The following is a 72,089-nucleotide window of genomic DNA, read 5'->3' as shown; positions in this document are numbered from 1 at the left end:
TCGGACATTTGGTTGTGGCATAATTTCACCTCAAGTTTTGAGATGTTTTTCCATAAGTCCACAACAAGATTATCCCTTTGTTGTTGATGTTCTCAACAACTCCGTTCAACCCTTCTTCGTAAGATGCTTTTCAAACTCAATTTGGTAGAAGTTGTCATTGTTTTCTCCGTTCTTTTCATTCCACTCTTTTCTATTCTTTCATTCCGGAGGTATGGTGATGTTGCTCTCTTCGACCCATTATCTCGTTCCTCTAAGACCATTTTATTTCCTTGATTATTCATTTACCGGAGTGTGGTGTCTTCTTTTCAAATCTCTTATCTTGTCTACCTCTCCTTTTTCTCTTACACCAGGATGCTATCCCAATTCATTCGTTCTTATTCCTTTTCAATCTTGTTTTAACCAGAGTGGGTTCAGAGTCCATCTTATTCCTTGAGCTTTTGATTGTCGTCATAATCGCCGTTCCTCTTTTCTACCCGAGTGCTCTCGGTCTTCTTCACCTTCTCTTTTCCGATCTTGTTTCACCTCATCCTCTTTCTCTTCCGTCTCATTCCTACGATCTCGGGACGAGATCTTCTGTTAGTGGAGGAGAGTTGTAACGCCTCGAGACCGATGCGCTAGGTGTCTTCCAGTTTTTTCGCCGTTGTTGCCATGTCATTCGCTTGTGTGTTGCACTTTGCCATGTCATCATGTGCATTTCATCTGCATGTTTTTCAAAACATGCGTCCGTTAGGGTCTCCCAATTCTCTCTGTTGTCCGTTCTGAGCCCAACCACACTCGCACGCGCCCGCGGCACCTCCGAAATATTATTTTATAAGTGGGAGAAAATGTTCTCGGAATGGGTTGAAAGTTGGCGTGCGGTGTTGTTATGTTGTCGATAGACCGCCTGCCACGTTTCATCGCATTCAGAGTCCGTTTCATGCCCCAATGAATAACTATAGTGACATTACAGCCGGTCAAACCGTCGGACGTTTTCGGTCTCCGGAAACCTGTGTCGGGCTGCCATTCTCCCTCTCTTCTCAGCCCAAGGCCTCCTACACAGCCCACTAGCCCACCTACCTACCCCCTCCGCTCCGAACCGTCCGATGGCGATCGAACGGCTCCGTAACGGAGCAAAACTCCCCTCGTCTAGCCCCTTTCCCTATATAATCACGTTCCCCTTCCAATTTTGGAACCCTAACCCCCTCCACCTACCTCTAGCCTCCTCCTCGGGATCACCGCAACCGCCAGCCACCTCCCCATCGTTTTTCGCGTCGGCCAGCCCCTCCTCGCCACTTGGCGCCGCCCAAGCGGGCGAGCCGCCGCCCACGGCCACTCAGGAGGCGCCACGTCGCCGCCCTGCCTTCCCAGCCGCGCGGGCCCGCCGAAGCCAAGATCCGGCCGCCCGGGCCCGGACCCGCCGCTGCCCATACGCCGCGCCCGGTCCAGGCCCAGCTCCCGCAGCCACTCGAGGGGAGGAGCCCCTCGATCCCACTCCAGACCCGAGCTCTCGCGCCTCCCACTCGACCCCGCCACCTGCTCGCCGGAGCGCCGCCGCCGGCGACCACAGCCTCCGACCAGGCCGGCCCCTCGCGCCCTGCTCCTCCTTCCCCTGCCCATCTCCTTCTCCTCTCACCTCTCCTGTGCTCTCTCCCGCAGGAGCTCCGCCATGGCTGCCACCGACACATGGAGCTTGGTGCTCGCCGCCGGCCGCGTCCCTCGCCCGATCCGGCCGGGATCCACCAGATCCGGCCACCCTCGACCCATTCCCGGCCGTCCCGAGTCCTCGCGGAGTCCCGGCTCGCCACCGCAGGCCATGGAGCTTCTTCAACCCCCGTCCTAGACCTCCCTGTCCCGATTTTCGCTGGGTAAAAACCACTAAGCCTTTTGTGTAATGTGCATCATTTGTGCCTCTTGTGTGGGCCCTAACTTTGTGCATATTATCCCTATGGTGATGTTCTTTATATGTAATTGTTGTAATCTCTGTGCTCTACATGTTGGTGTCATTGGCATTCATGTTAGGGTTCATATTGATGTCTTAATCCCTGTTGCAAAAGTACTAAGTGTTATTAACTAATGAAAACTGCTGTCACATGTCATTTTGCCTTTTTCATAGCATTTTGTGTGATTTTCTTTTGAGCATCATGTGTACATGTTTCGAAGCATCATCGTGTCATATTTGAAGTGGTGTAATCCATTTGTCATGAAATGCCTTGTGTTGACTAGAACAAGCTTGCAAAGTGGCCGACTTGTTGTTTGCTGTTTTCCGAGACTGTTATATTATGTTGCCATGTTTGCTTGATGCTACCATCCAATCTATGGACAATGTGCAAATGTTCAGTAATCATGTTTTGAAGTTCATGTTATGGTCTATTCATCCATGCCTCCGTTTGCAATAATGGCCTGTTGTAGCTTGTCATTATCATGCTCTAAAATTGCTAAATAATGTTTCTCTCAGTCATTGATCTATAGGTTATATGGAGATACTTAGTAATCATGTTTTGCCATGTTGAACCTGTACTTTAATGTCATGCTTTTGTTTCCCATGATATTGCACTGTAGCATGTTTGTTTCATGCCTACAATATGTCAACATGTTATTCCTGCTCACATGTATGCCCTGTTTTTCATTGTCATAATCTGTGTTATAAAGTTGCCTTTTGCTTTGCTCATGTTGGATTAATCTTGATGCCTATGAACCTGAACCTTGATAATAATTGAAGCATGTAATTTGTACTTTCAGTGCATATCATGTGTGTGCCTATCTTGTTCTTATAGCATGTTGTTATGATGCTTGTAAGATGCCTAGTGGCTGTTTTGGACAACTTGTCTTTTAATCTGGTTTCGTGTGTATGTGTTGAACCGTGGTTCCGTTTGGAGCATGATCTATATGTAACTTCCTTGGTTTTGCATGTAGTTTCATCATGCCATGTTGCATCCATGTTTTGGAGTGCTTGTGATTGTGTTTTGCTTGCGTTTGCATCAATGACATGTTTAACTCGTTTTGCTCAGATCTTCTAGGCCGTAGCTCCGAATTAAATGAACCTTATATGTAACTTGACTAGAAAGTTGCGTAGATCATCATGGTGCAGTTTAACTTGCTATTTAACCACTTTAACATAATGTTTTGTTCATATCTGGTCCAATTTCGAAATCTGCATGTGGGGACTTCCCAGAATTGTTGTATGTTGATTCCGGCCTCATTTAAACTTGCTTTGATGTGATGTTCTTCTATGCATCCTCTCTTTCCATGAGTAGAATCATGTAAACTTGTCATGCATCATACTTGGATGAGCATCATGCCATGTTTATGTGTTGCGTGTTTACCATGTCGTTTGCTTGTTTCCGGATGTGCTCCTTCTCGATAGTTCCTGTTTTGTTGCGATTGTGAGGATTCGTTCGACTATGTGGGATCGTCTTCTTCATGGACTCGTTCTTCTTCCTAGCAGGATTTTAGGCAAGATGACCGTTACGTTGGATCTCACTACTATCTTTGCTATGCTAGTTGTCTTGATGCTATCGCTATGTCGCGCTATCTACCACTTGTTTATCAAGCCTCCCAATTTGCAATGTCAGCCTCTAACCTTTTCACCATCCCAGAAAACCGTTGGGTGTCTATGTTACCGCTTTGCTCAGCCCCTCTTATAGCGTTGTTAGTTGTAGGTGCAGTTGCAGGTTGTTCCATGTTGGGACATGGATATCTTGGGATATCACAATATCTCTTATTTAATTAATGCTCATATATAGCATAATTGGTTTGCTACCAACATTTGGCATTGCCAATATTTGGCAAGCCAACATTTGGCAAAATCATAAGTTGCCAACATTTGGCAACTTTTTCTGAGATTGGCAATGAAAATTGGCAAGCAACCAATCTTTAGCCAATATTTGGCAGTTGTCAAAATTTGGCATGCCAATTTTTGGCATCAAACCAATTATGCTCATATACATGGTAATGGGTGGAAGGCTCAGCCTTTTGCCTGGTGTTTTGTTCCACTCATGCCGCCCTAGTTTCCGTCATATCGGTTTATGTTCCCTTATTTTGCGTTCCTAACATGGTTGGGGTTTATGGGGCCCCCTTGACAGATCGCTCTGAATAAAACTCCTCCAGCAAGACCCAACATTGGTTTACCAAATTCCCAACATAATAACTAAACCTGATAATAAACTTGACGCATAGGGAGTTAGCGCTACCATAGGAGTAATTTTACATAATACAGGGGGGCCAATGCTGATGGTGTTGGTCCCAAATAGAGCCACTCGCGGTCCCACCCCGTCACCCGGGGTTTTCGGTTGTTGTACGTAGTGCTCATCCGATCGTGGCCTGAGACGAGATACGCATGGCTACTATCTGGGTGTCGGCATGCCGGGAGGTCTTGCTAGACTTGTTTTACCATTGTCGAAATGTCTTGTGAACCGGGATTCCGAGTTTGATCGGGTTGTTCCGGGAGGAGGATTTTCCTCCGCTGATCGTGAGAGCTTGTCGTGGGCTCAGTTGGGACACCCCTGCAGGTTTAAACTATCGAGAGCCGTGCCCGTGGTTATGTGGCAGATGGGAATTTTTAATATCAGGTTGTAGAGAACTTGACACCAGATCCGAATTAAAATACACCAACCGCGTGCATAACTGTGACCGTCTCTTTTCGAGTGAGTCAAGAAGAGAACACAGTGGGGTTATGTTTGAATGTAAGTAGTTCAGGATCACTTCTTGATCATTACTAGTTTGCGACCGTTTGCATAGTTTCTCATCTTACTCTTGTACTCGTAAGTTAGCCACCATATAATGCTTAGTGCTGGTGCAACCTCACCACTTATCCATTCCATACCAATTAAGCTTTGCTAGTCTTGATACCCATGGTAATGGAATTGTTGAGTCCTCATGGCTCACAGATTACTACCACAACAGTTGCAGGTACAGGTAATGCGATGATCCGACGTGAGAGCAGACCCTATTTGACGCTTGTTAGAGTAAAATCATTGTGCTTTCACTAAGGCGAGCCTCCGGTTGGGCCGGCCGATGTACAGGGTTCGTGTTTTTTCTTTCGCTGCATCTTCCTTCGCTGCTTCCTACTATTTTTTTCTTTGTTCTTCACCGGTTTTTTGCATCCTTTTCTTCAATGTTTTGTCTGGTTTTCAGTGATTTTTTTCTGGTTCCATTTTCCTTTCATTTTTTCCTTTTCATTTATTTTCTTTTATGTTTTTAATTTATTCTTCTCTTTTTGTGTTATATAAAAAGTTCACCTCCTATTACAAAAATGTTGACCGTATATCAAGAAAATGTTTCACCATACATTATGAAAAATTTCACCATGCATTACAAAAATGTTCACCGTGTATTACAAAAATATTCATTGTACGTTCAATAAAATGTTCGCCGTATATTAAGAAAATATTAATCGTATTTTTATTTTTTTTATTATGTACTTAAAAATGTTTAGAGTATATCACACAATATTCAATGTGTATTTTAGAAAATCCGCGTATATAAAACAAATTTCAATGTGTATTTAAAATTGGTTAAGAGATTCAATGGTTGAATTTTTTGATGGTTTTTTTATCTGCCACTGCGCTTAGATCTTAAATAGTCGCATGCCCTTATAATCATTTAGAATTAGCAGCTCAACTAGTGAGGACGACTTACTGTATATATTGTTGGTTGCAAGTTCGAGATAGAGCGGCCTTTTTTTGCTATCATAATAGCAGCTCGCATTGACACCATAGGATGGGCCGGCCCATTCTGATGCAGGCCCTGCGCGAAAGCTCCTCTTCACGCTCGCGAGCAGCAGATCCCTCCTCGTCTAGTTGATCCATTGGCTGGACGCTACATGTGCAGTAGTAAACTGGGCCGAGTATTATTGAACTGGGCCAATGTGAAACAGGTGGTAGGTTAGCCCAAGCGTAGCATGGCTGGATTCTCTTTTTCTATTACAGAACTCAAACCGAAACTGATTAGTACAACTCTTTCTCCTACATGTCCCCATATTTACTTGTACAAAAATCGCACATAAGGGTGACATAGTAATCTTGAGTGTGTCCTTCTCATGCATGTAGCTATGATGAGTTTTTTTTCATCCTAGAAGCATGTATGTGACAGACTTTTGCTATGTCCAACAGAATATATGCCTACAAACATTATTAGTGTGTAAGGCTGTATGTTTAAATCTTAGCCGTTTATATTAAAAAGTCAATGGTAGAAATAATTTAGTCTATGTGGATAAACGTGATGTCTTGCTTGGCTCTTGTTTTGGAGTTCTTCTTCTGCTTCTTCTTCGATCAGGGGATGGGTTCCGGGTCGGCAGCCTGGGCTAGCAGGGTGGATGTCGTTTGAGTTTCTGTTTGTGTTTCATCCGTAGTTGGATGTTGTTCTCATGTATGGTGTATTGATGTGTTCTTGTGGCATTTGTATGCCTTGTATGTATCCTCAGCTATTATGTAATGGTACGATGTAATGATATCCACCTTGCCAAAGCGTCTTCAATATGCGGCTCTATCCTTGGTGGGACCTTCGAGTTCCGCTCGGATAGGATCGCATATTGGGCGTGACATCAATCTCCAACCATGTTTACCCAAAATAACAAGGTTAAACTGCCGCATATCAAGAAATCCCAGTTTAGGGTCAAATCTACACGTACACATTTCTTTTTGGTGGATTTGAGGCATAGGAAATCCGTACTATCAAGAGGGGTTCTGCATTTGGAATGGTTAGGGTGGAATCAACACGTACACATTCACCTTTGCACCCTCTTTCCTTCCTGGCAACATGGAGCACCACCTATCTTCTGCTTTGGCTTATTAGAAGCACACAAGCTGTAGTACCGTGCTGGGGAGCGGTAGTACCGCTCTAGCGGTACTGACGCACTCCAGTACTTCGGACACTGCCGCTTGTTCTAGGCGTTCTATAAATGAGGAGTAGTAGGACGGTAGTCCTGAGCGGTAGTACCGCTCGTACAGTACCGTGGCTCGTGCTACTACCCCACTACCGTGGATTCACTAAACCCTAAAGGGCTAAGCGGTAGTACCGCTACCCAGAGCGGTAGTACCGCGTCTACCTCCGCCCGGAGTACCGCTTAGTTTTGGGCTTCTGTAACCACATCCCACTCCTGCGGTACTACCGCACTACCCATCTCTACTATCGCGGTTTCACCTCTATGTGCGACACTAACCGGAAGTACCGCCGGTGGGAGCATTAGTATCGCTCACCGCGTCCATGACTGTGTCAGTTGCATGCTTTGGCTAGAACTACCGTGCGTAGTGGTAGTACCACTGCCCAGAGCAATAGTACCGCTTGTGCACGACTTGTGGGCAGAAAACGGTTGGATTTCCCCCCTCACTGATAACAAAGTCTTCTTCCCCGAGAAGATCTACCTCTTTTTCCCCAGGCTCCATTATTGCCCCTAAGCTCATTTTTCCCCATCTCTCTCCCTAGCCAAAAAAAACTTGTTGATTTTCTAGGGTTTGCTTGAGAGGGCCCCAGTCTACACTTGCACCGAGAGAAATTTGATTCCCCCCACTAATCCCTTGTGGATCTTGGTATCTTGGGTGTTTGGGCACCCTAGACGGAAGAGGTCACCTCACCCCAAACCTTGTTCGTAAAGGCCCGTTTGCCACCTTCAAGGGCACCACTAGTGGAATCACGACATCTTGCATTTTGCGAGGGCGTGAGGAGAATACGGTGGCCTAGTGGCTTCTTGGGGAGCATTGTGCCTCCACACCGTTCCATTGGAAACGTACTTACCCCTAAAGAGAAGGAACTTCGATAACACATCCTCGTCTCCATTGACTCCGCTCGTGGTGATATTTCACATTTACTTTGTGCAATCTATTATTGTGTGGTATCCCTTGCTTGCTTGTGTGGTGTTTGTTGTTAGCATCATTTAGGTTATTCGCCTAGTTGCATATCTAGACAACCTATTTGTTACTAAACCTGATTTGTCAAGTCATAGGCAATCCATACTATCAGGAGGGGTTCTGCATTTGGAAAGGTTAGGGTGGAATCAACACATACACATTCACCTTTGCACCCTCTTTCCTTCTCAGCAATGTGGAGCACCATCTATATTCTGCTTGGGATTATTAGAAGCACACAAGCAGTAGTACCATGCTAGGAGTAGTAGTACCGCTCTAGTTGTACTGCCGCACTCCAGTACTTCGGACACTGCCACTTGTTTTAGGCGTTCTGTAAATTGAGCGGTAGTCCATCTCGTACAGTACTGTGGCTCGTGCTACTACCCCACTTTCGCGGATTCACCAAACCTAAAGGGCTAAGCGGTAGTACCGCTACCATAAGCGGTAGTACCGCCTATGCGGTACTACCGACATCTACCTCCGCCCAGTGTACCGCTTAGTTTTGGGCTTCTGTAACCTCATTCCACTCCAGCAAAAGTAGAGCGGTAGTAGCCAGCGAGAGTAACGCCCTGTGCGGTAGTGCCGCGCTACCTCTCTCTACTACCATAGTTCCACCTTTGTGTGCGACACTAAGCGGAAGTACCTCTAGGGGGAACGCTAGTACCGCTCCAGCGGCACTACCGACTCTGCGACTGTGTCAGTTGCACGCTTTGGCTAGAAATACCGTGCGTAGGTGTAGTACTACTTCCCGAAGAGGTAGTTGAAGTGCAACTAATCCCCGGGGGGTTTTGATAACTCATAACAATATATAGCTCATTGAACTAATATCCATTCAAGTTTAATATTTCAGAAAGTTCAATGAATGGCATGGCATGGACTAGAGATGTGGACACCTCAAAATGCTAAGGACACATATTGTCGAAAGCTCAACACTCTTCATTTCTATTTTAGTGATCCAAGATCATATTGAGTCCATAGGAAAGCCAATACTATTAAAAGGGGATGAGGTGTTGCTTAATGTTCTACTTGCTCAAAATGCTTAGTGATATTGCTCTGAAGCCCTCAACCACTTTATCATTTCCAAATATGTCCAAAACCCAAAGTCAAACTCGGCCCCACCGAAATGTTCTATCCGGCGCCACCGAGTTCATTTGACCTAGCCACTGCCAGAAACCCTAAACACCTCGGTCACACCGATACAGATCTCGGTCTCACCGAGATGGCCCGGCAAACTCTCGGTTTCCCTTTTGTAACATTTCGATCTCACCGAAATGAGCGATCAGTCACACCGAGTTTGCTTGACCAACTCTCTGTTTGCTCTTTGCTGAAATCGGTCTCACCGAGTTCAAGCAATCGGCTTCACCGAGATGAGATTTTCCCCTAACCCTAGCACATCGGTCCTACCGAGTTGTTTCAATCGTTCCCATTGAGATTCCTAACATTCACATTTTGAACTGAATCGGTCTCACCGAGTTCTTCCATTCAGTCTGACCGAGTTGGGTCAAATGTGTGTAACGGTTGGATTTTGTGTGGAGGCTATATATACCCCTCCACCCCCTTCTCCATATGAGAGAGAGCCATCAGAACGTGCCTACACTTCTAGCCTACATTTTCCGAGAGAGAACCACCTACTCATGTGTTGAGATCAAGATATTCCAATCCAACCACACGAATCTTGATTTCTAGCCTTCTCCAACTTGCTTTCCACTCAAATCATCCTTCCACCACATCCAAACCTATGAGAGAGAGTTGAGTGTTGGGGGGACTATCATTTGAAGCACAAGAGCAAGGATTTCATCATCAACACAACATCTATTACCTTTTGGAGAGTGGTGTCTCCTAGATTCATTAGGTGTTACTTGCGAGCCTCCGACAAGATTGTGGAGTTGAACCAAGAAGTTTGTAAGGGCAAGGAGATCGCCTACTTCATGAAGATCTACCCGAGTGAGGCAAGTCCTTCATGGGCGATGGCCATGGTGGGATAGAAAAGGTTGCTTCTTCGTGGACCCTTTGTGGGTGGAGCCCTCCGTGGACTCGCGCAACCGCTACCCTTTGTGGGTTGAAGTCTCCATCAATGTGGATGTACAATAGCACCACCTATCGGAACCTGTCGGCGTTCTGGGAACAGGGGTCCCCAGACTTGCCTGCCTGCAGCCCACGACGTGGCTGTGCGAGCAGGCCTGTACGGCCCATCTTTATCGACAAGGCATTCAAGACCCTCGCGAGGGGCCAAGCCTCGCGGGGCGGATGACCCAAGACCTCCTCAGGAGCGGCCACGCTCGGCAGGCTCACGACGAGCGGAGATATCAAGGCGGGGTAAACCTCGCGAGGCTCTCGTGACATGAGCCATGACGATCGGGATCAGGCAGGCACCAGCGCACGCAACGTCCTTGTTTCCTCTTTGGTGTTAAAGAGGCAAGCGTAGGCGCAGAGTACCGAGGCATCAAGCTAAGGTTTCCATATCAGTGCAACGAGACCAAGACCAGCAGGCCCGCAGGACGGAGGTCACCATGGAGCCCAAGACGGCGTCATCACCAGAGCCTTTACAGGCGAAGACCGCTTTTGTTAGGATAGCTTGTACTAGCTGTCCCCTTTCAAATTGGCCGCCGTTGTTGGCTCCCTTCCTGCTCAATATTTGGGGAGAGGACCAGGGCCCATATGAGTAGAACTAGCCACCACAGTAGAGGGATCTGATCTGGAGCCAATCCTTAGCCACGCACCTAGCACAAGAACACCTGAACCTCAGGAGGCTGTTCTTCCCCTTGTACTGTTCATCATCAGCCCAAGAGGCAATCCACCACACACTGGAGTAGGGTATTACACCACATCGGTGGCCCGAACCAGTATAAATCTCGTGTCTTTCTGTGTTGCGAGTTCATTGAGTTCGTCCGCGAGATCTTAGAGAGCTAGGGCGTAGGTCGGTAGGGAGAGAACTTCGCGCGCACCCCAGAGTTCGAACCTTAAGGGTTTTGCCGGAACCCGAGATCCGACATTTGGCGCCCCAGGTAGGGGTGCGCCGTAGCTCCTCTCCACCAGCCTACGCTCCGCCGCCACTGCACTTCGCCCTCATGGCAGGCGCCCCGCCACCGGCTCCAACGGCCGGTGCTGACGACGGGGCCAGGGGGCTCCGAGCCCTGGCCCCCGCCCTTCGGCAGGTGCGATGGCTACCCAAGTTTAGGCCGGAGATGCCGCCACGCTACGACGGCGCGGCGGACCCGTCAGCGTTCCTGCTGGCATACGAGGAGGCCATCCTAGAGGCCGAGGGCGACGACAAGGTCATGGCCAACTGGCTCCCCAAGGCCCTCGCCGGCGAGCCACGCGCCTGGTTGCTCAACCTCCCTGGATTCACGGTGGCATCCTGGGGGGAACTCCGTGACCTCTCCACTGCTCGCTATGCGGTACCGGCGCACCACGTAGTCGCGGCCCTGCTGGGCGGCTCTCAAGCACCGCCTTCAGATCGCCACGTCAAGCCGTTCCTCCGCCAGATTGGTGCCGCTTCCAAGCGCCCGGGGGCTCCGCCGGGTTGGGCTGCGCCAGAGGCCGACCACACCTTCGGCTCAGAAGACCACCCCGACTCCACCGCCGGCTCGGGCATGCTCCCAATGCTCTGCACGCCCACCATCTGCAACGTGGCTATTACCAAGACCCTCATCGACGGTGGTGCCGGCCTCAACCTTCTCTCCGTGGAGGCCTTCAGCCTTCTTCACGTGCCACTCAAGCGGCTCAACCTCAGCAAGCCTTTCTCAGGAGTTGGTGGTGGCACTGCCCGCTCTCTGGGACAGGTCCGCCTTCCTGTCACCTTCGGCACGCGCGACAACTACCGCACCGAGCTGGTCGACTTCGGCATCGCCCACATCAGCCTCCCGTACAACGCCATTCTCGGGTACCCGGCTCTGGCCCAGTTCATGGCAGCGACTCATCCGGCCTACAACCTCATGAAGATGCCTGGGAGCAAAGGTGTCCTCACTGTCAAAGGGGACGCCAAGGAGGCCCTGGCGGCGCTCAAGCTCGCCCTCAAAACCACTGCGGCGGCGCAGCCTGCCGATGTGGGCACCTCCAAGCCCAAGGGAGCCGTACCGACCAAGAAGAAGCAGTTGTTCACACAAGACAAGGAAGAAACCAAGCAGGTGCCAGTCAACGAGGACGGGCCCTCAGGAGCCACCTTTACCATAGGTGCCAGCCTCAACCCAGGTCAGGAGGAAGCTTTGGTGAAGTTCTTGCGCGCAAACAAGGATATATTCGCGTGGGAGCCCAATCAGCTGGTAGGAGTCCCGAGAGAGGTGATTCAGCATCATTTAAGGGTATGCCCCAATGTACGCCCCATGAAGCAGCAGGCGAGACGGCAGTCCACTGAGAACCAGGCCTTCATCATCCAGGAGACCCGCAAGCTGGAGGCGGCGGGTGCCATTCGCGAGGTTCGGTATCCCGAATGGCTGGCAAACCCCGTCGTAGTGCCGAAGAAAGGCAGGAAGGAACGGATGTGTGTCGACTTCACCAACCTTAACAAAGCCTGCCCCCAAGATCCGTTCCCGCTCCCACGCATCAATCAGATCGTCGATTCCACCGCCGAGTGCGACCTGTTGTGCTTCCTGGATGCGTTCTGAGGGTATCACCAGATCAAGATGGCGGTAGAAAATGTGGAGAAGACAGCCTTCCTGACCCCGTGTGGGGTGTACTGCTACACCCGCATGCCCTTTGGACTGCGCAACAAGGGCGCAACCTTTCAGCGACTAATGCACATCGCCTTGGGGCGGCAGCTCGGGAGAAACACAGAGGGCTACGTCGACGACATTGTGGTGAAGTCTCGGGAGGCAAGGACCCTGATTCAAGACCTAGAGGAGACCTTCGCGAGCCTGGCCAAGTGAACTTGCAGCTTAACCCGGAGAAGTGCGTGTTCGGCGTCCCTTCCGGCAAGCTGCTGGGCTTTCTCGTGTCCCACAATGGGATCGAGGCGAATCCAGAGAAGATCAAGGCCATCGAGGACATGAGCCCGCCGCAGACCCTTAAGGAGATGCAGAAGCTGGCTGGTCGGGTAACTGCATTGGGACGCTTCATCTCCAAGCTAGGGGAACGCGCCCTACCCTTCTTCAAGCTGATGACGAAGAAGGGCTCATTTGAGTGGACCCAGGAGGCCGACCGAGCTTTTCAAGACCTCAAGAGATACCTGACCAGCCCTCCGGTGATGGTGGCGCCACGACCCCTCGAGCCCCTAGTACTCTACCTTGCCGCTACCCCGTACTCCGCCAGCGCAGCACTGGTGGCGGTTCGGAAGGAGCACCAAGCCAAGGGCGCGCTGCGCCGGGCTACCGCTGAAGCAATGCAATATCAGGAAGGCGCCGCAAGAGCCGTGGCAGCGCCGACAGAAGACCAAGCCTCAGCAGGACACCGTCGCCAAAATTCCCGCAAACAATCAGGCGTCAGGAGCCCCGTCACCTCAGGAGACGTCCCAACTTCCGCAGGACGCGAGCCCAGACAGCGTGCCAGCCCTCATCGAACACCCGGTGTATTTCGTCAGCACAGTGTTGCGAGATGTGAGGGCGCGATATCCCATGCCTCAGAAGCTCATGCTCGCACTCTTGGTGGCCTCGCGCAAGCTGCGGCACTACTTCGAGGAGCACCCCATCAAGGTTGTCTCAGCCTACCCGTTGGAGAGGGTGCTCAGGAGCCCCAATTCTGCTGGAAGGGTCACTGAGTGGAACATCGAGCTGCAAGCATTCCAATTAGAGTTCAGCACTACCAGGGTCATCAAGGGAGCCACGCTCGCTGATTTTGTGGCGGGATGGATGGACGTCCCGACACTTGAAGTAGGCGAAGACCGGTCCACCTTGCCAAGAAGTGAGGCACCAGACGGTTGGGTCATGTACTTCGATGGCGCCTTCGCGCATCAAGGTGCAGGGGCTGGAGCAGTACTCATCTCGCCCACTCAGGATAAGCTCTACTACGCCGTGCAGCTCTGCTTTCAATAGGGCGCGAAGGCCTCCAAGAACATCGGGGAATACGAAGGCCTCATAGCTGGCATGAAGGCCGCGGCGGCCCTGGGGGTGAAGCGCCTTACCGTTAAAGGTGACTCGCAGCTCCTCGTCAACTTCTCCAACAAGGTATACGAGCCGAAGGACGAGCATATGGAGGCATACCTCGCGGAGGTGCGCAAGATGGAGAAGCAGTTCTTGGGCCTAGAGCTGCAGCACGTGCCCCGGGGCACCAACAAGGAAGCCGACGACATCGCCAAGAGAGCATCCAAGCGGCAGCCGCAAGAGCCCGGCGTCTTTGAGGAACAGCTCTTCAAGCCATCGGCGACACCGCCACTCTCAAGCACAGCTCAGCCTTGGGAGGAGCTCCCACAGCCTCCTGCCACAGGAGCCCCGACTTGTGGCCCGACCTCAGGAGCTCGCCTGCTCTTGGCACTCGAGCCTCAGGAGGGATGTTGGACCAAGGAATTCAAGGAATATCTGATGCAAGGGGCGCTGCCGGAGGAGGAGGAGGATGCAGAGCGTGTGGTTCGGCAAGCCACGGCGTACTGCATCCAGGACGGTGAGTTGTACAGGAAGCGGCCAAACGACGTTTCTCTGGGCTGCATTTCCAGGGACCAGGGGAAGGAGCTGCTAACTGACATACACGGTGGGGACTGCGGGCACCACTCGTCATCACGGACCCTCGTCGGCAAAGTATTCCGCAAGGGGTTCTACTGGCCCACTGCGCTCAACAACGCAACAGAGCTGGTGAAGTCCTGCGAAGCCTGCCAGTTCCACGCCAAGCAGATTCATCAGCCGGCTCAGGGCCTCCAGACCATTCTGCTCAGGTGGCCATTCACGGTCTGGGGGCTGGACATCTTGGGCCCGTTCCCTCGAGCGCCTGGGGGCTACCACTACCTCTACGTCGCCATCGACAAGTTCACCAAGTGGGCGGAAGTGGATGCCGTCCGTACCATCCCAGCCGGCTCTGCTGTCAAGTTCATCAAGGGCTCGTGAGCCGCTTCGGGATCCCCAACCGTATCATCACAGGTAACGGCTCGCAGTTCACTAGTAACCTCTTCAAAACCTACTGTGCTAACCTTGGAACGCAGATTTGCTACGCTTCAGTGGCGCACCCCAGGTGCAATGGTCAGGCCGAACGCGCCAACGCTGAGGTCCTGAGGGGCCTCAAGACCAGGACCTTCAAGAAGAAGCTCAAGGCCTGTGGCAAGGGCTGGCACGATGAGCTCCAGTCCGTGCTGTGGTCCGTCCGCACCACCGCCACCAAGCCAACGGGCGAGACCCCATTCTTCCTTGTCTATGGAGCTGAAGCGGTCCTTCCTCACGAGGTCAAGCATCACTCCACACGGGTCCTGGCGTTTGATGAATCGCAGCAGGACGCCATGCGGGGGATGGACCTCGTGCTGGAGGAGGAACGTCGCCGCGAAGCTGCACTAGGGCGGCAAGGTACCAGCAGGCGCTGTGGCGATACCACTGCCGCAACATCCGCTCCAGGACGCTCGAGGCGGGCGACCTCGTCCTAAGGCGGGTCCTCTCCAGGGAAGGGCTTCACAATCTTTCACCCATGTGGGAGGGCCCGTTCAGGGTTGTCCATGTCTCCAGGCCTGGCGCTGCGCGCCTGGAGACGCAGGACGGAATACCCATCCAGAACGCCTGGAACATCCAGCACCTCCGGAAGTTCTACCCATGAAGCAAGGCCCAGAGCCCGTGAAGCAAGGCCCAGAGCCTGTGAAGAAAGGCCCAGAGCCTGTGAAGAAGGCCCGGTGCCTGTGAAGAATCGCGGCCCGTGACACTCTCACGTAATAAGGAGTGGGGCTGTACATGCCCCGGAGTCTCAGGAGCGCTGGCCTCAGGCCCTGGGGCTCCCTCCCACGCCTAGTGGCAGCACTTAGCTCCGTCTGGTGTGAAGACTTGAAGACTAGATTAGGTGCCGGACGCGGCTTTTCGTTTGCTTTCTGTAGTTGGCTCGCTTTTCCTTAATCGAAATTTGCTTCTGGTGTTCCTTGCTGATTCGGTTCCCCTGCCTCTTGCCGCATTTTCCGGCTCTGGTTTGCTCGTATTCTCTCTCGCCTACCTCACAAAGGGGGCTAGGCAGGTGCCCTCGCGAGCGTTTTTCTTCTCTCTGCCTTCTCTTGAGCGTTTTTCCTTCCCTCTGCCTTCTCGCGAGCCACCCTCGTTTGAGCCCGAAAGCTGGCGCATCTCTCCTAATCCGTGCCCCTCGGGTATCGCGATACAAAGCGCCGGGTCAAGGCTTGGGTGAACGACAAGTCTCCTGGCAAACTCCCTAACGAATTTCTTGCAGTTCCTGAGCAATCGTAGACCACTCGGTCAAGATGGACACAAGGAAATAAACGCCTCGTAAGGAGGAGGGCGCCCCGAATGCACCAGGCTAAGTTATCTTTGCGGAAAATAGCAACACAACACTGAAACAACAAGTGTAGCATAATGGTTAATAAGGTATGGTCCGATACACGCCCCTCCAGGCCTATGCTGGTTTTGTTTCGATGCAGGAAGGAAAAGGGGAACAAGACAAAAGTGGCGCTCGCCCCTGCAGCAGCCGACGGGGGCAAGGCCTAGGCGACGTCCCGGGACTAGTCGGACCCCTCCTCGCGCTTCACCGATGCACGGCGACGAGACGACCCGCTACCAGCTTCGAAGCGGGCGGGGCGGCGTAGCGGCTGGTCAAGGTCCCCGCTGCTGGAACTGTCGCCAAGGGAGGAGCCACCATAGCCAGACGAGGCGCGGCCGGCGGATTCGTCCTCCTCCTCGTCCCGACCATCGCCAAGGACAAGCACCTCCTCGCCGGCGTTCACCTCGGGGCAGCATCCGGCGCGGCGACCGCCTTCCCCGAACACCCTCACGTAGAGAGTCGCGTCGCAGTCGAACTTGAAGTGGAGGGTGCACCGCCTGCCCAGGCCACGCGCGCGAGCGAACGTCTGCCAACCGCGGGCAACTGCTATGTTGCCCGCGACGGAGACCTCGACCGCGACCCAAGAAGCGCGGCTGTAGCAACCGTCTGCTTGCAGCCAGAGCCCGCCTGGACCGAAGGCCGGCAGCTCGTCGGCAAAGAAGCGGGGGAGCTGGAGCCAGCTGCCGGCCGGATCCTCCGACCAGACAATGAACTCCGGCAGCACCCCTGACGCATGGAATAGCGGTCGGGGGGGCACAACAACGGCGCGTCTCCTCTCGTCGACAGGACTGCCGCGACCAGAGCGACTCCCACGACGCACTGCGGTGCCACCCCGAGAGCTGGGGGCCGCGGCGGGGGTCGCGGCATAATTGCGGGGACAGCCACATCCTCGCTTGGGCACCGGGGAAGGTCCCTCCCGAGGGGCCTTGCCCTTCTCCGCAGCGGAGAACCTCTTCGACGGCGCCATTGCTGCTAGCGATGGAGCAAGTAGGAAGAAACAAGCGAACAAGGAAGGGATGGGCGACAGGGGCTCCGCCCCCCTCCCCATTTATAGCGAGAGAAGGCCAACCAGCACCCCCCACAATCATAGGGAATTATGATCTTCTTTGCATGTCGCAGGGACTTGTCATGTCAGGCGGTTGCCGAGGCAGCATGGGGAAGCGGAGACGCCCACGTCCAATCAACCGCCACGCGTCAACCAAGGCCGCAGGCTTTTGGGGCCCGCGGTGCTCCGCGCTTGACCTTTGGCTTCGCCGGGAAGCAAAGCTAGATCGCGCCTTGGGCCCCGGGGCTACTGCCTGCGTTCTGGGAACAGGGGTCCCCGGACTTGCCTGCCTGCGGCCCACGGCGTGGCTGTGCGAGCAGGCCTGTACGACCCATCTTCATCGACAAGGAATTCAACACCCTCGCGAGGGGCCAAGCCTCGCAGGGTGGATCACCCAAGACCTCCTCAAGAGCGGCCACGCTCAGCAGGCTCACGAGGAGCGGAGATATCAAGGCGGGGCAAACCTCGCGAGGCTCTCATGACGTGAGCCATGACGATCGGGATCAGGCGGGCGCCAGCCGGGCGTCAGCGCGCACAGCGTCCTTGTGTTCCTCTTTGGTGTTAAAGAGGCAAGCGCAGGCGCGGAGTACCGAGGCATCAAGCAAAGGTTTCCATATCAGTGCAACGAGACCAAGACCAGCAGGCCAGCAGGACGGAGGTCACCATGGAGCCCAAGACGGCGTCATCACCAGAGCCTTTGCAGGCGAAGACCGCTTTTGTCAGGATAGCTTGTACTAGCTGTCCCCTTTCAAATTGGCCGCCATTGTTGGCTCCCTTCCCGCTCAATATTTGGGGAGAGGACCAGGGCCTATATAAGTAGAACTAGCCACCATAGTAGAGGCATTTGATCTGAAGCCAATCCTTATCCACGCACCAAGCACAAGAACACCTCAACCTCAGGAGGCTGTTCTTCCCCTTGTACTGTTCATCATCAGCCCAAGAGGCAATCCACCACACACTGGAGTAGGGTATTACACCACATCGGTGGCCCGAACCAGTATAAATCTCGTGTCTTTCTGTGTTGCGAGTTCGTCGAGTTCGTCCGCGAGATCTTAGAGAGCTAGGGCGTAGATCGGTAGGGAGAGAACTTCGCGCGCACCCCAGAGTTCGAACCTTAAGGGTTTTGCCGGAACCCGAGATCTGACAGAACCACGCCAAAAATATCTGTGTCATCATCGCGTTTGCACTCTCCAAACCCTTCCCTTTACCTTCATATGCAATGTTTTACTTTCCGCTGCTACACTCTTAGAATTGCATGTGTAGGTTGACTGGTTAACTTGTGCAATTTGCTAAAATCTGCCCACAACTAAAATTGGGAAAAGGTTAGATTTTTATTTGGCCAAGTAGTGTAATCACCCCCCCTATAGACCTACTTTCGATCCTACAAGTGGTATCAGAGCTCTGGTCTCCATTTGCCTTGATTTCCATAGCTTTGGTGACATAGCCTTGGTTTCACAACTTAGAAGAGTATGGCGTCTAGCGAGGGAAATTACCACCGTAGAGGTCCTTAATTTGATGGTACTAATTTTGCTAGTTGGAAGCATAAGATGAAAATGCATATTCTTGGTCATAACCCCTCCATTTGGGCTATTGTGCGTATTGGCTTGCAAGGTGATTTCTTCGAGGATGGAAAAGAACCGGATCGTGAAGCGTCAGCGGAAGAAATGAAGATGTTGCAATACAATGCTCAAGCTTGCGATATTCTCTTAACGGATTGTGCCCCGAAGAATTCAACAAAATCAGCCGCCTTGAGAATGCAAAGGAAATTTGGGATACTTTGGTTGATATGCACGAACTTACCGAGTCCGTCAAGGAATCCAAATTGGATGTGCTTCAAAGTCTACTTGACAGGTTCATGATGAAGGATGGTGAAGGAGTTGTTGAGAATTACTCTATGCTTGCTCTCATCACAAATGAGATTGCCAGCTTAGGAAGCGAAGAGACGACCGATAAATTCATCATTAAGAAGATCCTAAGAGCCTTGGATGGATAATATGATACCGTGTGCACCTTGATCCAAATGATGCCCAATAACAAAGATCTCAAGCCCACAAAAGTTATTGGTAGAATTGCTCCTCATGAGATGTCACTCGAGGATAAAGAAGCGCTCCACAACAAGTCAAGTGGCGCTTACAAAGCTTCAAGTGATGCTCCTACAACATCAATTGAGAAACAAGTCTTCAATGAAGAATTGAGCTTAATGGTGAAGAACTTAAACTAGTTCTACAGGAATAGAAGCAAATAGAGAAGCTCCAAGTTAAGATCCTACAATGACAAATAATCTTCTAGTCGTGATCGTAATTGCTACAATTGTGGAAGACCCGGACACTACTCCAATGAGTGTATGGCTCCCTACAAGAAAAGAGAATCTTCACCTAAGAGGAGAAGTAAAAGAGATGAATCACCACCAAGAGAGAGAAGGAGTAGAGATGATCGTTATGAACGAAGACTCTCTCGTAAAAGCATGGATTCGAAAAGAAAGGACAAGTCATCAAAGATCTACACAAGACGAAGACATTAAGCTCATGTTCGTGAATGGGTATCCGGTTCCGACTCCGACAACTACTCCGAGAGAAGCTATCACTCCGACTCTAAATATACTCGAGATGAAGGTGTTGCCAGACTTGCACTTGTGTCATCCAACTCCTACGACAAATTTGACTCACCAAATGAAGGAATTGGAAAATGGTTCATGACTAAAGGCCCTAAGGTATCACACCCCGAGTATGTTGATTTCAATAGTGATGAAGAGATTTTCTAGGTGATAATGATTTACTTGTTGACAACTCTAGTGATGAAAACTATGACAAAATTGCTAGTATTCATGTTAATCAAGATGAAATGAATGACAATGATAAGAAGGAGTTTGAGCGTCTAACTAAAGAACTAAACACTCTTAAGTTAGCTCATGAACAACTCTAGAGGATCATACAGAGCTCTTGAAGACTCATGAGAAGCTACGCTTCGAGAAGCTAAATTTAGAGCAAGAGCACGAGTTCTTAAAAGCTATCAATGATGATCTTAGAAAGAAGAGTTATTCTTATCTTTCCAAATGTCTCCTCTTGTCTACTTATATGCCACAAGTAAAATATAGCAATAAGAACAAGAAGGATTCTTCCTCTAGTAGTAACAATAATCATGTTAAATCCAACATTGTTGCTTCTAGTAGTTCCCTTGATTCCACTAATGATTCTCTTAGCCAAGTTACACTTGAGCAAGAAAATAGCCTATTGAAGGGAATTATAGAGAAAGGTGTTTACAAGAGCCTTGCCGGAAGTAATCAATTTGAGGAAATTGTACGCAAGAAAGGAAGGCATCGGAAGAATCAAGGTGTTGGTTTTGAACGAAAGTTCAATGCCAATGGAGTTGAGTGGGAAGAAGATCAATACCCCAAGACGAAGTTTGTTCCTCAACAAGAGAAGTATGACCCCACTATTTTAAAGGGAACACAAGCTCACGATGATCTTCCACCACAAGACCACAAGCTAAAGGGCAAGGACAATCTTCAAGAAGAGATTGATTCATTTGAAGAAGCTCCTAAGGCCATGGTCAAGTGGGTTTCCAAGACTACATAAAGTTCTACTTGATCAAGGACGACTACAACTCCAAGGATTCCCATAAAATTGATGTGGATCCCAAAGAAGATGAACTAGAGAGTTCTTGATGGTGACTTCGCCAACGTACTTCACTCATATTCATTTTGGCAAGGACAAGTGCAATCAATCTCCATATCTTACACTAGTTCATGGAATCACAAACCCTCTTATTGGGAAGACAAGGGACAAGGTAACCTAATGCTTTCATGGGCATCATCATATGTGTGTGTCACTCTCTGTCTATGGATATCCTTGTATGTCCCTTGTGGGACTAACCCATGTAGGTATTGAAAGTGCAACACTCTAATGGATTGCTCCAAATGATTTACATCAACATTGATCATCCACATCTTCAACATCTACATGAAGTCATCATCGACAAAACCCAAGGTTAGTTCATCCCTCTTAGGGGGGATATCACATCTAGGGGGAGCTTTGCTCTAAAAATTGAGCTAAAGCAACTCTAATGATTTGAACACAACAATGCTTTATGTAAAAGTGGTAACCCCACTTGTTCTTAAACGATGAGTATGACCTACGATCAAATGTTGACATTTGACTCCTAAGTCAATATACTCATATATAGATGACCTAGTCATCGCTAATTGCTTGATAGATGCTAGTGTGTATGTGCATGCTTTGCTACATGTTTTATTTGCTATCTTATTGTGTGAGCATGTTGGTTGCATAATTTTCTCCATTCGAGGACATCCATTTGTAGTTTTGATTGTTTGGTTTTCTTTTGTCAAATGGATGGACAAGAATGCCTAAGTAATCCCTCTAGTTATCTATGCTTTTTCTCGTCTCGAACTCTATTCATGCTACATCACAAAGTTTGAACAAGTCACTTTCGGACCCTCCAGGTGAGGAGCACTCGAAGCCACCGATCCGTCAAGGGCTTAACTTCTAAAACCTCTTAATGATTTTCGGTCAGACCGACTTATTCAACTCGGTGTCACCGAGATCAGTAAGTTGATCTTGGTTTTCATCTCTATGCCACTGATTAGAACGATTTGGTCACACTGAGTTGCAGCATCTGCTAGCAGTTTTGCATCTCGGTGCCAACGAGATGTTCCACTCGGTGCCACCGACAGCACCTGGGTATATCCCGCTTACCTGTACGGTTGAAAATTACTTCAAACCACACGAGCTCGTGCCCCAGCACCGCGGCCCCCTTTATCTCCGGATCGTCACTGTCTTCGCCAGTGGTCCTCCACCACTGGTTTCCGCTGCCGTCAACGGGAATCATCACCGCCGTTGCCTCCGTAGCAATCCGTCACCAAGTTAGGGTACGGATTTTACCCTTTGTGCTTTCCATTGCTCCGATTCTTGCACAAAGTATAATGGCTTTGTTCTTCCCACGTATGAGATCAATCTATCCAGCAAACAAATTCCTTAGAATAGATTTGATGCAAAAACTTAGGGTTAGGTTTCTGCCAAACCCATCTCAGACCGACCGATCTAGGGATTTCTGTCACACCGATTGGCCCTGGCCATTGCACAAGTACAACTCGGTTTGACCGAAGTGTACTAATCGGTGAGACCGAAATCACTTTCTCTGTGAAACCCTAGCATCTCGGAGTCACCAAACTGCATTTTGGTCTGACCTAAACTGCATGTTTAGACTCTATTAGTGCTTCGGTGTCACCGGGTTTGTCAAATCGGTAGATCAGAAATGCTTTCTGCAGAAAACTAAAGTTAAGTTTCTGACTCAAATTTTGCAAAATTAAGCTGTACTTTGTGATTTTCATCTACTCTATCCACACCCAACTATTCACAGGGTCAATTGCAGCTATGTCAGAGGCCAATGACAGTTAGAACAAGTCTGAAGAGCAGCTCAATCTCAGTGTGGGCACTAGTCCCTCTAGTAGCTATGATGAGGGGAGTAGGAGCACTCCCAGCAACTTTCCTAAGGCAGCTACTAGAAAAAGGAAGAAAAGAACATCTGAGAGTGAAGATGAAGATTTTGTGATTGAGGAGGAGTGACCTCCAAGAAGAAAGTACTCAATAAAGAGTATGATGCTGCTGCCACAAAGCCAGGCCTTTCCAAGAAGGCTCCTGCAAAGAGGACTCCAATGTCCAAGGCCAGAGCCCCAACTCAAGAAACCATGCAATTTACCCTTCAGCCCAGAGAGGAAGAAGAAGTTGCTGGTGGAAAGAAGAGGAAGGAAAGGGTCAAGAAGACCATTGCTAGAGTGATTGGCAGACCATACATGATGATGGATGAGGAAGAAGAGGAAGAGCCTATCGCACCTCCTGCCAAGACACCGAAGCTTATGGGGGATGCCATCAGGACTAGGGCTGCTCCTTCTAAGCCCAAGTCTGCCCCCAAGCCTTCAACTCCAGCTCAATCCCCCAAGACAACAGCTCCAAAGAGATCAACAAGGAATATATCAGCTGCAGAAAAGAACAAGGCCAAGTGCCTGAAGTTTAGGAAGATGATGAGCCACTAGTGCTCAGGAAACTCAAGCCCAAGATTCCAGATCACAATGATGATCATCCTATGGCAAAGAACATGAAGTTGAGAAAGGATGTAGGTCTAAGACTATGGAGGAAGACTGATCCTTATGCCACTAGGAGAAGGACTGCTATGGACTATTGCTTTCATACTAGAGAGCAGCAGGACTTCTATGAGACTTGAAATGGGTGGACTGGAAATACATTGACTCCAATGAAGATTACTTTCCTCATGTGCATGAGAGCTTCAGGATGAATGGTGTTAACAAGTTTGTTGGTCAGAAACTGACGAAGTGAAACGATGAGATGATCATGCAGTTCTAGTCCACTGCCCACTTCTATCCTGATGGTAAGATAGTGTGGATGATAGAAGGAACCAGATATCAGTCAACAATCTCTGAATGGGCCAAGTTAATCAATGCCCCCGAGGAAGAAGAGAATACCATTGATGTATATAGTAAGCCTAGGAAGGATCACAACTCCATGGCTAACACACTACTGGAATCAGCTAATTTGCCATCTGCCAGCTCTTTGCCGTCTGCTAGCTGACGGCAAAGAAGCTCTTTGCCATCAGCTACCCAAAAGCAGACGGCAAAGAAATGGCAGACGGCAAAGAAGCTCTTTGCCATCCGCGAGCTCTTTGCCGTCCGCCAGCGGACGACAAAGATTCTTTGCCGTCCGCTGGCAGACGGCAAAGAGAGAGGTGGCCCCCACCCCCCGCCCGTTTGGAAAATACTTAACGGCCCACCGCTTTGCCGTCTGCCAGCAGACGGCAAAGAGGCAAAAGGGCGGATGGCAAAGAGTGGCGGACGGCAAAGAGGACACTACCTAACGGCCCGTACCCCCGCCCGTTACTCTGTTCTCTCCTCGCCGAGCCCCACCACCACTTCCCACCCCACCGCCGCCGCCGCCCGCCGCGCGCCGCCGCCCGCCGCGCGCCGCCGCCCCCACCACTCGCCGCCGCCCGGTCGCCCCACCACCCCGCCGCCCCACCGGCCCCCCGCCCCGTCGCCACTGCCGCCCGGCGCCGTCGCCCCCGCCGCCCCGTCGCCCCACCGCCCCGGCCCCCCACCGCCCCGTCGCCCCCCCCGCCCCGGCCCCCCGCCGCCCTGGCGCCCCGTCCCCCCCCGCGCCCCGGCCCCCCGCCGCCCCAGGCCGCCCCCGCGCCCCGGCCACCTCCTCCACCGGCCACCTCCTCCACCGCCCCGCCCCCCTCCTCCACCGGCCTCCTCCTCCACCGGCCCTGCCCCAGGTGAGCCCCCCTCCTTTTTTCTGTTTCTTTCTGTTTTTTTTCCTTTTTAGTTTTAGTTTAGATTTAGTTTAGATTTAGTTTAGTTTTAGTTTAGTTTTAGTTTTAGGTTTAGTTTAGTTTGAGGAAAGAAGAAGAAGAAGAAGATAAAAAGAGGAGAGGAGGAGAAGAAGAAGAGGAAAAAGGAAAGGAAGAAGAAGAAGAGGAGGAGGAGAAGAAAAAAGAAGAAGAGGAAGAAGAAGAGGAAGAAGAAGAAGAAAAAAGAGGAGAGGAGGAGAAGAAGAAGAGGAAAAAAGAAAGGAAGAAGAAGAAGAAGAGGAGGAGAAGAAGAAAAAAGAAGAAGAGGAAGAAGAAGAAGAAGAAAAAAGAGGAGAGGAGGAGAAGAAGAAGAGGAAGAAGGAAAGGAGGAAGAAGAAGAAGAAGAAGAAGGAAAAAAAGGAAGAAAAGGAAGAATAGGAAGAAGAAGAAAAGGAAAAAAGAGGGAAAAACCCCGACCCGACACGGCACCCGACCCGACACGGCACCCCGACCCCGACCCGGCACCCCGACACGACACCCCGACCCCTAGACCCCGACCCCGACACCCCGACCCCGACCCCGACCCCGACACCCCGACCCCGAGCCTGACCCGACACCCCGACCCCGACACCGACACGGCACCCCGACCCCGACCCGGCACCCCGACCCCGACCCCGACCCCGACACCCCGACCCCGAGCCTGACCCGACACCCCGACCCCGACACCGACACGGCACCCCGACCCCGACCCGGCACCGCGACCCGACACCACGACCCCGAGACCCCGACGCCGACACCGACACGACACCCCGACACCGACACCCTGACACCACACCCACCCTTACCCCGACACCGACACGGCACCCCGACCCCGACCCGGCACCCCGACCCCGAGACGGCACCCCGACCCGACACCCCGACCCGACACCCCGACCCGGCACCCCGACCCGACACCCCGACCCCGAGACCCCGACCCCAAGCCTGACCCGACACCCCGACCCCGACACCGACACGGCACCCCGACCCCGACCCGGCACCCCGACCCGACACCCTGACCCCGAGACCCCGACCCCGACCCCGACACGGCACCCCGAGACCGACACGACACCCCGACCCCCGACACCTCCCAAAAAGGTGTTCTTTGGCCTTCCAGAAGCCGACGGGGTCATATATTTGTGAATTATTAGTTAGGTCATATATCTTTCGATTTTGTTATGAAAAACATCATATATAATTGTGTTGATCGGGTAGTTTTAAATGTGCAGTTGTTTCATCGCTGCGAGGTTTGGTGTTCGACGACCTCGCCGTGCGTTTGACGAGCTCTGCCCCTTCGTTCGTGGGTGAGCACAAATGACATGTCCTCCTCCCCCATTAATTATTTGATCTATTCCGATGAAACTTGATAGCTAGCTATATATGTGTCTTGAATCATCAGTATGCGTAACCAATATGTGTCTCCCGTTCGAAAGCGTCATAGTTATAAATATGCACATGCATTTGCATATTTATAACCTTGATTCTTTCGAATTGTCCAACGCTATCCATGGACAGCCCGAGTATGTTTAGATTGGGTTCGTTTTCCCATATGCTTTGCTCCGGATCCGACGCATAAATTTCGTCAGTGCCTCCCCTGTTGTTCTCCGGGTACACATCCTCTCTATTTATTGTAGAGACGTGTATCAGGAGAACAGCGGGGAGGTGCTGCCGAAATTTTGCGTAGGATCCGGAGCATAGCATGGGAAAATGAACCCAATCTAAACATACTCGGGTGGGATTAGGACCTATCATTACCTATTAGAGTGTAGGTTGCATGGACGTAATAAAATTGACAAAGTAGATCAACTGATGAATATATACATGGTGAATTATATATATATATTTGTTGTGTGTCTAGTAGCTCTGAAAGTCAAGATGAGTGATCGTGCGTGGATGTACACCGGTCACACTGGTCAGAACAAATGGAGCACTGAATGGTTCACAAAAACCAAGGGGTTTGTGCGAGCCGCATTTGCAAATGGCCAGAGGAAAACCTGGTGCGCCTGTTTACGGTGCGGCAATTGGGAAAAGAGGACAGAGGCTGAAATGGGCAAACACCTGCAGAAGAGTGGTTTTACGCCCGATTATACGGTGTGGACATTTCATGGTGAGTCTGCCCAACGTGACCGAGCTGAGGTGGATCGTCGTCGCACCGACGAGCATGGTACCGGGATGGAAAACATGGTGCAAGACTTCAATGATGCTCGGGATTCGGACGAGGAGATGGAGGAATCTGCAAAGGCCTTCAATGAAATGTTGGAGTCTTCAAAACGTCCGCTCCATGAGCACACTGAGCTTTGTCAGTTGGATGCCATCTCACAAGTAATGGCTCTGAAGGCTCAGTTCAACTTGGGCAGAGAATGCTACGATGCAATGATGACAGTATTTGGACGCTTTCTACCCAAAGGCCATGTAATGCCTGCAAACCTGTACCAGTCGGACAAAATCCTCCGTGCACTGAAGATGCCCTATGATAAGATACATGCCTGTGAGAAAGGATGTGTCTTGTTTAGGCTTGACTACGCGGACTTGAACTATTGTCCCATTTGCAAGTCTTCCAGGTATGTTGTGGTAGACAACGGTATGGGTGAGAAGACACAGACCAAAATCCCCGTTAGTGTTCTTCGGTATATGCCAATCGTACCAAGACTTCAACGTCTTTTCATGGTCGAAGAGACGGCCAGACAGATGACATGGCACAAAATGGGCAAAAGAACCGAACTGGATGCAGATGGGAATCTGATGATTTTACACACATCGGATGGTGTTGCGTGGAAAAAGTTTGATGAATTACATGGTGACAAAGCGGCAGATCCGAGGCATCCTCGAGTCGGCATCAGCACGGATGGGTTCAGTGTGTTTGGTATGACAGCAGCCCAATACAGTTGTTGGCCCGTATTTGTCTTTCCACTCAATCTCCCCCCGGACAGATTCTGCAAAGAAAGAACATTTTCCTGACGTTGATAATTCCAGGGCCCAACTATCCGGGGAAAAATATGAATGTGTACATGCAACCGCTTAAGGACGAATTGCAAGAAGCCTGGGATAATGGGTTCAAGACATACGACGCCTATAGCAAACGGAACTTCATAATGCGTGTCTGGTACATGTACTCGACGCATGACTTGCCGGCGTATGCGCTATTCGTTGGCTGGTGTGTGCATGGAAGGTTCCCGTGCCCCACATGCAAGGGAGCTCTTGAGGTTCGTTGGCTTCAGGCCGGTCGCAAGTTTTCTTGCTTCGACATGCATAGACAGTTCCTGAATCCTCGCCATAAGTTCAGGAAAGACAAGAAGAACTTCATCAGAGGTAGAGTTGTCAAAAACTTTGCACCACCTGCATTGACAGGCCAACAGACCCTGGATCAGTTAAACGCTCTCGAGCCAGATCCAGAGCGTCCAGGGTACTTCAAGGGGTATAATTCTAAGCACGCCTGGACTCACAAAACATGCTTATGGGATCTGCCTTACTTCAAAGACCTCCTTTGCCCACACTGCCTCTTTCAAGAAAGTCAAGGCTTTCTCTCAGTCTGACCTCGATGATGCAAACAACTTCACCAACATCTCCTCCCACAACAAGCTCGTGAGATATAGAGATGAGGGGAAGGCGAGGAAAGGGGAGGACTTTAACCCGAGCCAGGGTCCCATTGATCCAGAGCTGGTGATGATATCTGGTGGCGGGAGGTCCCATGGCTCCATACCCATTGGAGATGGACTTATCCGTTGTCCTAGCACTCTCCCGGAGATCAAGGCGCGCCAGTCGAGCTCCGCTCCTGAGATAAGGCCTCGTGAACGGCCAGTGCAACTCGCCATCAAGGTTAGTGATACGTACTCAGTTATCTTTCTCCATTACATTGTGTGCGCTTCCATCAATGATTACAAATGGTCATGTGAGTGGTGTTGCAGGCTGCTATACAGAGTGAGAGAGATCGAACGGAGAAACTTCTGGCGGAGGCGGCGGAGAGGCAGCGGGAGTTGGAGGAGAGGACGACAAAGATGATGGAGGAGGAGAGGGCACGGAATGACATGCAGGCAAGGGCCATGTACGAGCTCCTTGTGGTAAGTTTCTTCTGCAGATTAGCCAAAACATTCATGTAGTGTTTGTCTCATTACTAACTAGTATGACTGAGTCGTCGCAACCAAATGTGCAGTCTGTGTGTGAGAAGACAGGTCAGACCGCTCCGCCGATGCCAGTGATTGCTCCTGGGACCACGGTGAGTTGTATTTGAATGGACATTACTTGCTAGTCTTAACATTTGAGTGTCATCATGCTAACAAGACATTGGAAATGATCTTTGGTGCAGCGTAACTCCAGACAAGCATCGCACGACCTTCTCCAGCTACCGACACGAGCCACCCCGCTCCTACACCTCCTGGATCTTGGTAAGTTTATCTAGTGTTTTGCTTAACACATGCATAAAGACCTAGACTTAGCTTTAATTAGCTTAGTTAGCTCATAGACGATCCATTTTACTTAAGTTAGCTCTAAAATGACCCATTTTACCTAGGTTAGCCTATAAATGATCCAGTTCATCCAAGTTAGCTCAAAAATGACCCATTTTAGCTAGATTAGCTCCTAAATGATCCATTTTACCTACGTTAGCTTTAAAATGACCCATTTCAACTAGGTTAACTCCAAAATGACCCATCTTACCTAGGTTATCTCATAAACGATCCATTTCAACTAATTTAGCTCATAAACGATCCATTTCACCAAGTTAGCTAAAAAACAATCCATTTCACCTAAATTAGCTCTTAAATGATCCATTTCACCTAAGTTAGCTCAAAAAGATCCATTTCAACTAAATTAGCTCATAAATGATCCATTTCACCTAAGTTAGCTCAAAAACGATCCATTTCACCTTAGTTAGCTAAAAAACGATCCATTTCACCTTAGTTACCTAAAAAACGACCCATTTGACCTTAGTTAGCTCATAAACGACCCATTTCAACTTAGTTAGCTCATATATGATCCATTTCACGTAAGTTAGCTCATAAATGACATACCCTTCTTGTTCTAGTCTTCTTCTTGTTCTACTCTTCTTGTTCTAGTCTTCTTCTTGTTCTACTCTTCTTGTTTTAGTCTTCTTATTCTAGTCACCTATTTCTAACTTTCTTATTTTTCATTCTGCAGATTTCATTCACTTGACGAAAGCTTGCATAGATGGAGTGCTCCTTATCCCTTTCTCTGTTTCTTTTGTATCGTTGAACTATGCATGTATCTTGGTAGTCGGATGAACTATGCTATGTATGATGGAACTTGGTAGTTGGATGGAACATATGTGATGAAGTTATGTGATGGAACTATGTATGATGGAACTATGCATGTTGGATATCTTATATGTTTGCTGTGAAAATTGTTGTCATATATATCTTATGTGATGGAACTCTGCCTTGTGAAATATATCTATATATGCCATATATATTTTCTGTGAAAATTGTTGGATTTAATAAAAAAAGAAAAAAAGACCCAATATGAAGGCTCTTTGCCATCTGCCACCGACGGCAACGGCCTCTTTGCCGTCTACCGCGGACGGCAAAGAGGACACGTGGCATCCAGCTGTGCTTCCTGGGAGCTGACCCATTTGGTCAGTTTGCCTACAGTGGCAGACAGCAAAGAGTTTGCCGTCAGCGGCGGACGGCAAAGGCCTTCCATGTAGTGACGTGTAGATGACATCATACGGCGGACGGCAAAGACAGTAGAAACTTTGCCGTCCGCTGGCAGACGGCAAAGGCACTAGAAAGTTTGCCGTCCGCGGCGGACGGCAAAGGCCTGCCGTTAGCCACTTAACAGACTGAGAGCACAATTATTGCCGTCCGCCCTCTTTGCCGTCCGCGGCAGACGACAAAGAGCCTTTGCCGTCAGCCGCCAGGAAGCAGACGGCAAAGTAGCTGTTTACCGTAGCCTACTTTGCCGGAGCCTTTTGCCGTCCGCCATTCATGCCTTTGCCGTCCGCCATGGCAGACGACAAAATAGCTGATTCCTGTAGTGACATGTACAAGCCAATCCTTGATGCAGCATTGGACAGACACAAGTTTGGTTCTATATACTATCTGCTTGCTGGTCTGACCACCATGAACACCATCTTGAGGCACACTCTATTGCCCAAGTCAGAATTGCAGATCTTCACTTGTGTTTGAGAGGGTTTCCAATAGAAGGGGGTTATCTGTGATTTGTGCTGCACCTAACCTTTCTTTGAAAGCTTTGAATAGAATGGCTTCCATAGTGTGATGATCAGGATGTTCTATAGCATTGTCATCCTTGAGCATAACAATGTCATTGTTTCTTTGTTTGATTGTGGCCTTGGCTTGGAAAAATTTAGTGTTGGCCTCACCAAACTTAATATTTTTGATAGTTGCTCTTTGCTTCCAATAAATTTTCTACATAAGCGGCATACAATCTAAATGTTGTTTGAGAATATGTCTTCCATTATGCTCTGCCACAATTAATTGACTTAGTTCCTCAAGATGATCATACAGTAAAATCACTTCATTACAGTTTGCAATGCACTGTTTGAGATTAGAACAGCTCTTCGCCCAAATTTTTAGGCCTTTTTCAACCTTTTGAATTTAGTAGAAACAGTCTTAGAATTGTCTGTTTATGACACCTGTTGTTCCCAAATGTTTTTAACAATCTCTTTGAATTGTGGGTGCTGAAGCCAATAGTTCTCAAATCTAAAGATCTTGGACCTAGGGATGGAGGTGCCAATATTAATCATAATTGGAACATGATATGAAGTTGTTCTGGCCAATGGAAGAGCCATGGTACTGGGATAGGCTAAGCTCCAGTGTTCAATGGTAAAACACCAATCAATTCTCTCTAGAAGAGGAGCATCTTGCATATTACTCCATGTAAAGTTTCTGCCTTTGAGAGGGATTTCAATCAGAGCTAATTTATTGATGGCTTCATTGAAAGAGTACATATCACTACAAAAAAATACACTTCCTTGATGATACGTGTTTGTCACGGTAGGTCACGTTTTCTGTCATGCATGTACATCCATGACAAATTTATGACAGAATCAAGATAGTCATACATGTGCTATCGTAGAAGTGTTCCATGACATTACCAAAATTATCATCACGGAAGTGTCCACTTCCATGACGATAAATCGCGCGTCACAGAAGTGCTTTTGTCAAGGGTGACCCACACGTGGCATCCACCGTAACGGAATGCCGTTAAGCTATCGGGTCTGGTTTTGGATCCGATAACCCGTTAACAGCCCCGACCAATGGGGATTTTCCATGTGTAAAATCATCATTGGCTGGAGGAAACACGTGTCGGCTCCACGTTGGGACAGATGTCATCCACTCATTGGACCCAAAGCGCCTATGATACGTCGACACGTGGCATGGCCCAACAGAGGCCCATTCCTGTGAAAAGGCCGGCCTGTTTGAATCGGTCAAAAGGTGGCGGGCCGGCCCACGGCAAGCCTGTTAACGGCATGTTCGCATATAGCCCGTTTACAGCCCGCTAACCCAGGGCCCGTTTACGGCCTATCCGAATTAGGCCAGTAGCGTCATCTGGGCTGTCCAATATAATTCTAGCCCGTTTTAACTTCCGGCCCATGTATTGCCCATGACGTCTTTCGGCCCATATGAGGCCCTTAGTAACCCTCGGCCCCTTAACGGCCCGTGGTAAAACTGGCCCGTAATGAACAGTGTATCACTTTATACCCATTAACGACCCATTATTCAGTTGGGCCGTTTCTAGCCCATGTTATCTTTCGGCCTTCTCAGGGCCCATTTATTCTTGGGCTCATTTCTAGCATTCGTTTACTTACGGCCCGTTACTGTCATTTTCTGCTTGTGGGCCAAATTCAGCCCGTGGTTACAGTCGGCCCGTTTGTGGCCCGTTAATATGTTGGGCCGTTTTCATAGCATCATCAAATATGGCCCATCAACGACGACCCGTTATGGTCGGCCCATGAACGGACGATTTCAACTCTAGCCCATTTACGGCCATAATGTGGTCTGTTATTGGCCCATGTTTGGCCAACCGATCATACGGCCCGTAGAAGGCCCATTGATGATACGGCCCGTAGAAGGCCCATTGTGTCTACGACCCGTATAAGGCCCATTGTTTCTATGCCCCGTAGAAGGCCCATTGTTTCTACGGCCCTTAGAAGGCCCATTGTTTCTACGGCCCGTAGGAGGCCCATGTTAACTACAGTAAATATGTAGCCCATGGTTAATGTGGCCTAGTTTCAAAAAATAGGTTATTGCGGCCACTAGCAAACCGCGGAAAAAGAACTGCACTGACTACAAGAAACAAAATAAACAAGACAATAAGGAAATAAATAAGAAAGCAACTTACACTAGGCTATCACGGCTATTACACATATTACATCCACTGGGCATCAAAGTTCACCACCAGTGCAAATATAGGGAACACCCTACACTATACAAAAATGGCTTGCTGTTTTCTTCAGCCGGTGGCTGCACGTTAAGAACAAATTTTGTATCGCACCAAAACAATTTACAACTATAAAACAAAAGGAAGGTTGGCATAAAAGTTAACAGTCTAGCAGATAAATGCACCACCAGAAGTTCAGAAGCTCAGTTCATTTGACCTGACTGTTACGTTTTCATGCTGTATTATCCGATGGAGCACCATAACATTCGCCTTCAGTTCTCCTAGGCTCCTGAACAACATAGCAAATGTCTCATAGTCTGGTTTCAAAACCATGCATATCTTGAACAATGTCTCTCCTTGTTTCACAAAGGGTCTCTGTTAGGGAATGGACTTGTGTCTGGAGCGCAGATACAACATTGTTTTGAGCTTGCATATCTTGATCATGAGGCAGTTTGGACGAGATTGCCTTAACAACCAACCCAGTATTACGCAGGAATGTGCTTTTGGCACTGCTAGTGGACAGGTACTGACCCATTGTAGCAAGAGATGACATTGCGGTTATAGTTGCCTCGCCACCTTCAGAAGGTGGCAATTCCACCATTTTTTCCATAGCTCGCTGAAAAGTTGAGGTTTTACATTAGTAGTACCAGAACAGAAGATATTAAGGAGGCAGCAAAACCAAACAAAATAGCTTTGGTCTATATACAGAACTTATTCTCGTGAACCCATGTAAAATATTAGTTGTATTTTATTGCAAAGTACATAATAAAACCAGGTTCCAAACATATGACCATGTACCATCCCTAATGTATTGTCTATTTCTTCACATTGTATTGAGGGCTAAGGATAAAGAGACGAAGTTTATAATACGGTAAGCATAGTATGACATCATTCATATCACAAAACAACTGAGAACAGACAAACAGACAATTGTAACGTTGTGTGGGCAAGTCCAGCACGGAACTAGATTACAGGTCAAGATCAAAGGAACATCACTCCTCTCTTTTAAACCTTGTAAGGTGCAATGATACGCTAAGACAATTGTGTATAAAATTGAAAAGAGTAATAGACATTGGCTGCAAACCATGCAGTTCAAGGCACAAGTCAGAGTAAGTAGTAGTTAAAAGGCATGAGGATTAAGGACTTACAACAGCGGCTTTGACTGGTGTAGTCATTCCCTTCTTCTTGCTGGTGTGACAGTCCTTGAAGATTTCCACAGCATTTGGTTCAGGCACTTTTTGGTCCTTGCGGGCTTTCCTCTGCATTTGGAACAAGTCAATATAGATCTGATAATATGGTACAGGGAAAAGAGTGAAACAATAGCTAATTACAAGAGCCTCGCAGTGTGCAATATAGCTACGAGATCCTGTCATGTGTTGGAATTTCACTTTCGTACGGTTGGCCTTGTTCTTGGAACAGTTCACCTACAAGAAGATAGATTTGTGTGGCACATGCGTAAATAGGACTTCAACATGTGATCTGATCACATACATATAATGTACCTGATACTTCGGATCGGACCAGTGTTTAACGAGGCCTCTCCAGTCTTCATCAGATATATTTTCCACTGGAGATGTTTGGGCAAGTTCACTGCTAGCCTTGCCTTCAAAGTGAGTTTTCCTCAAGTTATACCGATACTGTCGCAGAGCAGACTTGAAAACATGGGTGCAAGCTTGTCTGGTTGCATCATCTTGGCTATCCAACTTGAACCTCATCTGTTGAAAATTATGGGAGTCTCATTATCAGCAACCTAGAAAGTATTGGACAGAGCAAGACGATATTACTAGTTTCCATAGATAACCATACTTACAGATAAATGGTCGAGGAAGGTGTTGAACTGGGTTTCGTCTTTGTCATTCTTGTACTGAATCCATGTTGGGAGAATACGTACATGACACGTAACAGCAACCGCTGCCTCTGATACTAACTTGGCTGACTCTGTAGCATCACGTGGCCTTTTTAAACCTGCCTTAAAACTGATCTCCATCCTTCCTCCTCTAGATTTAGTTAACCTATCGAGCATTATCCCTGATGTTTGTTTCCTCTTGTGCCTAGGTGCTAGTCCAACAACAAACATATAAAGAAGCATGCAACTGTAACTTGACTCCAGCAACTACCTTCTTGCTGTTGAAGCTCACAAAGTTGATCCGATCTTGCCAACTCATCTTATGTCAAGAGTGCTTCGGAAGTAGTGTCAGGTGGCAAGGGAGCTTGGGAACGTGCTGCTAGCTGAGTTGACCAACGAGTAAATCGTGCAGCTGGTGGTGCTGTGGAAGGTGTTGCAACAACTAGGGTTGTCTCTGCTTGTTTGGTGGCAGCTGTTTGTTTCTGTTTGGCTTGTTCTCCAGCTCGTGTAGCACGGGATACCCTATCAGTACAATTTTCCGCTGGACTTTGACCTTCTATTGCACCATTAGTACCAGCAGAATCTGCAGGATTCTTTCGCTTCCCTTTCCTTGTCGTTCTGTCTTGCTTCCTCTTTCTCTGTGCCATGTTAAGTCAAGCCGACAAGAAAAATGAATAACAATTTAGTTCTTCAGAACAAATTGATGCGTCATACAGAGGAACTGAACTTTGATGTTAGACAACCACATGATAGGAGGATGTAATATGTAAGAAAAACAGGAGGGCATGAGATAACCAGAACTATGATGTGTAAACTAAGCAGAAGACATTTCACTAAATTAGAAGCAATGCAATGGAAGATAGACACCATATGAAAGATGCTACAAATATCGGTCTGCCAAGTTAAAAGTGTCTCATCATAAATGTCGTTTAAACAAATGTGAAGCAGTACAAGAAATAAATCATATGCAAGATGCAAACAACATCACACTATCAAGTTAAAGCTTGTCATTAGTGCCATTGCATATTCACAGCATTGCATATTCACAGCTTATGATGTGTAAACTAAGTAGAAGGCATTTCAACAAATTAGAAGCAACGAAATCTAGACACCATATGAAAGATGCAATGAATATCACTCTACCAAGTTAAAACTATCCCGTCATAAGTGCCATTTCAACAAATTAGTAGTACAAGCTAGAAAAGAATGCGAGATGTAACCTATATCACACTCCGAAGTCAAATGTGTCTTATGATAAGTGATTGTTGCAGGTTACACAGCAGTAGTAATTTTATGTAAGAACATGGTATGATAGACAGATATTGTATGTTCTAGAAACAGGAACACATGTCTTATTCAAGTATAATGTGTAAAGTAAGCAGATGGAATTCAACAAAATTAAAAGCAATACAAGCTAGACATCACACATAACATGCAACCACATATAACAGTGCCAAGTTAGAGGGAGCACCGGTGATGGTGTACTAGGGGAGACGTGCTCATCATAAACACAGCTACATTGAGTGTCTATGCATGTGTTGTCTTGGAAATCATCTTGGGGGTGGATGAGTAGAAACTGTAGAGGCCCTCCGTTTGGAAGGAGCACCTTTATCCGCTGCCTTGCTAACTTCCTTCCGCTTTATTGATTTTTAATTGTCAAGTAAAACTGACAAGAAAAAGCAATAAAATTCTCTCTTCAGAACTCATTCATTAATGATACTGACAATCACTACTTTGATGTAAGGCAAACACATGATACCGGGATGGAATATGTACGAAAAATAGGACGGCATGGCATGTTCACAACTGTTTGTGTAAACTAAGCAGAAACCATTCCAACAAATAAGATGCAATGCAAGCTAGACACCACATGAAAGATGCGACCAATATGACTCTGCCAAGTTAAAAGCGTTCCATCATAAATGGAATTTCAACAAATTAGAAGCAGCGCATGCTATAAATCATATGAAAGATGCAACTAATATCGCACTGCATATACTAAAGGTGTCTCGTCATATTGATTGATGCGGGATACAAAAAAACAATAGTTTTATGTAAGGACATGCTTAATAGACAGATGTACTATGTACTAAATACAGGAAGGCATGTCACATTAACAGGTATAATGTATAAGCAAAGCAGAATAGCACATGCAGTTTAACCAGATTGGAAGAATTACAATCTAGACACCATATGCAACATGCAACCACATATCACGCTGCCAAGTTAGAGCAAGCACCTGCGATGCTAGTGTAGGGGAAATGCGGTAATCAACTACAGAGCTACGTTCACTATCTTCATCTAGCCTTGCTGTTTCTTGAGAATCATGTCGGGAGGCTGACGCTGCATTCTTTAAATGAGGAGTAGTCCACTTGCCTGACTGCCTCATCATAAGTGATTGATGAGGGATACACATGAAAATTAGTTTGATGTAAGAACATGGTTAATACACATATGTACTAGTATGTACCCAAAACAGAAAGGCATGTCATATTCAAAGGTATAATGTGTATGCAATTTAACCAAATTGGAAGCAATACAAGCTAGACATCCGGCTGGAGTGGTGAGCATGATGATCTAGGACCTGAGAGCCTCATGGGAGGCGGGCTGCTTCGCCACCATCGCGGCTTTTTAGTTGGCTTCCAGGTGATGCCTGTATTTGCTGGGCTTGTCACTGGCTCGGCCAGTGCCCTGACTAGCTATTTGTCTTCTGGTGCTCACGGGATGGTGGTTCATGTAAAAAATATCTTTCCTTATCTTAATAAAGACCGACTTCAGCCTTTCGAATACAATCTAAACACTGTATGGAACATGCAACCACATATGACACCGCGAAGTTAAAGCAAGCACCTGGGATGGTGGTTCATTGCGAGCGAGGTCATCAACTCCAGAGCTACGTTTACCGTCTCCATCTGATGACACTGTACCCTTTATAGCGCTGTAACGTGTCGTGCTTACCTGCGTAGAAAGCTGGAGCAACTTATCTCTTTTCTTTTCTGCTTCTCTCGAGGCAGACTCTGAAATATCCTTGCATAAAAACACAATAGTGAGAGTATGGGTGAAGTGTGTGCAGAACTAGTGTACTGTAAAAGTAGCAGATAGCAGATGGCTGAAAATTAAATGACAGGAGACATATGATAGCTCTACAACATTGCATGGCAAACAAAACTAGATTCTACTCCGTATGATTTTGTAATATGTGAGCACAGGAAATGCAGGTACTCCTCCAGCACACCACCACACGTGGTCATATCAAGATAACAGTCGACTGAAAATAAATAGGTCAGTCGATTTTTTTAATGAACCGTCCGATCTATAAGGAACGGGAAGATGGCCTTCGTCTACCTCCTGCCAGTCACTGTTGATGATCTTTCTCGAACCGCCAGCAACCACCGGCCCAGACCCCTGCCTCCGCCGCCCCTCCCTCCCCTCGACCTCACACCACCGCCGTGCTTGGCAGCGCCCCCAGGCCATCCCTTTAATCCCGGCCGACCTCCAGATCGGGCACTAGTAGCTCTAGGCCCCACACGCCCCTAAGATAAACACCGAGGCGCTGTTTCCCCGGCGTAATAGGCGGACTAGCGCCTGTTACGCCAGGGAATGCTTCCGTTAATTGGGACTCAACTGACCAGGAATTGAAATTCAGGGGGGCGACGGACCTCTAGCTAAGGTGAAATAGTATATGAGGAGAAACCTTGTGCATCGCGAGTTACTAGGAGCATCTAGTATCAAGAAGAAGCGGTCAACTAGTGTCTTCTGTGGGATGAATACCGTGCAAGCAGACACGTAAGATTTGCACGAATAAGGGAAGAGGAGTATCCTTATCGGTTGCCAATGTGGTCTCCTCCATATGTCGCGGCGATCTTCTATTTTCTCCCGGGGGAACCGATGTTTTGGAGAACCATGGATTCTTGGACAAACCCATGGCCAAATTGTTGACTGTGTTGCCATGGCCGTATATCGGCGGAGGGGAAGCAGATCTGAGGCGGCGACGGACGGCGTAGCAGGAACAACTCCGGTGCGGTGGAGGGTGGCAAAGTTGGAGCGGCAAAGGTGAGGCGCAGGACGACGTGGTTGAACCGGCTCGGGTACGGACGGCTCGGCTTCAACTACTAGCCGTGGAGGGGATTGCAGTTGAGGTTGTAGTGGACGACGACGTCGGGGTATCGGCTCCGGCGTGATGGAGGAGGGTGGCGGTTGATGGGTGGGATGGGGTGAAGGACGGAGGACGCCGAGGTTTCATGGCTGGTGGAGAGGTAGTTTTTGCGCCCACGGAGTACGAATGGGGAATCGGACGGGTGAGCAGGGGGAGGGGGGAGAACCATGTTTCGGTCTGGGATGCGCTTGTTTTTAGCTTTTTTGAACAGAAGATGGGACACGCTTGTTTGAAATTTGGAGAAAGTACAAACTTTGCCCCCCTCTTAAATTGCATACCTACTGCGGGTCGGGGGTAGGATGGTAATCCCAGGTGTCCCAAATAGTGGGCGGGAGCGATTTCGGCCGCGCGCATGTGTGCTTAGGCAGCCATTTTGTATGAATGTTTTTCGAAGGCGGTTGCGTGGCGTCTAGATGAAGCTACAAACCTACCCCGGTTTAGACCGTTGGACGTTGGGCCGGTAGGTTTCACGGGTCGGAGTTATTAGAAAAGTAATTTCCTTGTACTACCAAACATTGGTCTCACGCAGTTTCGGGCGAGTAGAGGCTCTTTTGGCGCTTCGTTCGAAATTTTGAAACAGAAGCATTCATGTTTAGAGTACTCTTGAACTTTGAGGATTGACCTAAATAGACAACGTTAAATTTGACCTTGTATGATTGAAAACCTCATTAAATTATCCGCTTCTTTTTGAAATTTTGACACTTGAAAATCCTATAACTACGATTATTTTGGAATGGAGGAGCTAAATTTGAATCTATTTTGTACACGACTACATATGCTATTATGTACAAAGTCAGAGCAAAGATTGGTGCCCCCATAATTTGGGTATGATTTACAAATGCCATGATATCAAATTCAAATAATTTAATGGACTTCATGTTGAATTCGATTTTTTTAAACCACCTTAAGTTGAATTCAAATGTATGCTAGTTCATAGGTAGCTATTTATAATGTTCATTGTGTAATTTTCGTATGTATAATGTGCTTTACACACACAACATGAACTATACTCACGTTTATATTCGATTGCTAAAGCGATGCATTGTCTGGAGTTCAAAATACTAACTACGTGGATAATTTGTGTCGAATAATAACATATACATGCTCAAATTCGATAGAATCTAGATGTCTGATGGATCAATGACCGTTCCTTACGCGAATTGCAAATATCATGATCCCATCCTAATATTTGGATGCAATTTATATCTTTAATCAATGTGTACAGCAGTCTTTTATGTGTAGTTTCACTCTCCATCGGTGGTCTCTCACACATGCTCACACACTCTCTCCCGAGGTGTCTTTCTCTCATACATGCTCTCGATATAACCCTCCCTCCCTCTCGTAACCATTTACAACTGTTTTCACTAACCTTTATCACAAGCACTCTTCCTCTCGCAAGCATACACACGCACAATCCCCATCGACCCTTTCTATATACATAGACCTGCCTACGTGTCTCCTGTACGCACATTATCTTTAGGCATGTCTCTCACGTATTGTCTCACACCTCTCTTCCTAATCGACGAGTATGATTCTAGCAGAGCATTCTGTAGGATGCCCCTTAAAGTTAGGTTGGATGAATAGTAATATCAGAGATAAAGGGGTTACCTTAGTCCGAGAACCTAGGGTTACAAATCCTAGCCGGCTTTGTTAGTGGACACAGAGTCCTTCACAGTTATGCTATCTTTGTCTTGTACGACTAGTCATCCATGGGTCTCCCTAAATGCGTTACGGGGCGACCAATGTGGCGCAGGACGGAACCGAACGAAGGGCCTCACCTCGACCCACCAGACCTCACGCGGTGATACACCCTCTGCCCCCACGTCTCGTTATCTTCTCACACCCACACATACCAACACAGACACCACACACAAAAAATATATTCTCCTAGTGCCTCTATCCACTCCCCCTTGCATATACACACTCAAGGGAATCTCTCGCCGTGACGTCATATTCGTCTCTCTCTAGACCACTCTCATTTCTCGTGCTATCTCTCCCACGCCCCCCCGCCGGCCCCTCTATCCATGCCTCTCTCGAATACGTAATACACACACATACCTCTCTAGGCCCTGCCAAATGCATCAACTGCACATTCACACATGTTACATCACGTACCCCATTGATCTAAAAAGCCCTCTCTTCACGTTTATTTCGCATACAACATTCCTTTTGAGTAAAGTGTGGCCAAAAAATTATTTTAGAATTTCTACATATATACAACATTACAAAGTTATATGGAGGAGTATGGACGCTAATTTGCATTGCATGGTGCCCACAATGATATTTATTCTGCACTGTGAATTTGTATATTTTTATACTATATATAAAGTTAGTCATAATAAAGAGAAATGAAGAGCATCTCTCTTTCCATCGCATACCCCCCCCTCTACGGCCCTTTCACATACGCACACAAACTATCTCTAGGTCCTCTAAGAGTAAGCCCCCAGCACATTCACGCATGTTTCATCTTTCTCTCGCTATATATACAGTGACGATCATTGTATTTGAAGCGAAAGCATGATACGTACATTGGACTTCAGAATCCACTCATTACGGTCACCATTTACGTTTTGTGGTTATTATATAGTCATGGGCTCACCGTACAACTCTGTATTTGCTCAAGACACGACTAGTTGACCAGTTAAACGCTCCATGTGGCACCTCTAGTGTTGCATCACATTATCTCACTACCATCGGGCCCACCTGTCGGCTTGTATCTACTCTACATCTAAACTCTTATAAAATATAAAATACACTCTTATAAAAAACAGAGTTGGTGATTATGGTGTGCCTGCCATCCTGCAATATAGGCCGTCCGATTTATATCTGACGGATAGGAAAGAAACTATGACAATTTTGCAAAAAGGTACCCACACACCTCTTCACATTTGCAAATAAGTCCTTCCCTCGTTCATCCTTTTCTCTCACAAGATAAACTAGTCACAAATGCATCTTGATGTTACGTGCAACGCACGGGCATCTTGCTAGTAAGAATGAAAACAAACGACCAAAATATATTGGACGGTGGTTCGAAGTCATGACCGCGGGCACAGCGGACAAGGTGGCCTTGTATTGGTATGCTGAGCCGTCTGTTTTAACACACAGGAGCTGGTGTGGTGATTATACACACATGCACGCATGCACACGAACTGCATGCACGCAACACTCACACGAACACATGCACCCACGCACGCACGCAACACTCACACGTACACACGCAGCCACACACGCACGCAACACTCACACGCACGCATGCATGCACACACCAGTACACCACACGACCAACACACACTCTCACGCTCAAGTGCTCAACCTACACGTGCATGCGCACACATCAAGCCCGGATAGACACATACACAACCAGGTGATTCCCGAAACACGAAAAGTTTGCTGCTGGCCCGAGAAACATTAGACTTGGCTTAGATTCAGATGGATTTAACCCATTTGGCCACTAGAGCGCCACATATAGCATGTGGCCAGTGCTTGTTATCCCTTACAACATGCCTCCAAATGTCTGCACCAAAGAATCAAACTACATGATGGCCTTGCTCATCCCAGGTCCAAAAAGTCCTGGAAAGGATTTTGATTTGTTCATGGAGCCTCTTGTGGAGGAACTTCAATAGCTATGGAGGGGTGTTCTCACTCGAGACCTATATAGCAGCCCACCAGCTGATTTCTTTCTGCGTGCTGTTATAATTTGGTGCATCCATGATTATCCGGCTTTGGGCACTATGTCAGGGCGAACGACACATGGTTACAATGCATGTGTTCGCTGTGACACGAATCCGCTGTCATACGCAATACTTAGGAAGATCTGTTACATTGGACACCGTCGTTTCCTTGCCAAGGACAAGCTGCATCCTAAAAAATACCGACGACATGTGTTCAATGCAAAGCATGAAAACCGTGATGCGCCAAAGAGGCTCACCGCCGATGAGTTGCAAGTGGAATTAGAGAAGGTCAGGCATATTACACCAGGAAACCATCCTGGTAATGGTAGCGGGAAAAGGAAGCATGGCAGGGCAGAAGAGAGATTATTGTTTACCCGCCGGTCCACTTTGTGGGACTTGGAGTATTGGAAAGATTTGGATCTGCGGCATAATCTTGATGTGATGCAACATCGAGAAAAATATATGTGACAGCATTATCGGCACACTTCTTAATATTGAAGGCAAGACGAAAGATACCTTAAAATCTAGGATTGATTTGACACACCTGGGTATCAGACAGGATTTGCAGGTGCAAGATGAAGGTAAACCACGGGATATGGCACCAGCTGTGTACGTCTTGGACAAGGTAAAAAGAAAAGAATTCTGCGAGGTCCTGTCACGTGTGAGATTCCCACATGGATTTGCTTCCAACCCTGAAAGGAGAGTCAGTGCAGATGGAAACAAGGTACAAGGGTTGAAAACTCATGACTGCCACGTCCTACTTCAAAGGGTTTTACCTGTTATCCTTAGAGGATTGGGCCGCCCTGACTTATATAGAGCAGTTGCAGAGTTGGGACAATTCTTCAGGGAACTCTGCAGTAGAAATATCAGGATAGATGCTTTGGAGCGTTAGAGACAAGATACCAACTATCCTATGCGACCTTGAGAAGATATATCCTCCAACCTTCTTTGATGTGATGGTGCATTTGGCTGTTCATCTACCTAATGAGGCACTACTTACAGGTCCAGTACAGTATGGCTGGATGTACCCTATTGAAAGGCGGCTAGGCACTTTCAAGGGCTATGTTAGGAATGGAGCTAGACCCGAGGGTTCCATTGCAGAGGCCTACATTACTACAGAAGCGTTGACATTCTGCTCAAAATACATTGAAACAGCTGATCAGCTTAGCAAAGAGGTGGACGAAGACAATCCCGGGCTCAATGTTTTTGATTATTCTGTTCGAGTTACAGAGAAGAGTCGACAAGATGACAAACCTAAAGATTTGGACAAAGTGGTTTGGTATGTGTTGAATAACTGTCCTGAGATACTACCTTGTATCAAGTAAGTGCTAAGTACTGCAGCTTATACATCGTAATCTACTAAACCTGCAGCACATTCTTATATATTTAGATGTTTGACGCGATCACTATGTTGTGCAGCATCTACAAAAAGGAGTTACTGCCGCAAAATCCAAGAAACATTGACAAACTGGTTATGGCAGGATTTGGGAAATGGTTCAAGAGCCATGTAAGCTTTGAATTGCACTGTCAGTTTTTTTAATATATTGAGTACATAAGATGATCATCTTGTCTATTTTCTAACCATAGGTTAAGAAGATGCGGGAGGATGGGCAGGCAGTTGATGATGCCCTTTACTCACTAGCAATGAGTCCTGATACTCGGGTAAGACATTATGAATCTTGCGTTGTTGGAGATGTGCGCTACAACACCCTTGCACGAGACGAAGGAAGGAGACACAAAATAGTGCCATCATGAGCACGGATACGTATGACAAAGAGACAACTGAAATGTATGCTAACATAACAGACATTGTTCAGTTGCAGTATATCTCCAGTTTCGAGGATCATCGGTGTGTGGTTCTATTGTGCTGTCGTTGCTATAACCTGTTTTCCAGGATCGCAAAACCCAGAGCTGATGATTATTTCAAATCCATCAATGTCAAGGCGGCGTACCAGACCAACGAGCCTTTTATTTTGGCAAATCAAGCAACACAGATATTTTTCTTGGAAGACACATTTGCACGTAGCGATGACTGGAGAGTATTGCAAAGGTTTGAGCAGAGGAATTCGTTTAATGAAGTTGCACAACAAGATGATGCTTACACTGCTCCTGATGTACAAGATAACACAAATGTTCCTAATATCTTTGAGAACGATCACGTCAATGACGCCGGCGAAAAGATTGCCTGTCGTGCTGTGGACATACAAGAGTTGATCAAGAAGAAGCCAACGTTCGGGGACGTTGAGGACGAAGAAGAAGATGACACCATGGGGAATTACGATTCAGACTGATACACATGGCGAAGATGTTGACACTACTGCTGCGGATGATGATTACATTGCTTTTGTCGTATTTGCCTATCAGAAGATGTTTTTTATCTACTATGTGAAATTGTGTTTGCTATGACAACTGAAACCTGATGAACATGTTGTTTAGTATTTTCCTGTGAGAACATCACTTGTTATGTATGCTGATTTTTGTTTGGTGATTGTATGACGACTAAAACATGATGACATTGTTGTTTAGTTGTACTCATATTTGGCTGTGAAACTTGAATTTGATGACATAGTTTGTTGTTCGACTGCAATTTGCTCGACGTCTTCGAATGAGAACAAAGCTGACCCGACAGGGCCTCTGCTAATTTATTTATTTATTACCAAAAGGGCCTCTGCTATTTATTTATTTATGAGCAAAAGGGGATACCCCCTAATTTCCGTTAATAGAAATCATTAGATGTTCACAACACTACGCCCAGCCTGCTACACAGGTTTCATTCATTACTAGTTTCAACAAAGTGCTCATGTCATAGCCACTGAATACATCACGAGTGCTACATACACTACAAATAAAGAGATAATCATCCTACAGAGCACATTGATTTTGCCCATTATCTTCACAAGCTCTTTCATCTCCTCATTGTTGTCAAGGCCGTTCAGCAGCTGTTGCTTGGCCATGATCAGAGGAACTGCATCTTTAACCTTCTGCTCTGCATCTTCCTCTTCTGCCGTTCCTTCAGTTACTTGTCCAACACCCCAACCTGCTGGTATTGGGATTCCTCGGCTAACCAAATAATCAGCGTAGTTGCACTCCCCCACATCAGCAACTTACCTGAAATACAAATCACACGAATCTTCCCTTTTCTGCACGAATCAAAGTGGACGATCATCAACCAAACTATTAAAAAATCAGCAACTGAAAGCAGCAGAACAACACTTAAACATATTATTACCACATGATTCGAGCATTTGTAGAAGACTCGGCCAGGGTTGAGGATTGTGGTTGAGACGCGACAGATGACTCTGCGTGATTTGCAGTAGTGGCACCACACCAACGGCAGCGGGTTGCGATGAGCAACCGGCTGCGGTGCGCGTGCCGGCGGGGGTGTGATGAGACCCACAGGCGATGGTACGGGTGGCGACTTGGCGCATATTTGGTTGTTGCCTACTGAAGAGCAGGTGGACGAGCAGCCAGCGGACATGGTCGATGCAGCCAGAGCTTCTGATGCTAGGAAGAGTAAGTAGAGAACAGGAGAAGTGAACGTTAGATATGTAAGTTTCATTACTTGCCGAGTACCATAGCACCATATATAGTCATAGTCTAGGTTTGGATTCAAACTAGCTATAGGAGCACGTCTCTCTTTTTTCTAAAACTCAGCAACGTCTCTTTACTTGTACACTAGCTTGTTCTGTATGCCTTCTCAAGTCTTTGATTCCTCCACCTGACATCTAGGACCCATCGGAAGGGCCTCTGTATTTTGCGAAAAAACGTGCCCCCCGCTGACAGGTCGGACCCACCAGCTATCTTCGCATGCAAGGAAGTGCCTCCTTATTACGCACAAAAAAATGAATACCCCCCTGCCAGCTGGAACCCAGCATAGTGGGAGGCTGACTTGTGGGCCTACCAAGTTGACGGGGACGGAGGGCTTTGTCAACTTAGTCAATATGAACGATTCTAGCTCCAGTTACCGTACAATGTTCATCCAACGGCTATAGTGCTTCTTCAACCTCTGGTCTTCTTGCTCCAGCCGCCCAAACCAGTGCCGGTCGTGTTGCGTGCTCCTGCCTCCCATGGCCGGCTGTGATGCAGCGGAGGCCTCACTGCCCCCTACTACTCCCACCGCTGGCCAGCGCATCCCTCTACTCACCCACACCCACTGTTATTCTGCGGTGATGGCAGCCTCAAACCGCAGCCGAACCACTGAACCCTCGTACTCCTCTCCGCATGGGCATCCACTATCGCGTCTTCCCCGGCTCCGCATCGTCCCCTTCCTAGGCCTCGCCGTCATCCACCACCTTGGTGCTCTCGGCGCGGCGTGGTCAATGTGGTCAACGGCCGACTTCCATCGGAAGAGTACTGTACGTGGAGAGGCTAACAGTTGGGTCCACGGCCGCAGCTGGGTCCACGGCCACAGCCTAGTTTTTTTGTGATTTTCCAAGTAAGTCGCTTTGTCAGGCCTGTTGGGCTGCAAATCTTTCAAGATGAGGAGAGCTTCATTCGGCTGGCTGAGAAAATGGCATATCAGTAATGAGAAATGGGGTGTACAATTTTAAAACACATCAAACCGACAATTAGTTTCAAATTTCTTTTTTTCATTTTGAGATTTTAAATTGCATTGATTTTTATGCGTGGACAATTTGTTGGATTTTATATTGGTATACATTTATTTTTAAAATCAATTTGAATGTGACTCAAAATTTCGGGATTAAAAACAGTTCGGACTGCACCGAAATATGCAAAATTTCGTACAACTTTTTAACCGTGGCCACAATATGGGCTGTAATGCTAACAAAAAGAATATGGGCTGCAAAAAACCTTAAGAATTAGCAAATGGGCTGTAAATTATTAGAAATAATGGCAGATGGGTTGTATGCTGTTTTCCACAGATTTGAGGCTTTCCTAAAAAAAAGGTTGACGCACAAGCAGTGACTGTTGGATGTCCATCCAATGGCCGTCGTGCTTCTTCAATCTCTGCTCTTCCTGCTCCAGCCGCTCAAACAAGCGCCGGCGGGACTGCCTGCTCCCTCCTCCTCGCGGTCGGCTGTGCTGCCGCGCAGGCCTCACCACCCCACCATACTCCCATCGCCGGCCTAGCCATCCCTCTACTCACCCATACCTGTTGTTATTCTCCGGCGACGGCAGACGAACCAGTAAACCCTCGTACAGTGGTACTCCCCTCCGCGTTGGAAACAACTGTCGAGTCTTCCCTACCTCCGTGTCGTTCCATTCCTAGGCCTCGCCGTCGTCCACCGCCCTGGTGCTCTCGGCGCAGCCTGGTCAACGTGGTCAATGACCGACATGCATCTGAAGTGGACTGTACGTGGAGAGGCTGATGAGGACATCAATACCATTGATACACCAACAACCCCTACTACTACATATACCAGACCAATTACTAGAGCTCGCGCACGCCAATTAAATTATCAGGTACTTTCATTTCTTGGTAATGATTCTAATGTTCATGAGAATATGATGCTGCCTAAATTGGATACATTTGTTTTTCTTACAAATGAAGGGCCTGGCATGGATAAGAGGGATGAACACTGGAGCAAGACCAAGCATGGAGATGATGGCATGCGCAAGGGGAACAAGAACAGAGTTACAAGTGATGATTTCAGGACTTTGAAGCCACCATAATGAGTGCATGAAGCCTTGGACGAAATATACAAGATGCCACTTCATAAATTTCATCCAGAGGCTATTATAGGTGCTGCGTCACCTTAGTATTGGGCCAGGCCCATGTAATTTCGAATACTTGAGTATAGGTTGTTTTTAGAGTCCGTATGTGTGGGTAAACAAGAGATAGGGTTGGTTTCGGACCCCTTCCCCAGGGGCCACAAAATTCCCCTCCTCTTCCTCCATACATACAGCCCTTAGGGCACCGTTTAGACTTTGGGTTTTGTTTAGGTTAAAAGTTCGCCATAGCTGCAACTTCGCGTACTTCATTTGTGTTCAAGGACCAGACCAAGGCGTCACAGAACCCCACCTTCATTAATAAAGGTTTCCTCTTATATTCGCAATATCCAGATTGCAATCTGAGTTTCTTGCTTGTTCTTTGTTTGCTCGCAGGAAACAGGCCCTCGTGGTCAGGTTGATCATGCTCCGGCGTGGTCAATAACCCTCGGAAGTTGGTGTAGCGATTGCTAAGGCGCGACGTCTCGCACTTTCGTAGTCGGATTTTGAAGGTCGACTCCCACAGAAAACGATAGCCACCATCTCATCGAAACATCGGGAAACCTTTGCCTCTATCAAGTGGTATCAGATTTCCAGGTTGCTCGGTGAGATTTTACAGTTTTTCGTAGTTTAGATCGAGTCTATTCTTCATACCTACATCCACGAAAAAGCCACAAAAAATTAGGGTTAGTTCATCATATCCGAACCAATCTGAGGCTTTGCATAATCTTTTTAGGGTTTTTGCTTTGTTGAATTTGCTGTTGCATCGTCGTTTCAAGTTGTTGGTCTTAGAGTCTAGTCTTTTAGAGTTTCGAGTTCTGGTAATAAGTTGTCACGCCGCCGCCGCACCATCATCATCGCCCCTGCCATCTACCACCACCGCTTATCCGCAACCGCTCTGAATCCGTATCCATATACCACCACCAATCCGTATCCATATACCACCACCGATCCGTATCCATATACCACCACCGCTACCATATACCACCACCGCTGCCATGTCGTACCACCATATATCCACCACCAATCCGAGTTCTTTTCATATTAGGTTTGTTTTCGAGATCCATCTATTTTCTATTTCGTGTTTCCTTGCCTGAGTAGGTCTCGATAAAAAAAGAGTCTGGAGACCCCCGGGGAGTTTTTAGGCCAAAATTTCGGCGACCAAAAATAGTTTTCCCTATCCTATTTTTAGGCTTTTCTGAGTCTTTTGAGCTACGTGCCATCATAGTGATTTTTTGTCGCACTTTTTCGTCGTCGCTGCCCTGATTTCCAAAAAAAGAAATAGTCACAAAAATTTCGTGCCCATCCTGTCATTTTGACCTAGGAAGAGTTTTGAGACACTCGCCATTATAATGATTTTTTGCAAAAAAAAGGAGAGCAAAAAAAAAGCGCGCCAGAAAAAAAAGAGCGAAAAAAATTCCAGAGTGTGCTTTTCCCTTGTTTACGTGCAGCGCCGTGATTTTGTTAGTGTTCTAGGCTCGCGTCTCTAGCACGGTCTAGCCTAGGACTAGCACAGTACCGTCGTTGAGCGTTTATTCAACTTTGCATCTCTAAATTGATTATTGCTGACCCTTTTTGCTACCATAAGCCTTCCCAGCTCCACATACATCTACATCGTGCGTTTGACTCTCCCTGGTAATCGCTCTATCCAAGCTTTGAGAGTTTTGACTACATCGGTTGCCGATCACCGCCTGCTGCTGGGTAAGAATTTGAGATTTGCTTGACGGATTTGTGACACCCACCACCACCACCACCACTTGTTAGTAGTCTGTAGGATCATATTCTTGTGTGTTTCTATTGCTGCTAACCATCCCAGGATCACAAGACGACGAGATTGACTGGGAGAACTTAACGAACAAGGAGCTTCATGATAAGTTTCAGCAAATGATGACTGGCCTTGAGAAGACGTTTGAAACAAAGCTCGATAACGGATTTAATGACTGCTTGCGCGTCTTCCACCACCGGCTGCACCTGCCGCACCTCTGCAATAACAACAACAACAACAACAACAACAACAACAACAACAACAACAACAACAACAACAACAACAACAACAACGAAGACGACGACGACTACCTCCACGTCGCGAAACAGCCCTCCGCCGAGTGAGCCGTGTCCCTCTTCAGCCTGGCCAAACTGTTGGTGCTGCTGTTAATAATTCGGTGGCTCCTGCTGCTGATGGGGAGGAGGATGATTATGCAGGAGATTACGAGGATGAGGTTGATCAAAATCAGAACTACGTGCAACCACCAGCACCACAACCACCAGGTCGTCCACATGCAAATAATCACAATGGTAGGGCTCTCCCTCAGGTACGAGATCATGACCATCTTCCTAAACTGAAAGTGAATATGCCACCATTTGAGGGTAGATATGTTCCTGATATATATCTTACTTGGGAGTTAGAAACAGAACAACGTTTTACATGTTTAGAATATCCCGAGGAGAGACGTGTTGCTGCTGCACTTTGTGCTTTCGCTAGTTTTGCTTGTGTGTGGTGGTCTGAACATCGTAGATTATATCCGAATAATATTCCAACTACTTGGGCTGCTTTGAAAACGGCTATGCATACTCGTTGGGTCCCACCATATTATCAACGTGAATTACTTCAAAAATTGCAGCGTTTAAGACAAGGAAAAAATTCTGTAGAGGAATACTATCAGGAATTACGAACTGGCATGATTAGATGTGGTATTGTTGAGGATAATGAAGCTATGCTTGCATGTTTTATGGGTGGATTAAATAGATAGATTCATACCATTCTAGAGTATAAGGAGTATAATAATATCACTCGTTTATTCCATCTTGCTTGTAAAGCTGAACGTGAAGTGCAGGATCGACAAGCATTGGCGTGAACTAACTTTTCTGCAGGTCGACCTTCATCATGGACACCACGTGCATCCTCTACTTCCACTGCACCATAACCTACATAAGGTGCCACCTCCAACCATGATACAAGAAAGCAGGCACAACCACCACTATCTGCCAAGAGCACACCTGCCGGGCCTGCACAGAGCTCTTCTTCTTCCATGGCATCAACAGGGCACACAAGTGATATTATTTGTCGTTGTTGTAAGGGAAGAGGTCATTATGCGAGAGAATGCAAATCTCAGCGTGTGATGATTGCTACTGAGGATGGTGGGTATGAGTCCGCTAGTGACTATGATGAGGAGACTTTGGCTCTTATTACACGTGAAGAACACGGTGGAGATGATTCTGATCATGAGACGCAATACATGGCTCCTGAAGATGCTGACAGGTATGAATGTTTGGTTGCTCAACGTGTTTTGAGTGTGTAGGTTACACAAGCTGAGCAAAATCAGAGGCATAATTTGTTCCATACAAAGGGAGTTGTGAAGGAACGTTCTATTCGCGTCATCATAGATGGAGGGAGCTGCAACAACTTGGCTAGCATGGAGATGGTGGAGAAGCTATCTCTCACCACAAGACCACATCCACATCCTTACTACATCCAATGGTTCAACAACAGTGGCAAGGTTAAGGTAACACGTACTATTCGTGTGCATTTTAGTATCTCTACATATGCTGATTATGTTGATTGTGATGTGGTACCTATGCAAGCATCTTCCTTATTGCTTGGCAGACCATGGCAATTTGATAAAAATTATGTACACCATGGTAGAAACAATCAGTATACTCTTGTTCATAAGGATAAAAATATTACTTTGCTTCCTATGACTCCTGATTCAATTTTGAAAGATGATATTAATAGAGCTAGTAAAGCAAAACAGGAGAAAAATAAGAGTGAAAATCAGATTGTGGCAAAAGAATTTGAGCAACAAATGAAACCTAATAATAAACCATCTAGTGTTGCTTCTGAAATTAAATTGAAAAGTGCATGTTTACTTGCCACAAAATCTGATATTGATGAGCTAGATTTTAGCAAATCTGTTTGCTATGCTTTTGTGTGCAAAGAGGCACTATTTCATTCCAGGATGTGCCTTCCTCTTTGCCCCCTGCTGTCACTAACATTTTGCAGGAGTTCGCTGATGTTTTCCCACAAGATGTGCCACCAGGATTACCACCTATTTGAGGTATTGAGCATCAAATTGACTTAATTCCCGGTGCATCGCTACCCAACCGTGCACCATACCGTACAAATCCAGATGAGACGAAGGAGATTATGCGTCAAGTACAGGAGCTGCTCGACAAAGGTTATATACGTGAATCTCTTAGTCCTTGTGCTGTTCCTATTATACTAGTGCCTAAAAAGGATGGTACGTCGCGTATGTGTGTTGATTGTAGAGGCATTAATAATATTACTATTCGTTATCATCATCCTATTCCTAGGCTAGATGATATGCTTGATGAATTGAGTGGCTCTACAATATTCTCCAAAGTTGATTTGCGTAGTGGATACCATCAAATTTGTATGAAATTGGGAGATGAATGGAAAACAACATTTAAAACTAAGTTTGGTTTATATGAGTGGTTAGTCATGCCTTTTGGGTTAACTAATGCACCTAGTAATTTCATGAGACTAATGAACGAAGTTTTATGTGCTTTCATTGGACGATTTGTGGTAGTCTATTTTGATGTTATACTGATTTATAGCAAATCTTTGGAAGAACATTTGGAACATTTACGTGCTGTTTTTATTGCTCTACGTGATGCGCGTTTGTTTGGTAACCTTGGGAAGTGCACCTTTTGCACTGACCGAGTATCTTTACTTGGCTATGTTGTTACTCCACAGGGAATTAAAGTTGATAAAGCCAAGATTGAAGCTATTGAGAGTTGGCCGCAGCCCAAAACGGTCACACAAGTGAGGAGTTTTCTTGGACTCGCTGGTTTCTATAGGCGTTTTGTGAGAGATTTTAGCACCATTGCTGCACCTCTCAATGAGCTTACAAAGAAGGATGTGCCTTTTGTTTGGTGTACCACACAGGAAGAAGCCTTCACAGTATTGAAAGATAAGTTGACACATGCTCCTTTACTCCAACTTCCTGATTTTAATAAGACTTTTGAGCTTGAATGCAATGCTAGTGGAATTGGATTAGGAGGTGTGTTATTACAAGATGGCAAACTGTTGCATACTTTTATGAAAAATTGAGTGGGCCTAGTCTGAACTATTCTACTTGTGATAAAGAATTATATGCTCTTGTTCGGACCTTAGAAACATGGCAACATTATTTATGGCCCAAAGAATTTGTTATACATTCTGATCATGAATCTTTGAAACACATTAAAAGTCAAGCAAAACTGAACCGTAGACATGCTAAATGGGTTGAATTCATTGAGACTTTCCCTTATGTCATTAAACACAAGAAGGGTAAAGAAAATGTTATTGCTAATGCATTGTCTCGTCGTTATACTATGCTTTCACAACTTGACTTAAAAAATATTTGGTTTGGAGACCATCAAAGATCAATATGTGCATGATGCTGAATTTAAAGATGTATTGCAGAATTGTAAAGAAGGTAGAACATGGAACAAGTTCGTCGTTAACGATGGATTTGTGTTTCGTGCTAACAAGCTATGCACTCCAGCTAGCTCCGTTCGTCTTTTGTTGTTGCAGGAGGCGCATGGAGGAGGACTAATGGGACACTTTGGTGCGAAGAAGACGGAGGATATACTTGCTACACATTTCTTTTGGCCAAAGATGAGACGGGATGTTTAGCGTTTTGTTGGTCGCTGCACTACATGTCAAAAAGCTAAGTCATGACTCAATCCTCATGGTTTTTATATGCCTCTGCCTATACCTAGTGTTCCTTGGGAGGATCTATGGACTTTGTTTTAGGTTTACTCGAACAAAGAAGGGGAGGGATAGCATATTTGTTGTCGTGGATAGGTTCTCGAAAATGGCACACTTTATACCATGTCATAAAAGTGATGATGCTGTTAATGTTGCTGATTTGTTCTTTCGTGAAATTATTCGCTTGCATGGTGTGCCAGATACTATTGTTTCGGATCATGATACTAAATTTCTTAACCACTTTTGGAGATGTTTATGGGCTAAGTTGGGGACTAAACTGCTTTTTAGTACTACTTGTCACCCCCAAACTGATGGTCAAACTGAAGTAGTCAATAGAACATTGTCTACTATGCTTAGGGCTATTTTGAAGAATAATAAGAAAATGTGGGAAGAATGTTTGCCTCATATTGAATTTGCTTATAATCGTTCGTTGCATTCTACTACTAAGATGTGCCCTTTTGAAATTGTGTATGGTTTCCTACCTCGTGACCTATTGATTTGTTGCCTCTCCCATCTTCGAAGAAGGTTAATTTTGATGCTAAACAACGTGCTGATTTTGATCTTAAAAAGGCATGAGTTAACTAAGGAAAACATTGAGCATATGAATGCTAAATATAAACTTGCTGGACATAAGGGTAGAAAACATATTGTCTTTGCACCTGGAGATCTTGTTTGGTTATATTTGCGTAAGGATAGGTTTCCTAATTTGCGCAAATCAAAGCTAATGCCATGTGCTGATGGTCCTTTTAAGGTGTTAGAGAAAATAAATGATAATGCATATAAACTTGATCTGCCGGCAGATTTTGGGGTTAGTCCCACTTTTAACATTGCAGATTTGAAGCCTTATTTGGGTGAGGAAGATGAGCTTCCGTCGAGGACGACTTCATTTCAAGAAGGGGAGGATGATGAGGACATCAATACCATTGTTACACCCACAGCCCCTACTACTACATATACTGGACCAATTACTAGAGCTCGCGCACGCCAATTAAATTATCAGGTACTTTCGTTTCTTGGTAATGATTCTAATGTTCATGAGAATATGATGCTGCCTAAATTGGATACATTTGTTTTGCTTACAAATGAAGGTCCTGGCATGAATAAGAGGGATGAACACTGGAGGAAGACCAAGCATGGAGATGATGGCATGCGCAAGGGGAACAAGAACAGAGTTACAAGTGATGATTTCAGGACTTTGAAGCCACCATAATGAGTGCATGAAGCCTTGGACGAAATATACAAGATGCCACTTCATAAATTTCGTCCAGAGGCTACTATAGGTGCTGCGTCACCTTATTATTGGGCCAGGCCCATGTAATTTCGAAATACTTGAGTATAGGTTGTTTTTAGAGTCCGTATGTGTGGGGAAACAAGAGATAGGGTTGGTTTCGGACCCCTTCCCCAGGGGCCACGAAATTCCCCTCCTCTTCCTCCATATATACAGCCCTTAGGGCTTCGTTTAGACTTTGGGTTTTGTTTAGATTAAAAGTTCGCCATAGCTGCAACTTCGCGTACTTCGTTTGTGTTCAACGACCAGACCAAGGCGTCACAGAACCCCACCTTCATTAATAAAGCTTTCCTCTTATATTTGCAATATCCAGATTGCAATCTTAGTTTCTTGCTTGTTCTTCGTTTGCTCGCAGGAAACAGGACCTTGTGGTCAGGTTGATTGTGCTCCGGCGTGGTCAATAACCCTCGGAAGTTGGTTTAGCGATTGCTAAGGCGCGACGTCTCGCACGTTCGTAGTCGGATCGTCAAGGTCGACTCCCACAGAAAACGATAGCCACCATCTCATCGAAACATCGAGACACCTTTGCCTCTATCAGAGGCTCACAGTTGCCTCTATCAATGCCTCCTTATTACGCGCAAAATAATGATTCCTCCACCTGACATCTGGGACCCACCAAAAGGGCCTCTGTATTTCGCGAAAAAAAACGTTACCGCCACTGACAGCTCAGACCCACCAGCTATATCTTCGCACGCAAGGAAGTGCCTCCTTATTATGCACACAAAAATGAATACTCCCCCTGCTAGCTAGGACCCAGTATAGTGGCAGGCTGACTTGTGGGCCTACTAAGTTGACGGGGACGGAGGGCTTTGTCAACTTAGTCAATATGCACGATTCTAGCTCCAGTGACCATACGATGTCCATCCAACGGCCGTAGTGCTTCTTCAACCTCTGGTCTTCTTGCTCCAGCCGCCCAAACCAGCGCCGGTCGTGCCTCGTGCTCCTGCCTCCCGTGGCCGGCTGTGATGCGGCAGAGGCCTCACCGCCCCCTACTACTCCCACCGCTGGCCAGGCCATCCCTCTACTCACCCACACCCCCTGTTATTCTGCGGCGACGGCAGCCTCACACCGCAGCGAACAAGTGAACCCTCATACTCATCTACGCGTGGGCATCCACTGCCGCGTCTTCCCCGGCTCTGCGTCGTCCCCTTCCTAGGCCTCGCCGTCGTCCACCGCCCTGGTGCTCTCGGCGCGGCGTGGTCAACGTGGTCAGGGAACGGCTTCCATCGGACATGGACTGTACCTGGAGAGGCTGACAGCTGGGTCCACGGCCGCAGCAAGGAAGTGCGTCCTTATTACCCGCAAAATAATTATTCCTCCACCTGACAGCGGGGACCCACCGGACGGGCCACCATATTTCACGAAAAAACGTTTCCCCCTGACTGCTGGGACCCACCAGCTACATCTTCGCACACAAGGAAGTGCGTCCGGGCAAAAAAAAGATTCGCCCCCTGACTGCTGGGACCCACCAGCTACATCTTCGCACGCAAGGAAGTGCCTGACAGTCGGGACCCACCTGGTCGAAGCGTACGTAGCGTTGTCATTCTGGTCGCGAACGTGTACGTACATACTAGTCGATGTAGAGGCGCGCACGTAGCATGTACAAGTACGTACAGCGGCCAGTGTGCAAGAAAGAAAATACGGCCACGTACGTACATACGGGCGGGGTCTCGAACGCCTACTCGCGCATACGTACGGCCAGGGCTCGTGTACATGGCTAGGTCGGAACGGAGAAACTGCATCGTCGTCGTGTTCATGGGGAGGCAACGGAATGCGTCGTGTTCATCGGGAGGCAACGGAACGCGTGGGAGCCAACCGGCTTGGACGGAACAGCCAATGGAAACGAGGCATGGCATACCGCACAACGGAGGAAACAACCTAGTGTTCGACCGGCCACGTTCGAAATGGGATCATGTTCATTGGGAGGGGTCTGGCATACCACAAAACGGAGGAAACGGACCTCCTACGCTCAAAAGGGGGGTCCTGTTGATCGGGAGGGGTGTGGCGTACCGCAAAACGGAGGAAACATACTTGTGTTGGAGCGCTACGGTCGAAACGGGGGTCCTGTTCATCGGTAGGGGTGTGGCATACCGCAAAACGGGACTCCACGGGATACTGTTCATCTCCACCGTCGACCCCCTCCAGCCTCCACGGGCTACTGTTCATCCACCGTCGACCTCCTCCAGCCTCCACCTGCGACTGTTCATCCACGGGCTCCTGTTCATCCAGCCTCCACCGCGCGCTACTCCACCGGCTACTGTTCAACCAGCCCTCTCCACGGGCTCCTGTTCAACCACCCCTCCACGGGCTACTGTTCATCCAGCCCTCCACCGTCTACTGTTCATCCAGCCCTCCATGGGGTGGTCCTGTTGATCCAGCCCTCCACGGGGTCCTGTTCATCCAGCCCCAACCGGCTCGATCGATCGGGGTCCTGTTCATCCAAAGGCAACACCACGGGGTCCTGTTCATCCACCCCCACCGGGAACTGTTCATCCAAACCCCCCCAGCAACGCTACTTGTTCATCCAGAGGCAGCATCGATCGGCTTCAGTTAGCAGCAGTAGCGATGGAATCGCTCGATCGGGTTCAGTTAACAGCCATCGATCGATCGCTCGGGTTCAGTAACGCGTAGCCTGCAGTGCAATCGCTCGGGTTCAGTTAGAGCCCAACGTCTCGCTCAGGTTTAGTTAGAGCCCAACGCCTCGCACCCATGCGCGTGTGTGTACAAGAGAAACGCGCATCGCTCGGCCCCGACCACCCACCGTAACCGGGAACACCCCGATATCCTCGCCCTCGCTTCTACCACGGTTTTTTCCGTCATGGACGACCCAAAGAATGTCATGCAGCTGCGTCTCCGGCCCGCCCAGGACAAAAAGCCCATTTTCTGTCATGATTTTTTGTCATAGAAGTAGGATCCCACCACATCTATGATGATACCGGGTTTTGTCACAATTATCGTCATAGAAGTGTCATAAGTATGACAGAAAAAAAATTCGTTCGGCCCAAAATGTCACGGATGTGTCTTTTTTGTAGTGTATCCTGCCAACTGCCCCCAGATCTGTTCTTGTTGTGAGGATATCTGATATAATTAAAATCGCCCCTAATAAGCCAATAACATCATCATCAATTTGTAAATCTTGAAACGAGGTAATAAAATTAGTTCTGGCTGGATTCTGACAGGGCCCATAGACATTTGTGAGAAGTACCTATTCCCCAGATTGCTTAGAGGTGAAATCAATTGTAATGGAGAATTCATTGTTGTGGATGGTGTGACCTTCAAACAATTGTTCATTCCAGACTAGAAGTAATCCTCTAGAAGCTCCGACAGAGGGGACATAATCAAACTTATGGAGTCTCTTATGGCAAAAGTTCTTGATGAAATTACTATCGAAATGATCATTTTTTGGTCTCTTGAAGGCATTAGATACTACAGGAAGATTCTGCAACTTTGTTGGCCAAGGCCAACCATTTCTTATTGTCATTAATCCCTCTAATGTTCCAATTCAAGACATTCCAAGATTTAGCCATAACATAAAACAAAGAGGAACTAAAAGCAGCTTGATTGAGGTGAAATGTGCCACCAACATTACAGGTATGTAACTAACACAACCAGACATAATTGAGTCCAATCTTTCATACATAGTCTTGCAATACAAACTAATGATCATGATTACAAAAGTTCAGCAGTATAGATCAACCTGTAGCCCAAGAGAAAGAAGACTAGGCAGTGTTCTTGGACTTGCTTTCCTTGGCTCTAGTCTTGTTGCCAGTGGTCTTCAATTTCTTGCCCCCAATCTTGATTTTCTCCTCAGCCGTGTCTTGTTCATTCACCTTGCAAAAAGAGGTGTTAAGATTTTTAACAACTCTTGTAGGAATAGGTGGAGGCAAGGTGGTGCATGGCAAGCAGTTTCTATCCTTGCAGACTGATTTTTTAAATCCGTTATTAAGTTTGTGTAGTCTGTATCTCCTCCTTACCTCAGTTTCCACAAGTGGAAGTTTGTCCTTTCTCTTTCTGTTTTTATGAATTGCTGAGGTGGAAGACGTAGTGGGACCAGTGTTATCCTTGCCACTGTGAGTAGGAGTTGCAGTGTTCTCCTGATCAACTTCCTGTGATTGGTCAGATTGAGTAGAACATAATTCAGGGAATGAAGTGACACATTTATCAGGTACAGCAAAAGGTTTGCAATGTTGAGATTCAGATCCTTGAATAATATAGTTCCAAACCTGTGATGAAATGAATTTTTTTGCCCAATCAAATTTATCCTTAGAGAGAAGGGCCACAGATAGGAAGTTGACCCATTGAATAGGGACTTGAATTACCTCTTTACTATCTGGAGTGGGAGAAAAATGAGTTTTCCAGATGTGGTCCCCTTCCTTTCCAAGTATAGCTTCATATGAATCATTTGCTTGTTCTTTAGTTGTAGATAAGTTTCCTTTCTCCATGATAACTGGGTCTGCATTATATGGTAAATGCAAAAAACCCACCAGTGAGTTCTGATCCTGATCTTATACATAGGAGCAGGAAATCTTGGTGGGGCAGATAAGCTAGAGTGTGAGGAGTCACCTTTGAGTTGTAATTCCAGGTTATCTATGTGAGGAATCTGTACTGACAGAATGGGCGGCTCAGTAGTACTCTCCAATAGCATATTGTCAGTCTTGGTACAAAGTGCAGAATCAGGCTCTGGTTGTGTACACCCTAAAATTTATTTGGCTTTGTCAAAATCTTTATTTGGTTTGAAGGAGGTTATTTAATTTTTTTTAGGACTCTCCTTCTCAAAAACTTTCTTTTTATGACAAGTATTTTGTTTGGTTTCATCCAAGACTTGATCTTTGGTCTTGGAGGTTTTTCATCTTGTGTTGACTCAACACAAATGTTTTTCATTGGGAAAGTTTTGGAAAATCTTTTCTTTTTAAAATAGCCCTATGGCTTATGGGGTGATCCTTTCCCTTTCAAAACCTACCTCTTGCCATAACCTAAGTTGAAAACACCTCCCAAAAGGCCATCTCCCCACTTTGTGTCAAGTCAAACTTCCATTCCAGCAAGTTAAACTTCCCCATGATTTTATCTCCATATATTCCTAATCAAAAACCTTTTCTGTCCTCTATTTTGACCCTTGGAGATTTACAAAGGAACCACTAGTTCTCCTTTGAGTTTTGCCTCCAAACAAATTTCCCTGGCTAGTCCTTAGAATCCCAACCAAGATCCAGGAAGATCCACTGGTCTCCAGTTCAAAATGTGCTTGCTGCAAGTTTGTGCCATTTTTGCAAAATTTGGTGAAATTCATTTGTTTCCTTCTCCTAAAAATCTAAGAAAATTCAGGCAGCCTCTAGGTGCATCAAGAGGTCACCTCACCAAGTCCCAGCTCCAGAAAATTTTTCCTCGTGCCCAAATCATATCGTCGAACACCTGGAGAGCACTGTTACTGTCAAAGTTCAGAGTTTCAGAGAAACAGTTTCAGAGCCAGTGTCGTTTTCTTCAGAACACCATGTCGATCTTGCCAGTAGATGCAGTGGCATCTTGCGCCCCGTTCCTCCTTCTTATCCCCGCGCCGCACGGTCGCCTGGACGCTTGCGGGCGTCGGCGGCGAGCTGGCCGAGGTGCATCATCCCATGCGCGGCGGCAGCAGCGCCCGCTGCGGTTGCCAGAGAGGCGCAGCATGGGACGGCGCCGTCCAGCACCGCCCAAGCCACCAGAGGCCACCGTGTGGCCGTCCCCTCCTCTGTGCACGCTGCAGAGCCGTCGTCGTGGACTGGGAGGCACGGAGCACGCTCCCTGCCGCCGTCGTGCCCGTACGGCCGTTCCGTCGAGGACCGGAGCATTACCCCAACCCGACCGAGCTTTTAGCGGAGAAACGGTGCTAGTGGACCACCACGGTGATGCCCAACCGCCTAAACCTCCTGCCCGACCTCTGCCTCGCCGTAATTGCTCGCCGGCGTTAACCCCTTCATGGCCACCTCCTCGGATCGCCTATAAAAGGAGGTCCCGAGCTCGAACTCGAACACGCACCATCACTCCACCCCACAAGAACCACGCCAAACCACTGGGAAGGCCTCGAGGAAGTCTTCTTCCCCAACTCCGGCCGCCTCGACCCGCTTCGGGATCCGGCAAGATTCGCTCCCGTGCGTGCACCCCCGCCTCTCAACTCATGCCAGTAGCCTCCTAGTGCATCCACCTCTCTAATCCGCGCACCAATTTGGAGTTTGCAGCACCCACCGGAGAGTTCCACCCTCGCCCGAACCACGGTCCGCCGGAGATAAGGTCGCCGTCGACGTGGTGCTCACCGACGGCCAAGTCCACCACCCACCTACGCGGAAGGACACCCTGAACCCGTAGGTACCCTCCGATCACCCTACCTCGCCGTGGATCAACGCCGGCGACCATCGCAGCCTTCGGGCGCCGGCGAGCCCTGTTCGGAGTTTGAACCTGACGGGTGGGACCCCCCGTCAGCCTCTCTTTCTTTTCCTTCGAATCGTTTTCTGAAGGCGCCTTCGGGCTAAGTGTGTTTTCCTTCTGGTCTGGCGTATTTCGTACCGAAGCGTTTTCTGCTTTTTCAAACAAGCCCTGGATCTTTTCTGTTTCATCACAGATTAGTCCTTGGACTAAAACCCTTATATCTTTTAAACAAAAGATGCTTTTTGATTGATTCTTTTTTTGTCAGTCTTATATTTTTGTCTAGTTTTTTATAGTATTTATTTGGAAAAAATTTGGAATAACTTTTATACACGCAACGGTATTCACGTTAGTATACGGTTTCTTTATACCGTAGATTCCGGAGTAGGTGACGGAGCCGCGAACTTCGCCGAGCTAGACTCCGACTTCTCCGAACCAGGCAAGCATGTTTGAACCTTTGATATGATGGGTGTTTTGCATGTTTGCTTGAATAGTTTATGCATGGCATATGAGCATCGGTGAGTGTTTCGTTGCATGCAAGGCAACTACCCGTGTGCTTCGTAGTTTGATGTGATCTTTTGATGGGAGATGACCTGATCATGTGGTGACATGAGAGGTAGTAAGATGGTATTGTTGTAGCATGCCAGTCTTATGTCAACCGTTAAACTCCGACGTTAACGTGGACCGAGCCACGTTACCGTTCGTTCCCTTTTCGTACTGCCACATGTTTTCTGCAAAGAATACGGTTTAGTAAGCTGCAAACCTCTTTCCTTGTACACACCAAATAGAGGGGCCGGGATGAGGGTTCCATGGCCCTGGATTAAAGCCAGTCATCCGGTCAGGGGGCATGGGTGTTTCCGGTTGGGACCGAGAGGGGGGCACCCCTTAGAGCGCGCGATATAAATTTGATCCCATGCTACGCGAGGTTGTAGCCTCCCCATCTCAAGATTTTTCTTGAATGTTGCTTGGGGTGATTCCTGGCAACGGAATGTGGAATGGGTGTGTACTGGTTAGATGTGTTTCTCCTAAAATACCGTAAACGGAACTAGTCCCTTGTGACTACTGAAATCCGTTGGCTGTGGTTAAGAGTACAAACTCTGCAGAGTCAAAACCTTCCGAGTCATCGTGTCCATGGTCAAGGACCGGGGTCAATGTATCCAAACAGTATCCATATCAGTCCCAGTGTCAGTCCCTGTGTCAGTCTCCGTGGAAATCCACGGTAAACAAGCTTGAGTGGAAAACCAGGTTGAATGTTATTCCTGTGGATGGACTAACCATTTTATTATTTGGTACCTGAGTATTTCCTTGAAATGATTTAACTTCATGAGCTACTGGAATATCGAGTTATGAAATATAAGCCCTTTATGTGATGTCGCTCAGATGTCCGACTGTGGCACTCTTGTTATTTACTTTTGATATAAGCCCTTTATGTGATGTCGCTTAGACGTCCGACTGTGGCACTCTTGCTATTTACTTTTGATATAAGCCCTTTATGTGATGTCGCTCAGACGTCCGACTGTGGCACTCTTGTTATTTACTTTTGATATAAGCCCTTTTTGTGATGTCGCTCAGACGTCCGACTGTGGCACTCTTGTTATTTACTTTTGATATAAGCCCTTTATGTGATGTCGCTCAGACGTCCGACTGTGGCACTCTTGTTATTTACTTTTGATATAAGCCCTTTACATGATGTCGCTCAGGCGTCCGACTGTGGCACGCACTGTCGTTTATATTCCATTATAAGCCCTTTATGTGGTGTTGCCCTGACGCCCGACTGTGGCATTGTTAATTTATTTGTACCCTTTCGAGGAGTCATTTCAGACACTCTATTGGCCTTCATTATTACATTGGGATTTCGGGAGGACTACCGCCCGACTTCCTTTTTATTTCCCATGCAGAGCAAGTTTATTATCGGAGTGTGCATTATTAATCTGCTCATGTGCATCATGTTTGCATTTGTTATATCTTATGTCCAAACTATCTTGCGAGTACTTTCATAGTACTCACCTGGCTTGTTGATTCGGCCAGATGTTGACGAAGGAGATCTCATGGATGATGAGTTTGATAGCGAGTCCGACGCCTAGAGGAGTCCCAGTCAGTCCCGTGCGATCCTGGATTTGGTCACTTGTATTATATATGCTTCCGCCACCCAAATAAAAGTCCTCGAGCCTCACTCCGACGCTCGATGAGCTGTAAGATTTAGGAGTCATGTCACCCACTTCACCGTGACATATCCACCACCACTTTTATCACGAGTCAGTAGTTATGCCACCACACCCATTGTGTCATATCCGCCTTTATGTATAATATCGGCGTGCTTGTAATAAATTGTTGAGCAGCCTCCGCTCAACTGTGTATTATGTTTAGTACTCCTTGATATTTCTGTAATCAAGAATCTGTCTACCAGTAAGAAGGATTCTTCTCTACTGGTCCGTTAAAGGGATCGGTTTCTCAATAAATGTTTTATTGGAAAACCGGTCGTGACAAACTTGGTATCAGAGCCAGGCTGACTGTAGGAAGCCACTAGGTGCGATCGCTAATCGGTTATTAGCGTTTTTAGTGCTTTTTCAGCATTTTGCAAATGTAGCTATTTTCTGTTGGTCATCATAAATTTATGATTTGACTATTCAGAATTTTTGCCTACTTTTGCAGATGGCTGGCATCGACTGTGAGTCACGGGTGTTCGCCAATGTGCCTGAGGGGTTTGTCAAGCTTCTCGTATCCATCACTAAGCTCACGATCGGGCCGTCGACTCGTCCAGAGTTCACACTTTACCAGCACAAGCTCAGCGTCGACGTGTCTATGCACCAGGCCGTGGTGCAATTCAAGGGAGGACGTTCTGCGTCTCGCCACTTCCGTTTTGTGGGGAGGGCCATGCCTACGGAGAGGCATGCCATGCAGATGGCCGCCCGTGAGGCGATAGCTCGTCTTTGGGATGTTCTTCCTACGATGAAGACTCGTCGCTACCGCTACCTCCCATGCCATGTGCCATATACTTGTCACTATGCATTCGCTTGCCATAGGGGAGAGAGAGAGATGAAGCTATCGAGATGCTGGTTGAATATCTCAAAGCTCTGGAGGCAGCTTTCGACAACCTCGTGGACGACCTTGTGGCTGCCCGTATGGACTCAGTTCAGGGCTGTTCCGCCAACAGGAGGGAGCTTCTCCACATGGCACCGTCACTGACTTTCGTCTCGTCCTTAGCATCCTATGCACCTGCCATTTTAGCCACCGCTCGCCGTCTGCCTACCACTGAGGAGTTTGACCAAGTCATTGCTCCTACTCCAAGTAGAGCTGTACCGCCTGTCGCACCCGCACCAACTCCTCAGCGCAGTGCTACGCGCCTGGAGCCTATTAGGGAGGAGGAGGAGGTTGAGTCTCCTGCACCACTGGGTCTCACCCTCGGCAGACAGAAGGAAGTTTTCACCATCTCTGACTAAGTGCGCCTAGCAGCCGTGTGTTGTACCTGCTTGTATGATATGTTTATATGTACCTAGGTTTGGTGAGAAGTAGTGTGTGTGTGCGCATCATGTAGGAACTCGGAGAAGTGCACTAGCCTAAATAACATGTCAGGAATGTGTACGCACATCCTGAGTGAGGTATTGTATAATTGCGGCTCGCGTGTAAGATATGTACTGAGCAGTCCTTCTCCGTGCGCAATCAAGTGTTTTTTCTTGAAAAATCTTGAGGTCTTTTAAATTTTCGCCTTTGCAAAATTTTCCTTGTGCCACACAGTTCTTCTCATGAGTTTTGCAAAATAATACCCCAGAGTGGAAAATGCCTCGTCCCTGGACTCGTTCCATGCCAAATACACCGGAAGAAGTTTATGGAACCCAGACAAGCAACAACTTCACACAAGGGCAGTCTAGTCAGCAGGGCAGCGAGGCAGCATTTTCTCAAGTATGCCGCCTTTTCGAACAAAGCCAGCAGTAGCACCAAGAAATGATGAATCACGTTATCAATATGGGAAATCACCGTGAGCCATACCAACCGCATTCCAAGTTGTCTGAACTACAGAAGACACGTCCTCCAACGTTCGCTCACACTGATAGGCCGCTTGAGGCCGATGATTGGCTTCGAGACATCGAAAGGAAGTTGATTATTGCACAATGTTCAGATCATGAGAAGGTGCTTTATGCACCTCACTACCTCACTGGAGCAGCTGCAGCATGGTGGGAAAATTTTCTACACATGCACCCCAATGAACATAACATCACCTGGGAAGAGTTTAAGGAAGGTTTTCGTGGGGCGCACATCCCCAGGAGCATTATAAAGATCAAGAAAAGGGAGTTTGATGACCTCAAGCAGAGAGGCGTGACAGTGACTGAGTACAATAGTCAGTTTACTCAACTATCTCGTTATGCCTACGATGAGCATATGACTGAGAATAAAAGGATGGAAAAAAATTTGGACGGCCTGGCGCCAACACTTAAATGCCAACTGGTCATACACACCTTTCCAGATTTCAAAACACTGGTTGACAAGGCTATTACATTGGAGAATGAGCGCCGCAGCCTGGAGGATATTCGCAAGCGAAAAAGGGACAAGACGACTCATGCTCGCAACAACCGGAGCAAGACTGATGTTCAGAGGAATGAAGCGAGAAATTCCACGGCCACTGCTCTAAGGCCAACCAAACATTTTCATTCAAGGGACAAGGACTTTACGTACCGCCCAGGTGTTACTTGCTATGCTTGCGGAGAGGAAGGGCACTATGCCAAACAGTGCCCAAAACCAAGGAACTCGGCCCCCAATCCGAACAATGGTGGAAACAATCCAGCCCCCAGGCGTAACAACTTCAACCCCAACAACAATCACAAGAAGGGTCACCTGAACCATGTGACCAAGGAGGAAGCACAGAATGCCCCAGACATCGTACTCGGTACGTTCCCTGTCAACACAATACCTGCCACGGTTTTGTTTGATTCTAGAGCTTCTCACTCGTTCATTTCGAAGAGTTTTGTTTTGCAACATGGTTTTCCGATACTTCCTTTGAAAAATTCCATGATCATCAAGTCCCCCGGGAATAAGCAGATCACTCAGAGTTACTGCCAAGGTGTGATTATTGAGTTTGAAAGACTAAAGTTTCAGGCGAATCTCATCATGTTGGAAAATAAAGGACTGGATATTATCCTAGGAATGGACTGGTTAACCACCAACAAGGGATTTATCGACTGCTTCAATCGGACTGTAATCCTCACTCACCATCACGGCAAAAAAATAAAAGTTGCAGCTCAAGAGAGACCACGGTCACGACAACCAAAGTTGAACAAGGCGGACATTTCAGAATTGAGAAAAGTTCCAGTGGTGTGTGAGTTTCCGACGTATTTCCCGAAGAACTACCAGGCATGCCACCAGACCGAGAGATAGAGTTCAGCATTGAACTAGCACCTGGCACCACCCCCATTTACAAGAAACCTTATAGAATGGCACCCTCCGAGTTGGTAGAATTAAAGAAGCAAATAAAAGAATTACTGGACAAAGGATTTATACGAGCCAGCTCCTCACCTTGGGGTTCACCAGTATTATTTGCCAAGAAAAAGGATGGGACACTGAGATTGTGTATAGACTATCGAGCACTCAACATGGTCACCATCAAAAACAAATATCCGATGCCATGGATAAATGATTTATTTGACCAGCTCGCACAAGCCAAGGTGTTCTCAAAATTTGATTTAAGATCGGGGTATCATCAATTAAAGGTACGGACAGAAGATATCCCTAAGACAGCATTCACCTCCAGATACGGATTATACGAGTTCACAGTAATGCCGTTTGGACTGACGAACGCCCCCGCATATTTCGTCCACCTCATGAACAAAGTGTTTATGAAATTTATGGAGAAATTTGTTGTGGTGTTCATTGATGATATTCTGGTATACTCAAAGACACCGGAAGAACATGCTGAACATCTCAGAATTGTACTGGGAGAATTAAGGAAACATCAATTATGCGCCAAATTTAGCAAATGTGAATTTTGGCTAAGACAGGTTGGTTTTCTAGGCCATGTACTAACCCAAGAGGGCGTGGCCGTAGACCCAGAAAAAGTCAAGGCCGTTTCTTGGCTGGAAAACACCAGCCAACGTAACAGTTGTACGAAGTTTCCTAGGAATGGCTGGATATTACCGAAGGTTTATTGAAGGATTCTCCACCGTGGCAAAACCAATGACACAGTTACTCAAGAAAGATAAGAAATTTGTATGGACTGAAGCGTGCGAGAAAAGCTTCCAAGAACTCAAGAGGAAATTAACAACAGCACCGGTTTTGGTTGTGCCGGACATACACAAAAGTTTTGAAGTGTATTGTGACGCATCCCGGAAGGGCCTCGGGTGCGTATTGATGCAGGACGGCAAAGTGGTCGCATATGCTTCCAGGCAACTACGGAAGCATGAAGAAAATTATCCTACTCATGACTTGGAGCTAGCAGCAGTCATCCATGCACTCAAAGAGTGGAGGCACTCTTTGCCGGGAAATCGTTGTGAAAAATATACGAATCATAAAAGCCTTAAATATATTTTCACGCAACCAGAGCTCAATTTACGACAACGACGCTGGTTGGAATTAGTCAAGGACTATGATGTCGGCATTCACTACCATCCAGGGAAAGCAAATGTAGTGGCAGACGCTCTTAGTCGGAACCCCAGCTCGGGCAACGACAGTCTACAGAACTTGAGGCCTGAAATTCAGCAGGAGTTCGCCAAACTCAACATGGTGATAGTCGCGGAGGGCAACGTATCAAATCTGGAGATACAGCCCACCCTAATGGAACAAATTAAGAAGGCTCAGCATGGACATCCCAGCATCGAAGGTATAAAGAGAAAAATGAGCCTTGGCAAGGCTTCAGAGTTCGTCATAGACAATGAGGGAGTATTATGGTACGGGGACAGACTTTGCGTACCAAACATTGAGGACCTCAAACAGCAAATCCTAACCGAAAGCCACACTGCCCCATATTCAATCCACCCTGGAGGAACCAAAATGTACAAAGACATTCAGGAAAGATTTTGGTGGCACGGTATGAAGAGGGATATAGCCACATTCATTGCATGTTGTGATTCGTGTCAGCGCATTAAAGCCGAACACCAAAAACCAGCAGAGCTGCTACAGCCAAACAGGATACCTGAGTGGAAATGGGACGAAATTGGAATGGATTTTATCGTCGGACTACCTCGATCACAACGCGGAAATGATGCCATATGGGTCATCACAGATAGGCTAACCAAGGTAGCGCATTTCATTCCCGTGAAGACGACCTACTCCACTCAGAAGCTTGCTAAGCTTTATCTCTCCTGTATAGTTTGTCTGCATGGAGTCCCAAAGACTATAATATCCGACCGGGGCACTCAATTTGTCTCTAAATTTTGGGATCACTTACAACAAGCTCTGGGCACTCAACTAGCATTCAGTACAGCGTACCACCCCCAGACTGATGGACAAACTGAACGCGTGAACCAAATCCTAGAGGACATGCTGAGAGCCTGTGTTCTCACCTATGGAACCAGTTGGGAGGAAAGCTTGCCATATGCCGAGTTCGCATACAACAACAGTTACCAAACCAGCCTACAAACGGCACCTTTTGAAGCATTGTACGGACGGAGATGTCGTACCCCATTAAACTGGTCAGAAATAGGTGACAGTCGTATCTTCGGCCCAGGCATGCTCAAGGAATCCGAGGAGAAAGTTAAACAAATCAGGGACCGACTCAAGACAGCTCAAAGCCGACAAAAGAGCTATTACGATCGAAAACATCGTAAGGTCAGCTTTGAACCCGGTGAATATGTGTACCTACGAGTGTCTCCTATGAGGGGCCTGCAACGGTTCAAAATTAAAGGGAAGCTAGCCCCAAGATTTATTGGACCCTTCTGTGTAGTTGCACGAAGAGGCACAGTAGCCTACCAGCTAGACCTACCCAAAGAGCTGTCAGACGTCCACGACGTGTTCCACGTCTCACAGTTGAGGAAATGTGTGAGCAACCCGGAAAAGCATGTATCTAATGAGAGCACTGACGTGCAACCAGACCTCACCTACAGAGAGCGACCAATAAAAATATTGGAAGAGTCTGAAAGGAGGACCCGTCAGAAAACAATTAAATTTTTCAAGGTTCAGTGGAGCAATCACACCGAGGATGAAGCAACATGGGAAAGAGAGGATTTTCTTCAGGCAGAGTACCCACATCTATTTGAGGATCAGCTGAAATCTCGGGGACGAGATTTTTCCTAAGGGGGTAGGTGTTGTGACACCCAAAAATTTTATTTGGCTTTATCAAAATCTTTATTTGGTTTGAAGGAGGTTATTTAAATTTTTTTTAGGACTCTCCTTCTCAAAAACTTTCTTTTTATGACAAGTATTTTGTTTGGTTTCATCCAAGACTTGATCTTTGGTCTTGGAGGTTTTTCATCTTGTGTTGACTCAACACAAATGTTTTTCATTGGGAAAGTTTTTGAAAATCTTTTCTTTTTAAAATAGCCCTATGGCTTATGGGGTGATCCTTTCCCTTTCAAAACCTACCTCTTGCCATAACCTAAGTTGAAAACTCCTCCCAAAAGGCCATCTCCCCACTTTGTATCAAGTCAAACTTCCATTCCAGCAAGTTAAACTTCCCCATGATTTTATCTCCATATATTCCTAATCAAAAACCTTTTCTGTCCTCTATTTTTGACCCTTGGAGATTTACAAAGGAACCACTAGTTCTCCTTTGAGTTTTGCCTCCAAACAAATTTCCCTGGCTAGTCCTTAGAACCCCAACCAAGATCCAGGAAGATCCACTGGTCTCCAGTTCAAAATGTGCTTGCTGCAAGTTTGGGCCATTTTTGCAAAATTTGGTGAAATTCATTTGTTTCCTTCTCCTAAAAATCTGAGAAAATTTAGGCAGCCTCTAGGTGCATCAAGAGGTCACCTCACCAAGTCCTAGCTCCAGAAAAAAATTTCCTCGTGCCCAAATCATATCGTCGAACACCTGGAGAGCACTGTTACTGTCGAAGTTCAGAGTTTCAGAGAAACAGTTTCAGAGCCAGTGTCGTTTTCTTCAGAACACCATGTCGATCTCGCCAGTAGCTGCAGTGGCACCTTGCGCCCTGTTCCTCCTTCTTATCCCCGCGCCGCACGGTCGCCTGGACGCTTGCGGGCGTCGGCGACGAGCTGGCCGAGGTGCATCGCCCCATGCGCGGCGGCAGCAGCGCCCGCTGTGGCTGCCAGAGAGGAGCAGCGTGGGACGGCGCCGTCCAGCACCGCCCAAGCCACCAGAGGCCACCGCGTGGCCTTCCCCTCCTTTGTGCACGCTGCAGAGCCGTCGTCGTGGACTGGGAGGCACGGAGCGCGCTCCCTGCCGCCGTCGTGCCCGTACGGCCGTTCCGTCGAGGACCGGAGCATTACCCCAAGCCGACCGAGGTTTTAGCGGAGAAACGGTGCCAGTGGACCACCATGGTGATGCCCAACCGCCTAAACCTCCTGCCCGACCTCTGCCTCGCCGTAATTGCTCGCCGGCGTTATCCCGTTCACGGCCACCTCCTCGGGTCGCCTATAAAAGGAGGTCCCGAGCTCGAACTCGAACACACACCATCACTCCACCCCACAAGAACCACGCCAAACCACTGGGAAGGCCTCGAGGAAGTCTTCTTCCCCAACTCCGGCCGCCTCGACCCGCTTCGGGATCCGGCAAGATTCGCTCCCGTGCATGCACCCCCGCCTCTCAACTCATGCCAGTAGCCTCCTAGTGCATCCACCTCTCTAACCCGCGCACCAATTTGGAGTTTGCAGCACCCACCGGAGAGTTCCACCCTCGCCCGAACCACGGTCCGCCGGAGATAAGGTCGCCGTCGACGTGATGCTCACCGACGGCCAAGTCCACCACCCACCTACGCGGAAGGACACCCTGAACCCGTAGGTACCCTCCGATCACCCTACCTCGCCGTGGATCAACGCCGGCGACCACCGCAGCCTTCGGGCGCCGGCGAGCCCTGTTCGGAGTTTGAACCTAACGGGTGGGACCCCCCGTCAGCCTCTCTTTCTTTTCCTTCGAATCGTTTTCTGAAGGCGCCTTCGGGCTAAGTGTGTTTTCCTTCTGGGCTGGCGTATTTCGTACCGAAGCGTTTTCTGCTTTTTCAAACAAGTCCCTGGATCTTTTCTGTTTCATCACAGATTAGTCCTTGGACTAAAACCCTTATATCTTTTAAACAAAAGATGCTTTTTGATTGATTCTTTTTTTGTCAGTCATATATTTTTGTCTAGTTTTTTATAGTATTTATTTGGAAAAAATTTGGAATAATTTTTATTCACGCAACGGTATTCACGTTAGTATACGGTTTCTTTATACCGTAGATTCCGGAGGAGGTGACGGAGCCGCGAACTTCGCCGAGCTAGACTCCGACTTCTCCGAACCAGGCAAGCATGTTTGAACC

Source organism: Aegilops tauschii, chromosome 3 (genome assembly GCF_002575655.3).
Source record: "Aegilops tauschii subsp. strangulata cultivar AL8/78 chromosome 3, Aet v6.0, whole genome shotgun sequence".
Lineage (NCBI taxonomy): Eukaryota > Viridiplantae > Streptophyta > Magnoliopsida > Poales > Poaceae > Aegilops > Aegilops tauschii.
This window is presented reverse-complemented; position numbering follows the sequence as displayed.